The sequence below is a fragment of the Gallinula chloropus genome (assembly GCF_964237585.1).
Source record: "Gallinula chloropus genome assembly, chromosome: 12".
NCBI lineage: Eukaryota > Metazoa > Chordata > Aves > Gruiformes > Rallidae > Gallinula > Gallinula chloropus.
In genome coordinates this window covers 11,670,150-11,731,613 of record NC_140097.1, presented here as the reverse complement: position 1 = coordinate 11,731,613, position 61,464 = coordinate 11,670,150, and the positions used below count along the sequence as shown (strand labels likewise).

At 38.5% G+C, this 61,464-nt stretch overlaps 3 protein-coding genes across 4 annotated transcripts; 2 read left to right on the top strand and 1 right to left on the bottom strand.

The window, feature by feature from the left end:
* Nucleotides 1–2,204: 2,204 nt before the first annotated feature.
* On the top strand, nt 2,205–11,249 carry ASB14 (ankyrin repeat and SOCS box containing 14; the record flags this gene model as incomplete). 2 transcript variants are annotated; one of them, XM_084269831.1, is made up of 9 exons in its annotated part: nt 2,205–2,335; nt 2,836–2,891; nt 4,196–4,327; nt 4,421–4,579; nt 5,497–5,742; nt 7,155–7,326; nt 8,510–9,053; nt 9,906–10,059; nt 10,737–11,249. In XM_084269831.1, the coding sequence occupies 9 exons, from the start codon at nt 2,205–2,207 to the stop codon at nt 10,928–10,930; spliced, it is 1,788 nt and encodes a 595-aa protein (XP_084125957.1). In that variant the 3' UTR covers nt 10,931–11,249. The 2 variants fall into 2 exon arrangements, with proteins under 2 accessions (XP_084125957.1, XP_084125956.1); XM_084269830.1 differs by having other exon boundaries at nt 2,836–2,895; nt 4,194–4,327.
* A 5,755-nt stretch (nt 11,250–17,004) lies between these two features.
* On the bottom strand, nt 17,005–40,406 carry APPL1 (adaptor protein, phosphotyrosine interacting with PH domain and leucine zipper 1). The gene is made up of 22 exons (XM_084269852.1): nt 40,347–40,406; nt 35,797–35,895; nt 34,557–34,616; nt 32,952–33,023; nt 32,053–32,140; nt 30,464–30,505; nt 29,609–29,667; nt 29,077–29,223; nt 27,536–27,618; nt 27,271–27,429; nt 25,869–26,057; nt 25,382–25,424; nt 24,611–24,667; nt 23,030–23,121; nt 22,312–22,494; nt 20,042–20,091; nt 19,490–19,664; nt 19,353–19,389; nt 18,536–18,682; nt 18,239–18,289; nt 17,794–17,883; nt 17,005–17,236 (listed from the first exon to the last, which is right to left on the bottom strand). The coding sequence occupies exons 1-22, from the start codon at nt 40,398–40,400 to the stop codon at nt 17,087–17,089; spliced, it is 2,127 nt and encodes a 708-aa protein (XP_084125978.1). The 5' UTR covers nt 40,401–40,406; the 3' UTR covers nt 17,005–17,086.
* A 7,027-nt stretch (nt 40,407–47,433) lies between these two features.
* On the top strand, nt 47,434–49,494 carry HESX1 (HESX homeobox 1; the record flags this gene model as incomplete). Its single annotated transcript, XM_084269411.1, has 4 exons — nt 47,434–47,647; nt 47,743–47,948; nt 48,219–48,320; nt 49,253–49,494. 4 exons carry the CDS (start codon nt 47,434–47,436, stop codon nt 49,349–49,351), a joined length of 621 nt encoding a protein of 206 aa, XP_084125537.1. The 3' UTR covers nt 49,352–49,494.
* Between the last annotated feature and the right edge of the window lie 11,970 nt (nt 49,495–61,464).

Genomic DNA, 61,464 nt, shown 5'->3' with positions numbered 1-61,464 from the left:
TTACTCCAGAGGGACAGCACAGTTTCCATTCCTTCACTGGCTCTGCGTTTTTGTTTTGTTTTAAAAAAATAAAACATGTTTTCTGCCTTGCAGTCAGACACAGACGTAATCATTTCCTCGTAAGGATCCCTCCGTAAAATATGGTAGGAGTAAATTAAGCACATGAAAGCCTCACTCCATCTTACCGTCACAGATATAACTAGGACTCTGTGTCCTTCATTTCCCCACTTACTGTGTTACACCAGCATAGGTTTTTAGCATAGGTCTGTCTTTCTGAAACTGTGCTTTTCCCCTTGAAGACTCTCTTATGTTTATCCTTTGCTTCCTTTTCCATTTATATTAATAATGTGAACTGTGATTAGGCAAACAGAAACACATAGTAATTTTTAAGAGAATCTTGCTTGATTTATATGCTTGTTTATGTGTACTTTTATTAGTTTGATTTTTTTACTCTTTTAAGTAAGCTCCTAACAGTATCTTCTTACTTTCTTAGTAAACCACTAAAGAATATACTATCCATAATATAATAAGTTATAAGTTCTAGTTCTCAAATTCTTATTCCAAAAGCTTTTTTTTATTATTAGCATATTTTTACAAAGAAATTGAACTTTTAATTCCTTCTTTTGCTGACACTGTTTGTCAGGTCATATTATTAAACATAACTAACCTATTTGTAAGAAACATGGAGAAAGTCCCAGAGTATCTTATGATCGGGTATTTATAGTGAGCTATTAATGGACATAGGCTCTACTGAGATCATTTTCAATCCTGAAAATAACACTTTCAACTTAATAATCGCTTCTCCAAAGTGTAAGGTCTTCCCTCTTTCAGAAGGTGAGGAAAACCAGTACTTTTTCTCAATTAATAGAGAAGTTGTAGTCTTTTCACAAAAAGAAACGGGCTAGATTTAAAATGTTAATCTGCTTGTTGTACTATAGGTATAATTGAATACAAACAGTTATTTGTCTGCATATTTTGTTAATAAATTTCTCTTTTTTGTTACATGTGTGATTACAGAGCCAGGCCTTGCAATCAGACATTGGGTAGATCAGGTAACAAATTAAATGATGCAGGTTTGCTATGAATTAATTGCTGCTGCTCAACTGTAAGATGTTTCTAGATTTATTCCAAACTTTGTAAGTAGCATGCTGACAACTTTCTTCATTTTGCTGTGCTGATTCACTTAATTTCCTTTCAGTTTTACTTATTTTATTCTACTTTGTGCTATATTTTTGGTTGGGTTTATTTTTTTCAGGTCACCTCTCTGTTTCTTCTTAAATTTTAACATTTAGACTTAACAGATAGTATCAGTGGGATTTATTTCTATGCTCTGTTTATTGAAATCTTAAAGGAGTAAAAATATTTTAATTGAACCCTTTCAATTTGCTTTTTTTTAAAACTAATGCTATTTTTAAGGTGGGTTTTTTTCCTATTACCTCCATTGTAGTTACACCAGTATGTTTTATTTCTGCCTGTATTTGGATATACACTGTTGCGTTATTTTATATATATCCTTTATAAGTATTAGAAAAAATTAGGCATTCATTGATGAAGAGAGCAGAATTGTAAGTTGATTTGTTCCAAGTGGCTGTGCATTATGTACACAACATGGTAAAGTTGGTCTTATTTCAAATGTGAAGTTTGGTGTTGTTTCAGGTGGAAGTACTTCCCTGACTACAAGATAGGGCCCTAACATTATCTTTCCTGAAACAGCTTGAACAAAAGCTATGATTGAAAAATTTCAGTCCTTCACCTGCCTTTTCTTTCCAGGCCCTTTGTGAACTAAGTGAAAAAACATCCCAACTCTTACTGCACATCTGCAAGGAAACATGTGATGATATCTGGGTGTTTAAAAGACTTAAGAGGGCAAGACTATTTGTCTGAAAATTAATTTTATTAATTTCTGTTGTTTTCTAATAACAAGTATGTTTGGTGTGTGAAACAGATAAAAACTAGCACGTGCCATTGGAATAGAAAACCTTTACTCTGTTCTAAGTAACTCTTTGAAGGGCAAACTTAAGTACTTGGAAGAAGGCCAGAGCCTGACATAGAAAAGTTGTGATTCATTTATTTTAGACTATGTTTCATTTCTCCTGATACTTAAACAGTGATTGCTATTTCTGTTGCTCCAGATTTAACCCAAAGATTCCCATTGAAAAGCAGCGTTTCCTTATGTGAGGTGGTCCACATTGTGCTGATTTGCCATGGATAATTCTATATATATGTTCGACGAGGATTCTGATGATGCAATCCCGACCCAACAAGCTATTCAGGAAAGCTTACAAGATAGGCATAAAATTGAAACAAGTGTCAGATCTTCAACAGAAGATGAAAGGTACTAAGTTATTAGTTCTGTTTTGGATGTTTTCTTGCCATTGTTATAAGCATGTAGTAAACTTTGCCTTTGTGACTCTGTATGTTGTATTACTCTGATATTGTCTCATGGATAATAAAAACCACTGGTAGTTCACTTGTTCTGAAATCTCCCTCAAAAGGTCTACCAGTGTTCACAGAAACATGGAATGTATTAAACTTTCAGGTGATATTTTACATCGATGTCTAAATGAGTACAAGGCTTTATCAAGAATGTATGTGACGTAAAAATAGATTTCTGTGGTAGCTTTCCCTCATTTTAGTATTTAACTACTAGCCTTTGGGGGAAAAAGTCATTATTTACAGTGGCAGGTGAAGATCAGCAAAAAAGGTGTTTTAGTATGAAAGTAACTTAGAAAAGTTGTAATACACAGTCTAACCTTGAGTGTTTAAATTAAGGTATAGTTATATCCTGAACTTCAGATTCTTGCTTCTCACTTTATTTTTGATCTCTTTGTGCAGTTTCCAGTATTCTACAAGTAAAGAACATGGAAAGATAATTGCAGCAATTCGGACAGTTAAGTACAAGTACACTGCAGTAGGCTTGTACCCCTAGGAATCCCTTGGGTATTGCATTATTGAGCAGTGCCTACAGGTGTTTGATCACTTGAACTAAGGGCAGTTTTTCTTTATGTGGTCTTGGGAGGAGTAAGGCAATGGAAAACAAGACACCCAAAAGCTAACTTACTAGATTGGAACATGGTAATGGGAGGGGTTCAAATGTCACTCCCCTCGGAGATTCCAGTGCCAGGAGTAAATCCCCTGGAATTAGGGGGAAATGCCAGGCCTTTCTTGTAAAATAAACCACACAATGGCAAGGCCCCTGGTCAATTAAGTTACAGAAGCATTTACCACTTTGTGAGATCCAGATTAAAATCCTTTCTCTACCTGAAAAGTGTTCTGGAATTGTTCCTTAACGGCCAAACATTACTGTATTCCAGTATGAGATGCTCTTAGTCTGCTCCTCTGACATGTCTGTTTTGTGTGGTATAATCAATTTATATATTGAGTCACAGAGATAGCTTAACAAAGAGCAGAAGTACTACAGTTGTTTGGACAGTTGTGGGAAACATTAGGTTCAGTACTTACACATCACGTGATTTACAGAGATAATCTAGTGGACCAGAAATCAAGAAACCAAGTCTTTTCTGGAAAAGCAAATGCTATACCTGTTTCATACAAAATGGCTTTCTGAATATATAATTCTTCCATATGTAGGAGACCCTCAGAAGCAGAGATTGAGAGCAGTCTGTCCCCTCACCTTGTGGTTGTAACTAATAGAAGGTCAGACTACATTCTACCACCAATGATGGCATTAAAAAAAATAAGCAGAAACTGGGCATCTACTTAAACAGCCTTTCCAGCTAAGCAAGTTGTGCTATTTCTTGATGATATATAAAATTGAAAACGTAATAACTTATCTTGATTAAAGACCCAATAAGATTGTTAATAAAACCGGGAATAACAAGATAGATCTTATCCATTAAATCAGCTTTATTTTACTTTTTCCCTACAGTTCCCCTAGGACACTGGTTTATACATTAAATTTACATGCATTCCTGCTCATCACAGGATTGCACTTAAAATATTGTAGCCATACGTTGAAAAAGCTTACTTAGTGTAATTCAGAATGACTCACAGAGCAATGTCAATCATTGATTGTTTGATTCATGTACACTGACCTCTGAGAAAAAAACTCTTTGATAAAGCAAGTTGTTTATTGTGGATATATTGATGGGATAAATGGCACTCAATATATTAGTTGCCTGAATTTTGTTATATGAAGAGTGATGGGATATGTGTCTGTCTTAAAATATCACAGGCCAAGAAGAGGCCTTGATGAAGTTGGTGAGGCACAGTTCTGCTTTTGAAGAAGCTGATCAGCAAGGCTGGCTTCCTCTGCATGAAGCTGCGGCACAGCTAAATAAGAACATCCTTGAAATAACTTTGAAAGGTACAGAGTCTTTCTGGTTTTCCACCAAAAAGTTGTACAAACCAAACTTTGAATTCTCCAGCTTCAAATGTGTTCTGCGTTTCTATATTTCAGCCTCCCGTGCCATTACATGGGAACAGAAGACTCTGAAAGGGGAAACACCTCTCTTGGTGGCTGTAAGAAATTGCATTGTAGAGAGTGTCCGCTTTCTCCTGCTCAATGGTTGCAATCCCAATGTTAAGAATGAAGAAGGAGATTCTCCTTTAGTTATAGGTGAGTACCTTCCTTAGGGGTGGGGAGGTGAAGGAGTGAGCTGAGGTTGTCATGATGTATTTAGGCTTCAATTTGACATATTTGACTTCAGTATCTAAAATATTTTGCTGTGGAGTAAAAAATGTTAATCTCAGTATTAAATGTGTCTGTCCCTGTCTTTCTTAGGTGACACCTTAGAAAAGATGCAGAGAATTCCTAGATGCTTTTGTAGTGCACTATATTAAAATGCACCATCCCCCAAGAGGAGGATGTGTGGGATTTATCTAAAGCAGCCATGTAGGTTACAGATGATAGGACATCAGAGGCTGTAGTAGGCTGTCAGTGGTATTTCAAGCAGCTCTGACACATGAAGCTTCTCTGCGTAATCTGTCTCGGTGAAGGGCACTCTCTGTTCTGGCCCGCACAGGCTGGAAGATCAAAGAGAGGAGGAGGGAAAGGTGTTGCCTGTGCATTCCATTCACTGGAGCCAATGCAAATTACCCTTTTAATATCCTTACTGACTTAAGAGATCAGGCTTAATAAGCTAAGGCAGCAAATGACACAGTCGTTTCATGTAATGGTAACCGCCTCTGAAGATTAAATAGAGCTTCCTAAGGAGGGCAGCTCCTGACTGCACCGGGACCCTGTGTATCATCTCCATCTAGCGGCAAGGAAAGTTGCATACTGTTGCATTACTAAACACAACAGAATTACAGAGAGGAAGAGAGATTACTATAAAACGATTCATTTGTATACTTAGTGTTATCCTAGAAACAAAGAACAGACTTGTTGGTATGTTAAACCTTTCAGTGTAGGTGACATTTCTCATTGTATAAATAGCACTGCCAGGAACAGCTCAAGCTTTCCCGCCACGTTAACAGAAGCCTAGACTAGTATTGAATAACATTCTGGCTGTTACTTCTCTTAATGTCTTACAGCAATTAAAAATGATTCGTATGAGATGGCCTCCCTGTTGCTAAATTCTGGTGCAAAGGTGAATTTGCAGTGTGTCCACAAGAGGACTGCTTTACATGAGGCAGCCAGACTAGGTAGGAAGGATCTGGTGAAGCTTCTCCTTCGTTCTGGAGCGGATCCTGACCCTCGGAGTGGATATGGTCTCACACCTTTAGCACTGGCTGCACAGATTGGACACACAGAAATTATGGAGCTCTTACTGCAAAAAGGTGAGACTTTATTATGTACAATATTATAGGAAGAGAGGGCTCAGAGTGGGGTGGTCTATCTAACAGTGTCCTACATATCTGATGGAATGGCGTATAGAAAACAGAGCCAGATTCTTCTCAGTGATGCCCAATATCAGGTCAGGAGGCAATGAGCACTAATGAAAACTTCTCAAATTCTGTCTGAACTTAAAACACTTTTCTTCTGTGAGAGTGATTGGACATTGGAATGGGTCAGTGGTGGTGTTCTTCAAGTGATTAGAAATTGTAAGTCACATGTGTTAGTGCTGAAATGCTTAAAGCTCAAACAAGGCAAAGTGAATCCTATTTCCAACAGAGAAAATTATTTCTAAATGCAGACACAAAATATTGTTCTTGGCTCAGTAGCCAATAAAACTGCATTGCTGAAGTGAAAGGAAGTGACCTGTTATCATGTTACTAAGTGTATAGCCTGTAGTGTAAATAGATTCTAACATACATGAAAAGTATTTTTAGAGTTTATGTATAGCAAACTCTGCTATTAATCAGTGAATACTTGGCAAAACAACAAGGAAATCTGATATACCACAAGAGATGTTTTGTTTACATTTTTGTGGCATCTTAATTTCTTTTGAAAAATTTGACCCCCAAATCTTGTGAGTTGAGGCCTGTCTGAAGAATTGATGGTGTCTCAATTTCATGAGACACACACACATATTCCCTCTAAAGTAGTTAGCCTATTTACACACATTTTTATTAGTCCTCTGAAAGTTCTGTGATTGGATTAAAACTGGTTATTGTAAGATACACCTTGGGAAACAGCAGAAGTAACTTCCCTTACTAAAGAAATTTAAATGTTATCTGCTCCAAGAGTATTGTTGTGATGTAGTTAAGGCCTGATAAAGACTACATTTTCATAATATTCAAATACTGTATTGGTATTTCAGTGAGTAGTTGTAATAATTTTTAAATGCAATATTGTTTTCTCATGTAGGCAGGTCACTGTGGTGAAAGCCTGACCATATGTATAGTGGAGAATTTTATATGATGGCTCAGCAGTACTGGTACTGAATTGTACAAACTGTTTTAATACTAGGTTCTCTCAGATCTACAGTTAGATCTGTCTGGTCTTTGTAAAGTGGAACTACTGAGATGCACACTGTGTAAGCCAAAAAACCCAATTATTTGTATGAATAAAAACCAAACCCCTTGCTTCCCCAGTTCTAGCATCAAGTCTTACTGTCTGCTTGTGTTCAAAACAATTGGGACCTTCTCATTCTGAGGATCAAGGATCCACCATGAAAGTTTATGCTCATTGTGGTGTTATTTGGTGAAAAGTAGTATTCACGATGCCATGTCACTGAAGGGTTGGAGATACTAATTACTGCTGGATATTTACAGTGACTACTGTGAAAATCCTTGATGCTTCTTTCCAGGTGCAGATGTTCTTTCACAGGCAATGGATTGTGCTTCTGTGCTATTTGAGGCAGCAGGAGGAGGAAATCCAGATTCTCTGACTCTCTTACTAGAATATGGGGCTGATGCCAATGTACCAAAGCACTCGGGTCATTTGCCAATCCACAGAGCTGCATATAGAGGACACTTTCTGTGAGTTAATAAACTTAAATTCAAGTAATGGTGACACCAGAAATACTAATTTTGCTAATGCTACCTTATTCAAAGCATGCAGCAATTCTGTAGTTTTATAGAAGGAACTGATTTTGACCATGTGTCTGAATGTCAGGATAAAAAAGACTGGTAAGGGTAAAATCTTCATCATGTTAGGATGAACATGCTAGTTCCGGTAGTATTGCCTCACTTGTCACAAATAGTAACACTGTCCAGTCAGATGTTGAGGTTTTTTGGGATGTCCTCACTCTCTTTGGGTGTGCCTTATCTCCACACCATCACAGGAAGGTAAATGTGTTAAATGAACAGAGACTTAGGGAATAAGGGTCATCCTTGTTTTAAAGACAGAAAAGATTTCTGATAGATATTTATGTTAAAATCACAGGTCTTCAATACTAGCAATGTCGTATGGTGCTTAAGAATCTGAGGTATCTTAATTCCCATTTTAGTATTATATATATATTAATTAAATTCTATTTAAACTTATATATATTGTATAGTCCTGGTTCAGGCCAGGCCAAGCAGTCAGCACAGGTGAGCTGAGTTAGCCCAGGCTGTTTCCACACCACCCGACATCACTCCCCCATAAAAGGGACTGGTCAGGGAGGGGTGCTCTGGGGTGCCTCCAGGGCAGTCTGAGTGTGGCCAGGGTGTTGGGTCAGTCCTTGCGTGTGGTCCAATACTCTGTAATTGTGTTGGTAAGGTGTACTCTGTGTTATCACCCAGTGTCAGTGAAAGTTGCTGCAGGCTGTTATTGTTCCCCTTTTGTGATGATTTTGTCAGTAAACTGTCCTCATCCCAACCCATGGGGGCTCTGTCTGTTTCTCCTCTGGGAATGAGCGAGTGGCGTGTGGTGCTCAGCCACTGGTTGGAGCTGAACCACCACGTGTATCCATTAAATTGTGTATTACATGTATTCGCGTTATATTTTATTATGCTAATTCCCCATTTCCTATATATTAAGCAATAACAGTGTTACTCAGGAAAAGCTTCTGTTGAGAAGAAATCATTATAGCAAGCCATGGTACGAATTTGGTATATGGACAGTTGTATACAGTCTTGATGAATTCTGAAGCCCAGCAACACAAAGAAATTGGAAGATTGAGCTAGGTGAACCAGTATGTTTAAGATTCTAAATTTTTTTCTTTTTTTAAATCTTCAGAGCCCTAAAAAATTTAGTTCCAGTTACTAATTTTGATGCCATTAAAGAAAGTGGTATAAGCCCAGTTCACTCAGCAGCAGCAGGAGCACATCCTCAGTGCCTTGAGTTTCTCCTCAAATCTGGGTTTGATGCCAATTTCATGCTGGATCAGAGAGTTCGCAAAGGCTACGATGACCACCGGAAATCAGCACTGTACTTTGCAGTTTCCAATGGGGATATCTGTTCAACACAGCTGCTGTTGAATGCTGGAGCCCTGCCAAACCAGGATCCTATCAACTGTCTTCAAATAGCCTTGAGAATGGGCAACTATGAGTTAATGAATCTACTGCTCCGACATGGGGCTAATGTCAATTACTTCTGCAGAGTGAATACGACGCATTTTCCATCAGCTCTACAGTACGCTCTGAAAGATGAAGTCATGTTAAGGATGCTGATGAACTATGGGTACGATGTGCACCGCTGCTTTGATTGCCCTCAGGGAAACAGTTCACATTCCCAGTATGTGACTGATGGATGGACTTCTACAGTTATCAAAGATACAATGGTAAGCATGCCAGATGGCTTAATGAGTTGTTTTACTACCAGTATCATTCTTAAAACTAAAGGAAAATGTTCTTAGTGTGGTGTCAGACAAGGGAGTTTTGAAACTGTAAGACAGTGTACACTTAAAGGTAGGAATCGAAAAGGCTTTCAAAATAAATAGGTGGTGCCATGAGGCCTGGCTCATGACAGCAAATTATCCATAAACAGTATTTTTCAACTGTGAAAATACAGCTAATTATATGCTAATGATCAACACAGAATTGGCTCTCCAGGGCAGTCTTGTCTGTGCTGTGAAAGCAGGGACTTCCATCCTGGCTCAGTGGGTTGTCTTGTATCGTAACATGGCTACTAGAAGGCAGTTGTAGGGACACCCTGGACCTGGCATGGTAAGCACTGACCAAAAATTAAGAAATGTGGACAGACTTAAAGAGGTTCGCAGAGACACCCATCAACATCATTGTTTTACAGTTTGTAAAGTCCACTTGAACCTTAACCTAGAGATAAGGGGATGTGGCATATCCTGGGCTGGTGCATCCCCTGGTTTAGCACACTGGGACACAAATCTAAATTCCACTTAGGGAGTGGTAGTACTTCTTTTAAGTCTTTAGTTACCAAATATACAGCTGCTTAAGTGTATTTTTGGATTTAGTACAAAGTACCATCTCTCAGCTTTTCAGATTCTACTAGTGAGGCTTCATGCAAGCTGTGCCAACCTCTAAAGCTCCCTGACTGACAGAACACTCATCCTTCCTGACATGGCGTTCAAGTTATTTAGCTGCTCTTGTCCTGCAGATGCAGAAGTCACTTACTGGAGTACTGAATGTTATCCTGTTAAACGTTTTGTTTCTGTCAGTTCTGTGAAGTGATAACCTTGACATGGTTGAAGCATCTCTCTGGGAAGGTAGTACGAGTGATGTTAGATTATGTCGACCACGTTAGTATCTGCTGGAAGCTAGAAGCTGTTCTCAAAGAACAGGAGCTCTGGCCAGACATCCATTTGATTTTAAGTAAGTATCTGATACTGACATTTGCATGTCAAACAAGCTGATTTGGGGCCTTTTTTATGGGTGGTATTTTAGTTTTAATTTTGTTTATCTAAAACTGGTGCTTTTCTTGACCCTTGTTAGGTGAAAAGTTATGTTTTGACAGTAAGAGACCTCTTAAAAATCAGTATGTACAGGATTTAAACTAAGTTTCTCTCAGAAGTCTTTAGACAGTAACTGCCTGATTTATGTAGAGCACTTGGGCACTGTAATTACAACAGCGTGGACAAGACAGTCCTCTTCAAGGGGCGAAAAGCTTTTCCCTTGCTTCAAGTTGATGGACCACATCTAATAAATGACTATTTTTGAGTGATGTAATTCTAATCTAATTAATTCTATGTCATTTTTCCTTGTACATAGATTAAGAATAATTATTACAGTAGCTTCTTCAGGTTGACAGAGAACTGGCACCATTTCTTTGGGGTTAATGTACATTCCCAAAACTTTACTACTTAAATTTGCATAAACCTACATGTAGCCAACTTGACAGAAATAAAATCTGCTAATTATAAATTACACTGCGAAATTATGGGCTGGAGTGAGAACTCCTGATAGGTTTGGATTTCCAGGTAGCAGAGTATTGAATAAATAAATGGAACAAAATCCTATAAATAACACCAACCTCACCTTCTCATCTCTAGCAAATCCTCGTTCTCTGAAGCATCTTTGTCGCCTGAAGATACGGGAATGCATGGGCCGGTTGCGTCTCCGTTGTCCCGTCTTCATGACCTTCCTTCCACTGCCAAACTGCTTGAAAGACTACATTCTGTACAAGGAATATGATCTTTATGGACAGGAAAGCTTCAGGGGACCCTGCAGCCTCAACTGTACCTAATAGTTCTGTGTTTTGAAGGCAATGTTGACTTGGACAAGGCTGACTGTACAGCTTGCTTGCTTTCAGGATTTTATCTCCTATGTATATTAAGGAATACCAGCATCCCTCCCTTACCCTCTGGAGATAATGGGGAGAACCCCAAAACGTAAGTATTGGTGATCCCATTCTACGTATCTACTGGAATATGAACTATCTGAAAGCTATGGCAATAGTACTTGGAATGCTTACTGTGAAAAGTGAAGGAACTGTTAAAGGGAGGGCTGCAAACTGTGTTACTGCAAAGTTAAAGCCTGGCCTGACACATAACACTACCCCCACTGCCTGCAGGGGTAAACTCAGGGTGTAGTTAGAAAAGTCATGGATTTACCTCTCACCAGGAAGGGACAGGGTTCTTTTTTAATCTTGTACTTCCCTTTCTCTTGCCAAGAGTTAGAGGTTTTGCCAAGTCCTGTGTTCAAGTTCCAAAGAGCAGCCTAAGTAGATTTATTTTTTTCACCCAATTAAAGCAAGCCCATGTTCTAATCAGTGAAACAGGATTAAAGCTACAGAAACTTCTACTTATCACAGCAGCTAGTGTGAAATAGAGATGTTTCAACAAGAAGGCTCTATTGCTTAGGTATTGCATCCATTGTATATTTTGATTGCGCTCTGTAGTCTAGGTTTTCATTTTATAGTGCTGTCCCAAGGCACACTTCTGGGTTTTGGAGTTTGTCCTCATCTGCCAGCTGTCTCAGTTGTCTTAGGAAGCCGTCCACAGTACCCACAGACGCACAGCACGCCTGTTCTTTCTAAGGATACTGCAGATGTCAGTCCAGATTTGAGAAGAAAAAAGTTCATCAACACACTTGGCATTAATAGTATTTATTCCTTCATTATCAAGTAAGCATAGATTATTTCTTTCTAGTTATACATGCATCTTTATCACGGAAGTTACATAATTCAAAAGTCTGCTTTTCCCCAGAAAAATCTACAAACTTTATAAAATACAAATTTAACCATAATGTATTTATGACCCATTACTTTTTACATCGTGTTTATTATACCGTAAAATAACGAAGCCCATGAAGATACTTATCAGTACCCACGTTCATGGTTGTGCTGGTGTAGCCTCTGTACACGTCTGAGCGTTGCAAGCACAGCTCTGCAGAGTGCTCCACGCTGTCCTGACTACACCACCACCTGCACTAACCAGGCAGCTAGGATGGTAAGGATTTTCTTCCTCTACCATTCAGTCTTTGATTGTTGCAAACCTAAGTTGCTAGTGTTCCCAAGTACAATAACTGACTCCCGCTGCAGTTATTGGGTAATAGGATTAAAATCAGGAGAACTGAGATACACGTTAACAGCAGAGGGATGTTACTGTATGTTAAAATGTTTCATGGCAGGGAGCACATACTGTCACCAATAATGGTACTTCCTGGAAGTCAGTATTCTGGAAAATGCAGGAGCTTTTGGATCAGTACAAATCCCACCCAGAAAGTTCCTATAGTTAAGCTTTTATTTAATCTACAAAATGCTGACTGAAGCCCTGGTGTAATATGCTCACTATCCATGTTTCCAGGATTAAGACACAACAATCAAAGTTGACAGAAGTATGTCACTGGGGGCTTTTAATACAGCTGTTCAGGGAACATGTGTGAGTCAGTCTCAAACATTGCAAAAATCACTTACACTTCACTAGAACAGGACCAGTCCAGAACATCGTTGGAAGAATTTGACCACTCAAATTTATAAAAATGACCTGAAAGATTGTACAAAATCCTTGGCTTGCAATACAAACTTCATTAGAAATACAAGTGCATTCACAATGACACACTGACTGATTCTTGTCACAACAACTTAGATACCACCGTGGCAGGGGAAAAAAAATAAATCAACTTACGGCTTGGTTCAAATGGAAAGCCTTGGAGACTGACTGGCTTGCAATAAATGTTGTTAAATAGAGCAACAGAAAGAATATAAAATAGCAGCTCTTGCTGTTCCACTAGACAACATCTCTACTACAGTCACTAAGCAGAGGGCAGGCTTTCTTTATGTCAATTACTTCTAAAACAACAAGAGACTATATCTTAACAGTTTTGCATTGGCTTCTCCTAAATACTGTGCAACCAACTCATCAGAATGTATATCTTAAACAGATTTGCTTCTTTATATCAATGTACCTAAGTTATATGAATGTACCTAAATTATATCTTTATAACAGCTTCAGTGGTTTCAGGATTTTCAGCTCTGGGTTTACATCCATAAAAAGATGACATCTGACAGCACTCTAAAGGAGAAAATATTCCTTAAGTCTTATGTTACTGTTAGATCATAAATTGTCTTGATGCAATTTCAAACCTAAATGTATTAAGGAAGTAATAGACTGTCAAATTAGTTTACACTACCAGCTCATAACCAGTTATATATGGCCAAGTTTTATATGACTCTTAACTTGTCCTCTGATTTAGACTTGGAGCAATGTGGAACTGATCATAGGGGAGCAGTAGGTATTATCTACAACGCAATAAGCACTTTATATATGTTTATATTTACGCCATTACACAGGTAAAGAATGTAGGTAGCACAGGTAAAATATGCATGTAGCCTGAAACAACAGCAAGACTTGCTTGGTCTGCAGTGTGTAATCTACACAGAGTCACAAACTCAACTGAGTAACAAGCTCAGCATTCCCTTACTGAAGGGAAGAAGCGTGGCGCCAACTATGAGGCTGCAATTAGCAACACAAGAAGGTAGTCCTGAACAAGAGTGCTGATTCAGTACCTAAGCAAAGTCACTTTAAAACCAGGTACTTGAAAGAATTTTTTCAGGAGCATCTGAAATAGTAGGAGATGCCCAAGAAGCCTGCAGCTTCAGCTGGATGTGCCTGAAAGAGGAGTCTGTAAGTAAAAGGCAACAGGAAGTACTAAATTACTTAGAGAAATAAATTACTCGGGTGGTGAAATCTCAATGCAGTCATTCCCAGGAGAACAGGAGGTGTTAAGTCATACCCTCAAGGAAAATACTGAGCACTCTAATTTTATTTTTTTTTTTTGATTAAAAAAATAAATGTTTTCCAGTTAAGTAATTCTAAACCGTATAGGAAGAAGGGTACCAAATAGGGGTTTTTTTTATTTAGGGAAGGAGGGCATGGATAAAACCTCAGCAGCTACTTTTGCCTTGAGGTAGCTCTAATTACAGAGCTGGGGGTTCCTCCCCTTATGCAAAACTTTGGAATTCTCAGCCCACTAATTCATTCTGGTTTAACTTCCTCCTCTTTTCTGACCTGCCATTTGGTCCTGCAGCTTTTTTCACTCTCCCAAATCCTTATATAGCTTTTTGCTCACTTTATACCAGTGAAACTCTCCTAAAAAAGCAAAAAAACCCACCCTCATTTTCTTCATGCATGTCAGTCTACTTTCTTTAACCATTCTCTTAATTCATTTCCCATTTTTTTAGTGGTTAAGATGAGAATCATCCAACACAAAAAAGATGCATTTCACTCCTATGCTGTATGTTTTAGAAAATGACATTTAATGGCATAGATAGAAAACCTGAGAAGCAAACAGTAACTCTAATCATGCAATGTTAAATCTGAAAAAATCCCCTATGAAAGTAAATTCAACTGCCAACTCTTTGTTCCCTTTTTTCCCCCCCTCATCTTTGCAATCTGGATCTAAAACAGTACTGGCTTCAAGAAAAAAAAATAATTTTCTGACATTTCTTAAGTAAGGCCAATGCAACACAGGCTACACATCAGAGATGCTTTTGCTGAGGTTGCTAATTAACTGTCTTCCATATGGAAGTGGGGCTACTGCAGATAAGCCAGTTAACACTTCAGTCACCCTACTCTGACAAGCTGGAGGACTAGATTTTAGAAACAAACTCACTGCTTTCACTCATAGTCTGCCTGTGCTGTTTCAAAACTACATCATCTTCAGCAAGTACTTGAGGAAGGCAGAGTAACCTTGTGCTATACTGCCACACTATTTGATAGAAACCAGAAATCTCAGTAAGAGAAAACAAACAAAAGGAAGAGAAAGAAGGATGAACTGTTTGCAGAGACAAGCTGCCTGCCATGCTCCTATCAGTAAGCCTAGATTTAGGCACAAAAAGGGGAAAGAACAGGAGTCGCTGCCTCTTTGTACATTTTTGTTGGCAAGAATAAAGTCTCTTAAGGATGACAGATGAGACTAGAAGACTATGTATGAAATAAAAACACCATTCTCTTACTAAAAAGCCTCAGATCAGTGTGGTCTGTGTGACAGTGTGCTAGCCAGGTATTGCCACAGGCCCACACCATTTGGCCTGACTGCACAACAGCAAAACCAGGTATTTCTGCAAGGGTCAGGCTGCTCTGGGAATGACAAATGGACTGAAGCAGGAGGTGCTAACGCACTCCAGAAGAGAAGCTGGAGGCTTTCTGCTGCTCAGCCTCCCCATCTGCTGTGTCTCTGAAGGCTGTGGGGCTGTAACATCTGCTCCAGAGCTGCTCTACCTCCTGCTGCAGTAGCAGCCCCAGGCCAGCACCCTCAGCCTGCCACAGCACTGCAAGAGGAGGCGCTGCCCCCCCTTTTCTTCTGCGTCCAGAGCCAGATGCAATCAACTCTGCACATAAATTTGCATCTCAAGCATAAAGGGCAGGAGGAGAATGCGTTCCTTAGCTCACACAGGGCAGCTCCCGTGCAGGAGGAGAGCCAAGGATGTTGATCTCTCAATGCACCTACAGGTATCTAGCAGAGAGGGCCTGAGGCTCCTCCCTGCCTTTATCAGTGCTGAGCAACTCCAGCTACGAAGGGCTGGGCTGTCACCAGCTCCTGGGGACATTCTCTGAACATTGCTTCCATTCCTGAACACCAGAAATGCCCTGCAACGAACTGTAAAACACTTATAACTGTTACAATATAACTAGGAGTATAAACTATTCTTCTCTTTCTACATTTCCTGTTATTTTCATGCCACTACTAGAGAGAGATTTTTCTGTTCCACTGGATTTATAGTATTTATAGTTATTAGTGCAAAAATAAATATTTCTCTTCAAACAAGTTTTCTCTTCTGGATCAAAAGGTGAATGCACAATTAGTACTATACAAAATAAATATTACACAGGGTATGGAACACGGAGTTCAGGTGACAAGCTGTAAACAGACACTGCTTTGAAAAATGCTTTGTGGGATTGACAGGATTAGCATAATCTCGTACTTTAGAGCTAGTAAATTCTATTTCCAAAATCAAATTGAATAAAAAGACTTGAAGAGCTTCAACTCATTTTCAGTAGGTGCAGCATAATGGTGGCAAGGCATTTACATATTCAGAAGAATTTTCAAATGATGGGATTCAATATGTTCCTCCAACTCTAAGCATGTTTTGTAAAAAGTGAACTCAAAGCCTACAGCTTTCTCTTACCTGTACTGGGGAAAACCAAGACCATGGCACTTGTGCTACAAGAATATATACATTAGTCTTTTATTTGATAAGGAATGCTTTATACATTCCTCATGCAGCAAGGTGCAACTGTGTCTCATCAGCTCTTGTCTGGGTCTGACAGTACTTTCTCTCTTGTTAAGAGAAGTCTTTCAGCATTCTATTCACCAAAAAACCAGAGTATTAGCCAGTGCAATATGAAACAAAACCCAAGATCTTTCTGTCTAGAACTATTGCACATCTCACTGACGTTAATAAGGATTTTTCTTTCTAAATCTAAGACCAGATATGTGCAACAAATTAGGTAAAGCTTAGCACTGTCTTATTTGGACATCTACTTTTTTATTTCCAGCAAGGTGTTCTCCATACTGCAGTGTTAAGAACAAGTTTCAGTGTACTGCTGCAGTCCAATGAAAGTTGTAAGTTTTGCTCCTAGAGCAGTCAATTGCACAGAGAGGTAAGTGGGGGGGGAAATACCCCACAGTTTTTTCCATACTGCAGAGAAGCCTTGAGAAAACAGAATTTTATATAAACATGGTGGCATCACCATGCTTTGCTGGATTACAGAAGGGAAATTATACTGACATGAAAATCACTTAATTGAGAAAGAAAAATCAAGGCATAATAGGGTCTACATATGGTGAAGTCTTTTATATAATACAACAGACCCTCCACGTACATTTCACTTCCTGTAGAATTTGTGCCGTTTCACCAGGTACATCCACAATCCCAATTTTAATAAAGTAGGCAACTTCAGGCTTCAGATTCTCTTTTCTTCTTTCCATCTTCTCCTAAATCACTGTCTTCTGACTGGCTACTGCTAAGGACTACAAATTGTCCTTCTCCGCTGCTCTGGTTCGATCTGCTGGAAGCAGCTATCAAACGGCTTTGCTCCTCTAAGTCCTAATTTGAGAAGGGAGGGTCAGAAATCAGAAAGTTAATATTAACTTTAAAGCCATCCACAAGTGGAACAGGATGCCATTATTATGATCTGTAAGCTATGGCTGAACACTATCCATGGGCAACTTTCTGTACAGATGAAGTTAAAAGAGTGAATAGGAAACTAAGACGCCTTTGTTTCAGTAGTTGGCACTGTTGACAGCTAACATGTTACTGATGCATCTGCACCCATAACCCACCCAACACAGCAGGTCAGAACAAGTATCCTTGTGTGAAGGCCCCTCCTCAGCAAACAAAATAATTTTGGGCCTGTGAGAGGTGTTCCTTCAAGCACTGCTGGTAAGTGTTCCTCTGAAGATGTCATGTGATTTATCTCCTCAAAAAAGCTCTTTGTAAAAGTGACTATACAGAGTTAACAAAATCTGCACAGGAATTACTTCTAATAATTAACGCCACAATGTTCTACGAACTTGTCTTAATATGATAGTGGAGCTTGGAGTACAGAACTGCAAAAGAAAGTAAGTAGAAAAAATACATTTTAAAATAATGACAAACTGTACCTTTTCAATTTGCTTTTGTTTATTCAGTTCTTTTTGTTGTTTCTCTTTGACTCTATCTATCTCCTTCTGCTTTTCTGATGCTTTTCGATCCTAAAGGGCAAAAATGTAAATGTAAAAAAACAACCTCAAAAAACCCCTGTGGTTTGATACACCACAGATTTGTATTAGTTTGCTCTGATAACACTGCTTTGATTATTTTTCCTTTAAAGGATTGATATGTTTGGTAAAGGTAGCAACCTGAATCTTATCTTGAACTCTATTCTACAGGGGACATTACTGCTCAGTCTTTTGTTATCTTGGGTTTGAATTCTCAGAAAACAAGTCCCTTAAAATACACCACAGCACTACTATTGCATCTCTAAGCATTTTGCAGAATATTTTTGCTTACACATGCTAAATATACCTCCCCCTTCCCAAGTGTTCCTTGCCCCCAAAAGTTTCTTACCAGTTCTGCATGAAAAGCTATCTGTTTTGCCAGTCCCACAGAGTCACAAATCTAAACACAAAACAGACACAAAGTAATAAATGACTCTAATAAAAATGTCTTTTAAATTAAGCCAGATTCTCAAAGTAGATATGATAGTGGATCAGAACACTCACAAGTACTCAGAGGGTAAGGTTTAACTGTGTTCAGTACATAACCAAAATACCCTCCCTTAAAAATCCCTTAGCTCAAACAGATCTAACATCTTGGAATCCATGTCAGGTTCAAAACTGATATGAGTATTACAATCACCAATACCTTTTCCCCTTCATTATTTGATTCAAATATATAGCAGACAGAAGTCTGGCGGCTCTCAACTCTCCCTCCTGACGTTCGAAGCACGAATCCAAAGAGGCGCTTATTCTCCTGGTGCGTGGCATACAGGACGACATTAGGCAAGGGGAACTGCCGGGAAGGATCAGACAGGGAGAGATTAAAACTGGTTCCAACTGTTTTCCATATGAGGTTTCAATACATTAATTATTTCAGAACCACAAGTGCCCAACCACACCAGACCTTAACCTGCCCAAACGAGGTGCAGTTATAAACCACAAAGAGTAGATTAGAGGACAAAGATAAAATTATTCAAAAGATAAGAAACTTCTAAACCCACACGTGGTATAAGGAAAGAGAACCATGTTTGCAATGCCATTCAGGCATCTTTCTGAGTCTGAATACACCCTTTATTTTCTATAAGGAGACATCATGCATACAAATTACATATGTGACTAAGATTTCAATACTTGCTGCCATACAAAGGTGCTGCTTCTCCAAAACCTTTACTGCAATTAGTTCAGCTTTTCTGAATTATGTAAGAAAAAAACCCAAATGAACCAGGTATCCCCATAATTTTCTTACAGCAAAACTATTTTGCATTCTTTGAAGTCACTCCTCCTAACACTGATTTGCTAGTATTTTTCTGTTTTTAAATGCATGCATTAATCTCCTAATTTCAGTGGAAATTTATGTGGAAATCTCATGCTGTCAGTAATTTCTGATGAGGTCTAATAGTATTATTTTTACAGTGAAAGAATTACATAGCTGGGTATTTATCTTAAAGTGTAAAGTTACTTACTCGTAGTCTTGTAACTTGTGTCTGTGGATCAATTAACCTAAAATATTGTTTTTAGAAACAAACCAGAAAGTAAATTTTACTCAAGTGAAAGATCATAATTCTGTAAGTAAACATCAGAAGTCAGGAAGAAAACTTACTTTAAACAGTCACAAGTGACTAATAAATGTGATTCTGTCATTCTGAAAATGTTATGGATAGCCCGAGCTGCTAGTATTTGACGCATTGTTTCATAAACAACATCTGGACTTTCATCAGACTTCACCTCCATGGAGCCAAGAAATCTTACAATAAATAACTGATGCAGAATTGAATCTAAGAGAAAAGGAAAGCATTGAAAATGTCAACTCCAACATGGGCTTCCCATTTAAAACCAAAGGAGAACTTCAGTCAGGACAACTCCAAACTTCTGGTAACTTGTAGAAGAGATTGCTCATACTTATGAATTAGAGGTACAATTCCTAATCAGCAAGTCATACATCTTTTCAATGGTTTAAAGAACAAAAGATGCAACGAATTATTTTTGAAACAGACAGTAGCCTGATTTAACTCACCTTGGCTAATATGCTGCTAATGTATCTGAGAATTCTAAAACTGGTGTTAAATTAGAAGAAAGACGACACAGATGAGAACAGGAAAATAATTTCTAAGTTACAACTTCTATTTTGCATTACACAAAGGTTTTGCTTTACCTTCTGTCTCAGATTTTGAGCCTCCAGATTCACCGAAAGGATTTGTGCGTCTATTAAAAAATGAAAACATTAAACCAGGAGTCAGGTAGGAACCGCTACTGAATACCACAGTAATCTCATGCTGCATCAAGTAAGAGCATGTGATGATTTCACAGACTTGTAATCTGGAGGAATAACGTATAATAAATCACAAGGACAAGCAATTTAATCAGAAGTAGACATAAACTGCTATATTTGAAGCTCAAATTATGGGACATACCAGGTATCGTTGTCCTATTGCTGCTATAGAGTTATTTTTTTATATCTGAATTCAGCCCAAAACAAGACCTTGTTAGAATCTGAAAAGATATAGTTTTAGGGGAAGAAATTTTGCAGAACAGATTCGGGAAGTACAGCTGAAAAACAGTCCTTTCAGTCCTCCCCGGGAGCACCACAGTTCTCATCACTGTCTCAAGTTGTTGAATTACTGAAATCACTAGTTTTGTTTCAGGTGCAGCTTTCTGAATATATTGCTGGGGTTTTATTCCTAGAGGGTCAAGAGAAATGTGGCTGTTTCTGGCTCTCAAAGACAGAAATGCTATCAGTTAAAATGAAAAGTGAAAATACTCTAGGCTTCCAAGTCTACATTTGTCAAAAGTGATAAAGCAATGCTGGAAAGAGGCTGGGAAACAGGGCAATTTTATTTAAAACTCCTAATGAGGAAGAAACACTTTCTCCTTGGCAAACTGGTAGCTGAAAAACCACTTCAGGGGTTTGGTAAACTTCAAAGTCGATTTTATTGGGGAGTAATGAAATGTCAGAAAGTAATGAGTGTCATCTCCCAGTAGTTAGTGTTCTAAAACAAACTTCGTAACTAAGGGAAAAAACGTACAATTCTCTCATTCAGTTACATGTAACTGACTGACAGTTTTTTTTTGTCAGTCAAAGCTCTTAATGAAGAGACATCTATTTTAAAGTACAAAACGTTGAACTCTGAAGCCAGGATTACATTGCTACAACGTTCGTGTAACATGGAGTTAAATCACCATCCCATCAAATGTTGGCCAGTGTAAAAACACTGAAGGGAAATACTTTCTTTATCATCTTTCATTCCTTGGGATTTTCTTGTTATTTAAGAATCATCAGGAACAGTAAATGCAAAAATCTCACAGATCTCACAAAAGCAAAAAAAACAAAACACACATGTCATCAGTATGAGAAACTAAGGAAAGCCTTTTCTTTCTTAATAACAATTACTTCTGAAATAGCGTGCTGCCCATCTACACAAACTGCAGTTCTTCACTGACAGTGCTGGGTAACTGAAAATATTGAGCACAACTCTATCATTTCTATTATGAAAAATAATATTTTCTAGAATGGAATTACAACTGATGACATGAATTTAGCTGAGGTATTAACCTTCCCACTTCCTAGAATACACTTCAAATCTAATTTAAATCAATGTATTCTCGAGGATCTAAACAGCCAATTGATAATCCTGCTATGCCAAACCACAACAAAAATAAAACACTAAAAAAAAAAAAAAGAGCTGAATATATCTAATTTCAACTCTTGTCTATCTGTGAGGTGCAACTGAAAATTCAAATCTTTTTCTATAGGGCAAGGGGATATAACACATTATTGTGACTAGAGTCACATAAATTACTTTTCAGCTTTCTGGCTGTTTTGTTTTTAAGAGCAGCTGGATCTGCAAATATGTTTTATTAATATCTGAAAGCTGTATATATAGCTCCAGAAACGCAGGACACATTTACTGGGTTTTAATTATTATTTTTGAGTGGGAAGTTCACAATTTAAACTTGTCTGTATAGAAGCCTAGATCATTTTCACTCACCTTTCAGGTTAAGAAGAGTGTCATCATATGCCATCATCACCTGGAGGCAGGGCTACCAAATTTCTCTTGAGTTTCCAAGAGGAAATAACCCAAGCTGCTGGGTAAGCAAGCAATAGGAAAGGAAAATACTTTGTGAAACCAAAAGATTAAAATAAACTAGTTAATAAAAGCATTAGCTGTTCAAGCAAGAAAAGCCACTGCTAATAGAAAACTACACCTTGAATCTAGTGCGCATGATCAAGCCGTCCTTTTACAGCTCTATTTAACAATTTCAAATCTTGTTTTGCTTCACTGGCCACAGCAAATTTTGTGACATGAATCAGGTCAAAGGCAAAGTGTGTTCTGGAGCTGCAGCCTAAGCATGGTTTTCTTGTTTGTTTGTTTTTAAATGAGTCATGTCAACTGTAGGGATTTTCTCCTTCTCTCTGTTTCCTACCTGCCCGCTTGCCCTGAAGATTTTCCTTGACCAGGTAGATCTTCACTAACTGGAGATATTATGTCAAACTGTATAGGAGTGTCAGGGGCGACAAGTGAATCCAAGGAAAGTGTGGACAAAGCTGCTGATTCCGATCCCAGTGACCCTGTGCTGCTGGTACGAGCTGCAGGAGGACGGGATTGTCTGAAACAGAACAAAAAGTCAAAATTAAGAGATCTTAGTTTCAGGTTGGTTGATAATAAATTAAAGCATAGGGGAGACCAATCAGTATTACAGAATTTGGATGTAAACCAAAATGAAAACCTAAAAACCTGAAGAAGATCAGGGTATACTAAACAGAGTCTACGTACCATTTAGTCAAATTTAAGTTTAACGTTACTACTTATATTAATAACTGCATCAAGTTGTATTGTCTTTCAGTTGTGATTATACACTGAAATGAAAACGTCTGACTCCAGGCGCTCGACACAGTAAGAAGAATCTCATTATAAATCGAGACAACCAACAAAACTGTCCAGTCAGCTGTAAACCAGGATTACTTGTAACAGTGGATGCTAAAGAATGCTGAAAAGGTGGGTTCAATAATTTTTCCTCTACCTATAAAAGATTTTGTTCTGAACACAGAAAGTTTTGGGGGTTTTTGTTTTTCCCCTGGAACTTTATCCAGGACGCTCTTTACAGACGTGCTCTTCAAAGGGCCTATGGCTGATTAACTCACACAGCTGGCCGCAAGCTCTCGTGCCTCTGCTGAAAAGAAGGAGATGGAGTAACAGCCTCCAGAGCTGACTGATTAACACGAGCAGCAATTTCCTGCAACAGAGGGATGGGAAAAATAACTCAAAACATGTCCCTCAAAATAAGCTTTAAGACTTCAGTTTTGTTTCTGTGCAACTGACAAAAATTATAAACTCAAACTCCTGTGAGTCTTATGTCCCTAAATTGTCACTAACACAGATGTAGTATTTTCTTCCGACTTGTAACACACAGCCTGCTGTTCACTTTCTGTATTTAAATGAATGCATTTGCTTTATAATAGAGTCATAGAGTGGCTTGGGTTGGAAGGGACCTCAAAAACCATCCAGTTCCACCCCCTGCCACAGGCAGGGACACCCTCCACTGGTCCAGGGTGCCCCAAGCCCCATACAACCCGACCTTGAACCTTGCCAGGGATCTAGGGGCACCCACAGCTTCTCTGGGCACCCTGTGCCAGGGCCTCACCACTTCACAGGGAAGAATCTCTTCCTAATACCTGATCTAAATCTTCCCTCCTTCAGTTTAAACCCACTCCCCTTGTCCTATCACTACACCCCCTGATAAACAGCTCCTCTTCAGCTTTCCTATAACCCCTTTTGGTACTGGAAGGCTGCTAAAGGAGTCTTCCCTTCTCCAGGCAGAACAAGACCAACTCTCTTAGTCTCTTCACAGGAGACATGCTCCAGCCTTCTGACCGTCTTCAGGGCCTCCTCTGGACTCACTCAACAAGTCTATGTCTTTCTTAGGCTGAGCACCCCAGTGCTGGACACATTACTCCAGGTGGAGTCTCACAAGAGCAAATATTAATAAAAGCCAGTAACAGAGAAGAGTCCCAACGGTAAGTCTGACAAAATATGCAAATATAGCTGGGAAGAAAAAGAATCTCATTTGAGAAACACAATCCTCACCTACTAACTGAAAACATGAAGATTCAAAAGTCTGCACTTAAAATTTGGGAACATGTAAATGTTTCTGAAAAACCAAGACATGAACAACGATCAAGGAAGGACTGTGTCACAATGTTATTTAAGCAAATGATGGACCATTTACAGTTAAGAATTCCATTTTAACCTTTCATGCAATCACTGATTATCAATTATCAGTATTTAATGTTGGTGGCTTCCCTTCAAATAATCCATTTCTAACTCTTCCAAAGGCAAATAATTCTTTAATGAAGTGAAAATAGGACTTTCCCAAAAATGGGTATGATCAAAAGATTCACATTTGTAAGGCTGCCGGTTCCCTCTAGTAGCAATGAAAATGTATGCATCCAAACATTTATTATATTCATTTGTAACAAAGCATCATATACAAATAAAAACAAAGGATCTTGAAGATTGCAAAAAGTTATGCCAAATGTAGAAGTCACATCTTTTCAATGCTCTCTGTACAAGCATTTAAATGAGGAGATGATGGACTGATATCAGACACATAGAAGTACTGAGCTTAATTCCATCCTATCCGATTAGATCCAACTGATCAATTTTTAATTTTGTACTTATCTACATCTTATCATATTACTGATACTATACATTTTAGTGGTTACCTCAGGGTTTTCACTTAGATAGATCTGCTTAGAGATGTTGTTTATGGTGCATATCCACTGAAAAAGAAAATGAAAAAATATAATTTTTCATTGTTTAAACAACCTTGATTAAATACCCGAATTGCCCAGTTTCAGCATTTTTCCCACTTTCTTTGTAACTCAGCCAGTATTCATCCACTGCATGGACAAGCAAATCTGCATCACCAGACTTAGCAGCCATGTGGAAAAGGCAACACAAGGACCTCTGAAAGCAGTCCAAAACCAAAGCATTTCGCATTTCTTGATTCAACTTGTTCATGAAGTATAAACATGTTTCCCATCATAAGTCAAGGGCAAAAAATGTTTTTCCTCATTTCTCAACTGCCTGTATCATCACCTGTGTCCTAACCTAAGTTCTAATTCCTGACACACTGGGAGTAAGAAAAGGTTGGGAAAGATGAACAGAAGGAAGGAGAAGCTCTGTCTAGTGAGATCCCATTACTGCCAGCTATTTTGCTGTGGGATTTTTGGTTTATATTTTTTCTTTTTGACTTTCTTCCATAACACTGAAAAGGACTTGGTGGCAGTCAGAGTTGCATTTTTTTCTCTAGGATTTAAACACAGTAATATTTTGTCAGATGTCCTGAAACCTGTCAAATGAGAGAACGAATTAAAAGTTCACTGCTTACCACCTAGAGAACATAAAATGAGCACTCCAATTATTGCTACAAACGTATTTCTTCTGTGCAACAGAAACTCACTGGACTCCACAAGAACCTCCTATAAGCTTACCTCTTCATAGTCTTTTTTACTTTCTGCCTGCAAGATTGAAGATCTGAAAGAAGAGAACGGAAAAGACAATTTTGTCTGTGTAAAATACCCCACAAGCACATGCAGGCAGGAGTTTCCATTTCACATTTGTAGACTGCACAGCAAGTTAAGAAAGGCTGAAGATTCTGTGTACGTGCTGAGCACAGTCAGTATTTAATCAGGGGTGAAGTGAGAATTCTAGTTGTGCCCATGTAATACTTAAGCACTCACAACATGTAGTAATACACTACTGTAAACTGAGTATGGTAATTTTATTCTGAATACCATTCAGTTACATCATAGAGCTGATAAACTAAGAAAACCCAGGCATGACAAAGCTAAAAAGACATGCCAGAATTTATTCTGAATACCCCCAATATCTATGAAGCTATAATCTGGCCCCAGGTTTCTTTCCTTAATTAGCGAGTCCAGTGTTACTTACAGGTAACAGCAAGAGAAGAATACTTACTTTTTGCCATCAAAAGATGTTATCTGGAAGCAGTACCGTCTGTCTTCACAGTCCACAGCCATTACAGAGCAATTGTCTATATCCATGACAAGGCCCCCAGCTACGTCACCTCTTGCCTGGCTCATCAGATTTCCACCTTGAGTGAAGTAAAACTGTCTCTCCCAACTGGAAGACACCAGCCCTGTCTTACTAAAAGAAAAAAAGAGGTTCTTAGTAGATTAGGAGTTCAGCTGAGCTGTATAAACTACAAAAAAATTACTTGGAACAAACCATCAGGCACTTCAGACATTTTTTTCCTCCAATTAATGTTTTAGGTTAGCTTTGCATTTAAATTAGTCTCTGTTGGGTTTTTTTCATTCTAAACTTGTTGCTGGGCAAAGAATACATTAAGTAGATGCTTTCTTAGATTATATGAAACTTAATTTAGGCATAAATACTTCAGTTATTTATGGTATTGCTTTACACAGTATGTACGTTCAAATTATATGCAATAGCAACATAAATGGTAAGACCTGTGTACCCTGCATTTACATGGTTAACACTAAGTTTGGAAGAACTCCATGTTAAGCATTAGTTTAGTCACAGAAGGTACCTCAATTTTCCAAGTATTCTGTACCATTCAACAACATTTTCAAAGTTTTGCTTACAGCATGTTGTTGGGTTTTGTCTGTCTCTTCCCACCACCACCCCCAGAATAACAGCAGAGGAACAATCTGAAACCAAGTATCAGTAACATTTGTAGTTCAGCCTCCCTTTTAGTTCAGATATTTTCTTTAATATTAATTGCTGCATATCTGTTCTACTACAGAAATTCATGCCTTATTCAGTATGTTACTCTGACTGCTGTAAAAGTTGGGGTTTTTTTCAATTCCTTGGAGCTGATTTTATAAATGACAGGAAAAATCTGAGTATTACAGCTTACTTTATAACTCGCTGCTGGATTTGAATAGCCACAGCTCCCTCCCGTGGACAAAACCCGACTTCATGAACCGAGAGGCGTCCACCAGACACTTAACAGAGACTGTTTGGCCTTGGCTATCTCGGGCTTGTCATATTTTATTAGTAACTCGAATCCCAAAGCTTTAACAGATACTTGCATAACAATCCTGACAGCTGCAATGTTCTTCTTTTCCAACTACCATCCAGTGAAATGACCCTTTCCTAAAATTTAATCTTTCTTTTTAATGTTAAAATTCAGGCAAAATGTGACTATGTGCTTTGCACCTGAATGGCACTATGTCAGTGTAACAATTAAATGAGTATTAACTGAAGGAGTCCAAAGAAAGAAGCAGAACATCCCCACTGTGACTTATGCAACTCAGTACATAAAATCAGCACAGCTAAATTTTTCCATTCCCAAAATTAAGTATTCTGGAATTTTAAAGTACCAAGTTAATCTTACTTTCTTGCATTGAGATAGCCAGCTTTCCGGGTTAGATTTCTATGAACAGGGAATTTTGTAGGATCAGGATCAGGCAAATACAGTGGATCACTAGCTACTTCCAAGTCCTCTATAGTCTGTTGCATGTTTTCTACTTCACACTCCATTTCCCTGCGAACACTAAGGTAAGTAGAGTGTTATTAACAAAGATAGTTTATTAATAAAAATAGAAACAGAACAAATAATTATCTTGATAATAGTTCAAGATTCAACAAAACCAACTTACTTCTGCACACTTGTGCCAATATTGGTCAAAAATTCTTCCAATTGCTCAGTAAGATTTTCTGAACCCATTTTAAAAAAACTTATCTAAAAAAAAGGGGAAGGAAAAGGGAGAATTTAGTCATTAATAGAACTACAGTAGCAATTAACAGATGAAACCATAAAAGGTTGAATTTCTCAGATAAATCTGGTTTTGTCCCTCTTTCCCACCCAAGCCTCTCAATAAAAGGAGCAGAACACATGTTGTCTGCAAGTGATGGCTGATGCTGACACTGCAGTGGTATTTCAGTGTGTCAGGAGAAGTGCACAGTCACCTGGACGAGAGACAGAAATGGGCAGAAACTGTTCTGGAAAAGAAACAAGGTTTGACCTTCCAGTGATCCCAAGGTCTTCTCAAGCCCACCAGTTTGCTAACTGTTGTACTATGGGTGGAGTTATTAGGGAGGGGATTGGAGAGGGGAAACCTGTGATGACTTGTCTGGGGCTATCCTCTGGACCAACTGTGGACCCTGCCAGGGTACTCCATATTGGTACAGAAAAACTGCCACATCTAAACTGAATTTATCCATATGAAATGTCAGAACAGGAAGCCATGGGAATGGCCCTACACTTCCCATTATTAGATTCAGCAAAAACCTGCATCTGAACAACAGGTCACATCATCTGGTTTGTTACAGAAAATATTTAGACTTAGTTCTTAAATACAAACTGCAAAGTTTCAAAAAGAAGCAGAGTTCATCTTGGTGCTGGAAAACGTTCAGACAGCATGTACAAGTTAATTTCCACACAGGATACTGTGGGCAGATGAAGAGATGTCTGAGGCTTTTGTTCCTTTTTTTTTAAAAAAAAAAAAACAAACAAACAACCCACAAAAAACCAGCATAACTTCTGAAAACACAAATCAAGTCTTTCCAAAGAACTTTTTCGTAGTTACATTCTCTAGTGCCCATCCTCAAATAAACCAGCTGTGAACATATTTACATTAAAAATCCAAGCCAGAATGATTTTTTGTATTCAAGTTCTTCCACACCCTTGAAAATGAGCAGTGATGTGACTTGGATGATTATCTCAGAACAGATGCCACAGGAGAGAGTTAAACTGTCTCCATGTTACTCTCTAAGAAGCTACACTTCCACATGGACTTGCAGGCATGAAATTTTCAATCAGCTGTTCCCACTATCGATCCAATGGGAAAGTATCCAGCAAAGAAAATTTAGTCTGTGCACTAAATGTAGCCATACGGGCTTGGGGACAGAATTAGACATTTGTATTTGTCACCCAGATTTTCCCAAAAGATCTTCTGATGGGAGTGAGGGCATGTCATGCTGAGATTCCTGTATTGAGTGGGAAATGACTAGTGACAGTGTTCACGGCAGCAGCTGTGCCAGCTACAGGGATGAATAGGGGGAACTTCTTTTTCTCCACTTCCTTCCTTGGATTGCAAGAGATGTCTTGGAATGGATTTCAGGACATCAAGTACATCAGCCTTCATGAAGTACTTTTACATCTTCTTTCAGACCTACAGCTTTCAGAATCTGAAATTACCTGAGCTTGCATGTATCCTAGCAAGGGCTCTAGCATAGCAATTTTCTTTTTGTACTGAAGAGTATTTAATGCACAGAAATAATGCATCATAGTTTGATGCTGTTTTTTCCTGGAAGTATATACATCTTCTGTAACTTCAGCCTTGACCTAAAGAGACACAGACAGGGGGAGGGGAGAAAAAGGAATGTTTGAGACATGGTATTATCAATCATCGTGTATTTTACCCAACAATTCCATTTCTCTAACTTACACATGGAGATACATAAACAACAAGCACAGCATTCATTCTCCCTGGGAAGTGTGGTTATTTCTTTACAAAGCCTTCATCGTAAGAGTATTTTCCGTGTTACAAGACAGGCATGTATTGCGGAAACCTCTGTTCTGAAGAAAACTCTCTAGACCACTAAAACATAAGCAATCAGCCCTCAGGTGGAGTCTGCCATATGTTGTCTCCCATCATAAATATATACATTAGATCACAATTATTTATGTCCTCTAAAAATCTTTGCATTAAGCATTTTGGTTTACAAACCTTTTCATTTTCTCTTCTTTTTGATAAACGACTGTATCTGGTAATGGCAGCATCATGGTCTAAACAATCAAGAGAGAATTTATTATCATTTTGATTAAATATTCATGATACAGTGGAAAACCTTTTAAATCACTGTGTGTTACACATCCAGCTGGATACAAAGTTCTGTCCTACTAAAACCTTTAAGAACTGTTCTTGCCTGTTTATAATTACTTCACTGCCATAAATACTTGTGCTGACAAAAAATTCTAACCAGATGCAAGCATGGCCAAGTTGTTACATAGTTCCCTAAACATCTAATATTTTCCAAAGACAAAAAGTTTCTATAAGCAAACATAACTTTCCATTATAAAAACCTGCATCTAATCTTGCTTGCTTCTAAAGCAATGAAGCAACTTCCATCAAGTCAAGGTAAATCCTTACTTAAAGAATATGTTCTCTCCAAGGATATAGGAGAGCTAGCTAAAATACTTCTGACAAAAAGGAAGAGAACTATCAAAAGAAATTTAAGGTGATTAAAAGTTGTTTATTAATTCAGTTCTGACTTTAAGAAGTGAGCTAGCACCTTATTACTTTCAGTAATTTTGGTAGCACAATCCTAAATTCTTTAATATTTATAGATACATTTAAAGTACTGTAAAAAAACCCTAGTACTGTCAAATTGCCTTAACACTTTGGAACACAAAGCTGGGATTTACAAGTCAATGAAGGAAAGCTGAACTCGTAAGTATCACTGAAAAAATTACACTTTTAGTCATGTTAAGCAGTGCAAATATTTTCAATAGCTTACTAAGTAAATACTTTACAATAATATTGGCATCTTGTAATATCTATAACAAAGTATTTTACACTTACCATTGCTTGCAATTTGGAAAACTTCTTTTAGAGTTAATATCTCTACAAAACAACATATCACAATTTAAATAACTTGCTATTTAATAGCAACATTATATATTAACATTATATGTTAAGGTTTCTCATGCAATGTTTCACTACTGAACAGTTGCAGTTCACACTGAATTACCAGTGACACTATGTAGCCAAGAAAGTTTGCTCATACTTAGTACCCGAGTATCATTTGTGTGGCTGTCTAGATATCCAAATAGTAACACATACTGTAGTAAGTTAAGGATTAACGTATTTTCAAGAGACTTTGAAGGAGATCAATACAATGTGTCACCTGCAATTCTGGTCAGAGTTCTAGTCTGAGTTGGGGAAGTGGAAGCACAGGAGGTGGAAGTATCACTGGATCAAAGGAAAGCCCCAAACGCACTGTGATTGTTTCTACCTAAAATGAGTTGTGGTCTAGAGCATTATTTTGTCTCACTGTGTCAGAAAACTGAACACAGTACAATACTTAGCAGTTGTTCTGGTATTGACTGTGCTTTTATGTCATATTAAGACATAAAAAAGCAGAGAGATTTATTTCAACCTTATGGTAAAGAACAACAAAAGAAAGTATGGAAAAGTTTCCTGGAAAGCGCTTAGGAAATCTGTAAAGAAGTGTGGTATCATGGAATACTACATGGATTGGTGGTCAAAAACTTGCAGTGTGAAAATTTATTTTGCAATTATTGCCTTAAGGGTGCTTCTTCAGTGAATATAAAGAGATTTTTCAAGGTTCTGAGGGTAATACTAGCCTTGGGACAGCCGTGTTCCCTTGCTCAAAAGGATAATCTATTTAATCCACTATTGCCAAAGAAGTATTTTCCAAAATTCATAGACAGCCATTGAAGAGTGGTATTTTTTATTTCACTATAGACTTTAAAATGTTCATGTTAGGCATATCCACTCTAGGATGTTCACATTAGGGATTTAAGTTACTTTGGTTTGAACTCTTACAATTTCTATTTGAAGCCCATTTGCCACACCAGTCTATTCACTTCAGCATCTCGAGGAAGATCTGTCACACTCAGACACATGACCAGGCAGACTAAGATCCGGCAGTTACAGAAATGAGAAGCTGGAAGCATTTTAAGCCCACACATAGAAGCCATCTCTATTACCAGCAGGGCTGAAGAACCACCTTACTACATTTTAATAATACAGTAAGTACTGCAACTTGGGCACTCTGCCTTTTGAGCTTAGTTCAGCCATTATCTTGATGCTGTGGTATTATAACATATGCAAGTATTTCCTGAACATGCCAGTTATCTCAAGATGATTCTTCCTAATGTTTACAGTAACTGCAAGATATTAATCTTAAGTAGAAGATAATACACTTCCCTAAGTAATACTTTTGTTGGAACAATAATAAGGTTAAGTTCTTCAACTGTAATACTCTCATGAATACAAATAACTTTTTTTAATTGGGAGGTAAATACTTTTGAGAGCTGGAAAATAAGCAGTGTATTCTATTTAGTGAAACGAGCTATGGAGATCAAATGCAACATTTTTGTTATTGCTGCTGTTCACAAAAAACAGTATTTGTTTGAGCATTTTACCTTTTAGCTCCCTTTCTTTAAACTGGGTAATAGGAAACATCATGGCATCTGCAAGTTGAGTTGAAAGTACTGCATGACAAGAGCTGAGCTGTGAAAGACAAAAGAAAGAAGGAAATTTTAGGAACCACTGAGAAAATAAAATAAAGATTAAATGAAATTAAAATAAGTTGACATGAGTTTCACTCAAAGATGGTATGTACAACTCAAACATAACTTCATCCATTCAGTTTTTTGCAGGTATTCTAGGTCCCTGGTCTCCTGACTACCTTTTTACAGAAGACCTTTAGATTCTAGTACTTGTCCCTACTTTTCCAACTTCATTCCAAATTACTGAATCATGCCAGATGATGGCCTCATGCATTCTGATGAGTAATCAATTTATTTCTCCAGTTTCTCTGCAGCTACATCACAGCCCAGATTACTGGGGTAGAACAAATTTCCTCACAAAATGCTGTTCAAGTTGTGTATAAAGTGAGGAGAAAAAATCCTGACTCAGATCTGAATGGTGCTAGGCTGCCTTTGAGAAGAGTCTGTCTCTATCTGGATACAGAGAGCAGGAGGTCCCTTCGTCAGTCAGGTATCTGATATCAGGCAATACAAACACCCTCATGAAAACCAGTCTCTAACTGCCATTCTGAAATGGGTTCTGGCTGTATCTGCAGATACATAAAGGGACATCCTTTCTCAACTATGTAGCCTCACTTTGCCCAGTTCATTCTTTAGCTTCAGGTTACATAACTTCAAATGTATGCTGCAATATACAATTGAGTGGTGCCTTAGTGACAAATTAGAGCCATTTCTGCACCTCCTATGTTAAAAAAGGCTGGAATAATGAACAAAGTTAAAGTCTATATGTGACAGCATTAGCAAAGTTAAGTGAAACAAATGTAAGTACTTGCCTCATCTATCACTTTTGCAAATTGCTGTAAAGTAGAAGTCATAACTTCATCATCTCCTCCTAGTGGAAAACGCTAAAAGAAATAAAAAGAGGCATGATGTTTGCAGTGTCTTCTCCATTCACAAGGCTATGCTAATCGTGTCTATGACTGTACTGTGTATTCCATTATTTTAAGATACTACACAGCTAAGATACACTGAAGCACTTCTTTACTGTCCTGTGAAGAAGGAATATGGGAGGGGGGGAAAGTTATAAACAATTCTCGTGTTAAAAAAAACAAAATCAAATTAAAAAACCCAGCTAGTTCTTTTCATTTGGATTTTGCAAATACTAGATTTTGCTAGAAAATGTCAGAAACAGTGCAATTCACTAAATAGCTTTGTCATTAAAGTCAATTTGGCATTGCACCAATAATGTTAAAACAATGACAATGACAGTACTGCAGCTGCTTCTAAAAAAGTTAGGAAAAAAAAAATTAATTCCTGCTGCAATTCAGAGTGTGCACAGACATCCTAAGCATTTCCAGTCTGTTGTTAGGAAGAATTTTTTTTTAAAGATACTATAAATCTCTCTTTCTACAGCTCTTCCTACTGGGACTACTGAAGGTAGGATGAGAGGAAATGGTCTCAAGTTGCATCAGGGGAGGTTTAGATTGGGTATTAAGAAAAATTGATTCATTGAAAGAGTGGTCAGGGATTGGGCAAAGCTGCCCAAGGAGTAGGTGGAGTCACCATCCCTGGAGGGGTTAAAAAAGCATGTAGACATGGCACTCCAGGAGATGGTTTAGTTGACATAGTGGCATTGGACTGACAGTTGGTCTCTTAGAGGCCTTTACCAACTTTAAAGATTCTACGATGAAATTCTATGATGTCCGAATGCTCAACTGTTCTTTTGCATCAGCACCGTTGTGGTTTTGATCCTGTCTGCATTACACCTACTCAGGAGTAACAATTAGCAAAGGAAAAATGACATGTAATCTCACTGCTCCAGAAAGATTTGCAAACTGAAACTGTTCATAAATTGTACTTTTTCCACTTCACCTCATTGGGTTAAGAATGAGGAAAGGGTAGCTTCCTCATTAGGAAGGAGTTTTTGCTTTTAAGATGCATCTCTGAAAAAGGGTCCCAGCTGCCTTGCTACACATACAAAAACCTTCATAATCCAGGCTGCCATAGAGAAAGTTCTGGATTCCACAATCTGCACTTTCAGAGATGGAATTATTCTCACAGTAAATTATAGTTATTAAATAGAGACTGCTATGCAATCTCTTCTCTTTCTGAGTAGTAGAACGGAAGCATTTAACAGTAAACAGGTCTATAGAACAAAAATAACCCCCCACCATCACCCTAAGGAATCCCCAAAACAATGATCCAAAAGTAAAACAGTCCAGATATTCATCCTGGTAAAAGGAACTTCACTCTGGTTTAGCTGGAAGAACTAATGCAAAGACAGTAGATTCTTTTGGCAAAGAGCAGAACCACCATCTACAGCAGTTTGTTCTAACCAGACCAAACCCAACACATTCTACACTGTGCTCTGGGAGAGAAAAGGCCTCACACATACATAGTCCTGACCACACAGAAACAGCAATGATTTATCACAGTACCTGTTTTTCATACTCCTTCAGAAGCTTTGAAGTCAGGTGAGTTGCTGCACTTAATTCATTCTGATTTAAGAAAAAAACCAAGACGAACAACAGAAGCCAAAATAAATGAAAACAAGAAGAAAACAAAAAAAAACTTGTTACTTTTTGACTTAAGTTATTTTAAAAAAAAAATTGAAAATCAGGTATTTGAAGAGGAAACTATTACAGATGGAACGTGAAATCTGACTACAGATTTTCACAACACCTAAGCATCCTGCCCATCCATTTCTGTCACATTACTGAGAGTTAAAGGTAACCAGTGCTTACAAATAGCAAGTTCACAGCCTGTGCTGCGAATCCAGTTTCTGGATTTTTCATGTTATGCAGTGTGTATTTGCATTTAATTATTTCAAATGAGCTGTCCCAGTTATTGAGTATTAGGAATTTGTTATCTGTAAAGGAAAGAAAATATTACAATCACCCTCAGTACTACCTGGTTACAAACTGCTTTGTACTTGTACACAGACAGGACCTAATTAGCAGATTCATGGTATGGGACAACTTCATCTTTCATAATGCAGTTGAAGGAGAAACTACAGAACTTAAAAGTTAAATATAAAGGCAGTAAAATAAAACTATTTAGTAACAAACCTACAGTAACCACACTAGTCAAAGTAAAAACAACAGTAAAATAAGAATTTGAAAAGCAGGAGTGACAAATCAGTAAAGAAGTCAAACAGTTAAGTATATGCAAATTAAAAATACAGCCATAAATTCAACTGTTCAGAAAAACACACAAAAGAGATTCTGCCTCTAGTGTTACTTGTAGATGATAAGCGAGGCATGAATATATTGTGGGTAAAAAATCATCTCCCACTTGGTACTATAAACTATATTATTATACACACTAAGATCATAATGGGAAACATTTTAGAAACATTTGGGCAATACAATAAATCTACCAGAAGACCAGACAAACTTTTTGGTTTTTTTAGAAATTCTGTTGCAAAAGAAATCACAATAATTTAGTCTTTAAAACGCCCTAACATGGAGAAAAAGTCATTTAATTCTTATTTTATTTCACTTGCACATTTAAAAAATGTGGAAGTTTAAAAAATATTGCATATAGTAATATAAAAAACCCCAAGATGTGAAACGTGGTTCAGAAGCTTTCCAATCAGAGAATATCCTGAGCTGGAAGAGACCCAGAAGGATCATTAAGTCCAACTCCTAATGCATTCAGGAATTTCATTAACACTACCTGTGCATCATATATTCTGTGCATGGCTTGAAATAACTGATTGATGTAGTTGGAAATTGCAGCAGCATCTTCTTCAAATACTCCCAGCAAAGACCGGGTCTGTAAACATGAAACAGCCAGACACAAACATGTCAAGTGAGCAAAGTCATATTTAAATGTAACAGAATTTGTTCTGAGTTTCATTACTTAAGAGTTTATAAACCATCCAAAACTGTTTAAGGGAATGATACATGTTGCAGAGAATCATAAAGATAACCGAGCTCAGCATCGCTTCTGCTGTCAGCCTCTCATGGTTAATACAAGTACATTTTTGGAAAGGAAAGGACCAAAGGAGATGCTAAGTATATAAAAAAGTGATGTAGGCAACTGCTGGATTTGCTATGGTGCATCCCTAAGGAAGAGTGTAAAGATGAGTGGTATTAAATAGCATTCCTGGTTATACACAATTCCTCTGCAGTGAGATCAAAGCAAAGGCATGGCTTTCTGATACCATCCCATCCCTGCTGGCTGAGCCTGGACCTGTGCAATAAGAACCAATTCTGTGACCCCTAAAAGCCAAACCAAACCAGCACAACCTATGTCTTGTTGTTCCAAAGGTATGTTTCTCCCACCACCACTCCAGGGTAATCTTTTCACTAAAAATCTGTCCTTCTGTCCTTACCCCAGTTTGCCAGTCAGCTTGTTCCTTAACTGATGTCACCAACGAGCTTGATGACTGCATCCTATTGCACTGCTGACTGTGCTTAACTGTATCCACCTCAAAATCAACCTCTTTATCACTGTCTACCAATTAGGCTTCAAAACACCAATCACTGCTTTTTATACCCAACTGTCCAGCCAGTGTTTCCACCCAGGCTGCAGTCCATACCTCTCTATTTTGGCCAAAAGGATGTGACTGTGTCAGAATCCTTGCTTAAGTCAAGGTAAATGACATTCACAGCTCTTCCCTGTGATGAAATGACTGACTCGGATGAGAAGGCAATCAAGCTGCTCAGGCATAATTTGCCCGGAAGCTTAAATGAGATGCTGACTCAGTGTTCTTGCATCCTTTTTGCACTTGGAAGCAGTGTTACTCCTCACCCCAAGGATCTCAAATAGCTTGCTTCCACCAAGGCACCCAAAGGGGAAGAGCAAAGAATGCACCTATAACTCTGCACTGGTTACATTGGCTTTTCCTAATCCAAAATATTTGTTGGGATACCTGGATACAGAAACAGGAGCATCACTTGCAAGACACACAAAATAAACCCTTTAACTCAAGCAATGTTTTGGCAAGAGGACTGTGTTTTAGTTATAATTTACACTAAAATAAATGCCCAGACAGAAAATGGAAAGAATCATAAGTATGTAACTGTCTTTTCCCCCCAAAATTATGATTGTTAAAGACCTGAAATTGGAAATTCTCTTAGTCTTCCCTAGGCTAAATAACTGCAGTTTCCTCAAGAGTAAGAGAAGGACCTGGGAAAAGAATGAAAGACTGACATGAGAAGTCTGGACATCAGGAAGGGCTCTCTGAAGAGATTAGCAAAAAGCACTGGACTGTACTACATATGAATTGTGGGGGGCTTATTATTAGAAGTCCTTGTGACATTGAAGACTTATATTAAAGTGACAGAGACTTTAGTCCATCTCCCCTTGAAACAAGGATGTCTTTTTCAGCTACTCTTCTGATTTTCTGCTTTCAATGATAATCAAGGAGTATAAACCTTTATAAAGTATATTATTTGACCATTCTTTTGACATTAATTTATTTTATTTAACTTGAATTAGATGCCTGGCTTTGTCTCACACATATGATCATAGTATATAATGCCTACTTCATTAAAAAATATAATCAAACATCATCATCCACACAATAAAACACTTTAATGGCAGTTCTAGTTCAGAAAACAAGTGGAAAAGTGAAGTGGAGGAAAGAGGTGGACGAGAACTCAAATGTTTGCCTGGTGTGGCAACACGTGGTGTCATCCTAATAGCTGTGACTCATAGAGACATACATGAGAGACTGCAAAAGAAAAAATTACACAGTACCATAACCACTGAATTATATACTCATGACCTTTAAACCTGAACAAAAATAAACTTGAACTTGTAATTTCAAAAGAATATCATGTAAGGTTTCTGGATGATTCTTACTCTTTAAAAGGGAATGCTGTAAAATAAATCTATGCCTGTGTTTTATGATAAAAATAGCAGTTATCAATGTCTGGACTTCAAACTGACATTACACATGGCAGACTACTGCTTAGCAAAATGTTAGAGTAATTGTTTATTCATACTTTTAGTAAAACTGTGCATAATTTTGCATGTTCTTTAAGATGCTTTCACTCCATATATATGAGTAGGTACACTAGAAACCAGCAGTGATAAGCTGCACGAAGAAGCCACCTAGTTAGAAGTCAGTGAACTGTTAAACATTCTATGACATCGTATGTATGGCAGTGCAAGTGACATCAATACTCTTGGCTTTTTTATTGTGCAAGGCTTTGGGAATGCACATAAGCCTGAGCAGAAACTCTAAATACAGGCATGAACTCTTGAGTACGTGTGTAAGATGTCTGCTTTGCATAGTGAAAGACAATGTTAAACGGCATTTGGTTTGTCTAAAATAACAGTGGTTAGGTTTTTATTCTGCAACAAGAGGAAATGAAAGGGGTTTGCCATTTTAGAAAAGTCTTTCCTTCCCTCAGATGCAGAATAAGTTTGATATGATGTCTCTAAAGTTTGTGTCCAAAACACACTCAGCACTAAACAGTGACCTAAGCTGATGATCTTTTTCCATATTACAGCATGAACACATCAATCAAAGTCAGAGCAAGGTTTCTTTCTTCTTCAAGCAACATTTGTTGCCAGTTTCATTGCACTGGTTTCAAAATAACAGAAATTAACTAATGTAATAGAAGACTACAGAGTCTTGGTTATGTTCTAAATGGTGATTAACCAAATTCACCTGAAAGATTAGACTGACTGAATGGTGCAAAATTTTGTACCTAAATTGGAAGATAATACTGGCAAATCTAATAGTTTAAGCATATCAAACTCATTGGGCTGAGTTACATTTTGCAGGACTATATCACAAATTATCTCAAAAGAAAGATTCTAGAATTTATAATTATGTTCCAACATGTAACTTTTTTGTATGTGCTTCCCAACTCACATTCCAGTCTCAAGTGCTTGGAAAAAACCCTAAAACAGCCAAGCTACATCCCACTTTTTAGGGATCCTAAATTTATCTTACATTAGACATTCCCTGTAAATGTTCTGACTTCCACATACCATATACTGAGAACAGATCTTCTAATTTTGTTAAATTACCATTACTGTACGCTTTCCTCTTCATGAGAGTACATCAGTTCAGTTTCTGGGCCAGAGAACAGGCTAGATCTCATCTTAACATCTAGCACGTGAGCTATATGGGGCACTGTCCTCCGGAAAGCAGTGATACACTTTCTGCATGGCTGCCTTCTTTCTAAATCGTCCTTGCACTTGGTGGAGAGATGTTAAAATGGTTGTCATTTTAGGGCTTAAAATTCCCTTCCAAGCAAGTGAAAGTTTCTTTTCCTGTCGCTGAGAAATCGACTACCAATGTATATACATCCTTACAATACAGGGAGTCTTGCTCATCTATATAAAGAGTGCAGCAAAACAAGGATCTTAATTCAAAAGCCTGCACTAAAAGGAAATACACTGTAAACTTCTTATTTCTCCCCCCATCTAGGAGGAGCAGTAGGAAGTACTTGCTGTTGTCGCTGCCAGCAAGAGAAACCGGTGCGACTGAATAAAGCATTTCCTGCTTGACAGGAGTATGAAGGCATTGCCCGTGCAGTGTGTGGCATCGCTGGCAAAGGTCGAGCCGCAGAAATGGCAGTCCAGAGATCGGAGCAATTAAAGGCCTCTCAGCACCGTGCGTTTCCCACCTACTCAAGCATTAACAACACCCGCGATAACCTCAACCCGTAACTGCTTTTCATACATATTAAACTTTAATGCGGTTTTAGTAAAAGACAAAGATAAGAAAAATCGCCTCGAGAAGTGAAGACGGGTCTTGGCAACACGAGGCCCCCGAACTAAGTCGTGAATGCAAATGCGGGGGCGGCGATGTGCGGGAGCCAGCGAGCTACTGCCCCGGCGCCCGATGCTGAAGCACAGTGCCGAGCTCGCCGCCTTGTAAACAGCTCAACAGCCCGCGGGACACCCGAGAGGGAAGACACGGTGGTACAGGCGGGACGAAGGCGCCGCGGAGACCGGGCGACACCTCGCAGGGGGCACTGCCGAAGTTGACAGCCCGAGAGCCGTGACTGCTGGCCCGAGCCCGCCAGGCCACAGCGGCGAGCACGACAGACACGGCACCTGGCCACGCACGCAGCAGCCGTGTCCCGATGACGGGCAGGGGTTCCCCCTCCTCCTTCCCGGCTGCCGCCGAGGCTCCCCCACGTCCCCCCGAGGAAAGACGGGGGAGGGAGCGTGCGGGGAGCAGCGCTAGGCCTGTCGCCCACAGGTCGGGCCCGATCTGGCCCCCACCCACCGAGCTGCGTCTATGCCTCTCTCACCTGGGGGCTGTCTTCCAGCGTCTCCTCGATGGGGAGCTTGTCGATGCCGGGCATGGCGGCCGCCGGGGTCGATTCTGCGCCGCTGAGCTCCCGCACCTCACCGCGCCGCGCCTCACGCCCAGCTGACTGCACCCCTCCTCCTCCCTCCAGTCACAACACAGGCACCCCCGCCCCGCGCCGGATGTCCCACCCTTCCTCCCCCCCCTCCCCGCCCGCTTGGTTTTTCTATTGGTTCTTCCACACGTCCCGCCCAGCTTCTTATTGGTGAGCGGGACGATCTGTTTGCCTGGACGCGCGCGTGGGGCTGTTGGCGCCGTGGAAGTGCTTTGCCCCCGTGCGTGGGCGCGCGGCTTCGTTCTCGCCCCTCGCCGTGGCGGTTGGCGGGAGGAATGGGCGCGCGCGCGCGCCTCCGCGCCTCAGGCACGGAGAGAGAGAGTTGCGCTCCTCCGCCTCAGCCGCGCCGTCCTTCGTCCTCTTGGTAAAATGGGGAGGGGTGAAGAGCGGCTGTTCGGCAGCCGGACCGGCTCCCGCTTCTCGGGAGAGCGTCCCGTTACCCGCTACGCCGGGCCGCCCCCAGTTCGGGGAGGTGAGTGGGGAGCGGAGAGAGAAAGGGCCGTTTCCGCGCTGCGGTGTCTGCCCGGCGCGGCTGCGGACAGGTGGTGGCTGTGGAGTCAAGTTGCTGGGGAAAATAAAAACGAGGAAACTTTTTCTTTGCGTTTGCAGGTACGTGCTGCGTGTCACACACCAGCATGTCCCCCTAGGCCTGTTTGTTCTGGCTTTACTGTCTGATCAGAACAGATAAGTAATTATCTCGGTGACAAAACTACGGTGGGACTAAGGCTGTTGTGTCCCTGTCACGGTGGAAGCGCCTGTTACCTGGCGCGTTCCTTCTAAGGAATCTTATCCTTGTGCCCTTCTCCAACATCCACTAGGGCTTTTACCAAGAAAACGTTTCCTACTTGCGCCTTAGCTACCTGGTGGTTTCTGTAACCATATCACAGCTTCAACCGAGGGCCTGGTGTTCTGCTTATGTCTAGAAAACCCCAAACCGCTGCTGACCACAATTTTTTCCCTTCAGAAGCAAAAGTTTAGTTGGTCCTACTGGACCCCCTGCTTCCTCAGGCTGGATATGCTCGGTGCTATAGGTTGGCGGCCAATTTTAAAAACTTAAAACCACTGGGTGTGCTTACTGAAACTGAACCAGCTAATTGTGTGCTGTTTAAGAAAAAGCATATTCTTGGGTATGTGATTAGTATGTTTTGACCAGAGTTAATGTACTTTAAATTATCCCTGCATGTTAAGCAACTCATATTTTAAAGAGTAGGCCCCTTAAGAGGCGTTGAATACATGCAAAGCTCTACTCAGGAATATCTTGTCTACATTTCCATTTATTTAAAAACCGATTAAAACACATTGTGTATCAAACAAGAGGCTGCGTAAAATTCTCACTCTTAACAAAAGCAAAACCAAATTGTCCAGCGTGTTTGAATTTGCAAGCTGCTTCAACTCTGAAGTTATAGGATATTTACTTTTTGCATTTTAATAGATGATTAGTAACTTTTTAGATACTTTTTTATTATTAAAAAAGGAAAAGAGACTGTTCCCTTGCTGGTTTTGCCTTTCTGTGGCTAATTGTACTCTGTATAAAAGCAGGTTAGAAAGTATACAAGGTCATCAGCAGAGCAAATGATTAATGACTGTGTAGTCTTGCTATGGAGACCTTTCTTTATGCTGTCTCAGATCATGTTTTACCTTTAAAAGCATCCAAAGGAACATGCCGGTATTTATTTTAAAAATATTGAAGGCCTTTTGGGGGCGAGGGGGTGGGGTGTTCATCTTGGGATTCTTGTTGTAGGGAGTGGTGAGAAAATTTCAAGGTTGCAACTCAGCTGGTGACTCACCTGACCGAAACAAGTCACACTACTGTTCTCTTTGCCTGTCATATGAGGATAATACTATGGAGTTATCTTAACAAGGGATTTTAAAGATTAAATCTTAACATCTGTAATTAATATGTGACAGAACACGTGACAAACACACATATCACACACACATATATTCACATACCTTTCTGGTTTTGAGATCAGCTAATTTGTGACTAAGTTTTGCAGTAGTCTTCTATAAGAAATGTTCTCTGTCTTGTACTATAACGCGCGTTTCTCTAGCAGAATTCAGGAAGGTAGCAGGAATTAATTTTAGAAATGTGCTTTGATATCTCAACTGGCACATAGCATAAAAATCTGACTTGTTCCTGTAGATCTTAGTAATTCAGTTTAATGATTTGGTTCACTTTAATAGCAGGAGGGATACATCTCTAATAATTCTGTAGTGTACCAGGGCTTCTTTGAATCAGTAGTCAGCTTTTTAATAGATGCCTTACATTGAAGCGTTCTGTAAGATGATATTACCCTTGTTCTTACCTTTTATGTACTTTTTTACAAATGCTACAAGACACCCAAAAATTTTGAGATATAAATTAGACATCAATAGATGAGGTTTGACAGTAATGAATTGAAGAATCCCCCTAAACCCTTTAATAAGTGTGGGTTTAGTGTTACAGTTGTTTTCAGCATTGTAGGCTTTTTGTTAGTGTGTTGGGGTTTTTTTTGTGGTTTGTTTTTGGAAGGGGTTGTTTGTTTGTTTTTAGATTTCTGGGTTGGGTTTTTTTGTTGTTTTTTTTTCTTTCCTGCAAAATACTAAGCGGCCTTAAAAATGTGGGGAACTAATACTCGTTATGTAAACAGGGAGAAGAACAGCCAACAGGTCTTCAGAGGATTCCAGATATGTCCCCTGTCAGACAGAATTTTTGGCCTGTGCTGGAGGGTGAAAGTAGCTGTATGTTAAGGTATGCTTTATTTGCACCTTGTGCACTGCTTAACGTACTGTTTCTCAGACCTTTCCTAGTGCCACCCTTGGATTTACCTTGAATTTATTTGTGTTCACTTAATCTCCCTGGGTCAAATAGTGTTTACCTCAGCCAAGAAATATTAACTGGCTTTTAGTCGTGTTTTGTAAAAATTGGTGTTAACAGTTTTGAGGTATTCTTGCCTTTAAAAGAACCCAAACCTTTTGAGTTTTGAAGTTGGCTTTGAATATAATCTTTGTTACTCATGTTCAACTCCTATTTGAAAAGGAGCTACATGCAGCAGAATATCTGAGGTGGTTGAAATACTGGTATAGTTTAGTAAAGAAGCAGTGGGAAAGGTGAGGTGAAAGGCAAGTTTGGAGTGTGATAAGTAATCAAGAAAGATTATATATAGCATTTATTCTTTTTTATTAAAGTTGAAAACATTGTGCAGGCTACTGTAAAAGGTGACCTGGCATTGGAGTAGCAATGGGTGACAGTGGCAAAGGGTAGCAGGAGTCGAGTAGCCATTGGGGTTTCAAACCAAACCCACCAGGAGCGCTTGGTGTGGTCTCTCTAGCTGGTACTAACAGAGTCCTGAGAGGCTTCACATCTCTAAAGAAGAAGAGATTCACCTACTAAATAGATGAGCCTACTGTCCTGGGCAAAAACAGTGATGCAAAATCTGAAAGGGAGCTTAGTTTACAGCCTCATCAAGCACTGATGCTTTAAGAGGATTGGATTTGCGTATCCAAGGAGCAGTGATTTCTCCTATTATGGATTACTTAAAGTACACAACAGACATTAAACTGAAAATCCAAATTGCCCCTGCAGTGGTATTTAGCTAAAGTTCTGTTGGTAATTTCAAATGGGTTGCAAGGGAAATACTGATAATTTCTGATGGGCCAAAATAATGAAATATAGTTTCTGAGTGGAGGGTCAGGGTCCATTTACACCATGAGTGGGACTTCCTAGAACTTTAATCTGGTTCTTTGCTACTGAGTATTCTTGGATCTAAAACTTTTTTCTGCCATATCCTTGTTTCTTATGGAAGCCCCATCCTACCTGACCATGAATGCATCCAGGGATAGATATAATGGGATTTTGCTATCTTTTCTTCTGAAATTTTTATGTGGAGCTGCATTAACATTAGAAGGTCTCTTAGACATACGTGTTTCCATTTCACTTAATTTCTCCAAAATTAAAGAGCACAGTGTGAGCATCTACCCTGTGAACTTCAGAATTGGGACTGCTGCTCCTTCGTGCAGTTGCAGCCATGAAGTCTGTTTAAAACCAAGTGTGTTGATACATTTCAGTGCCCACATTAGGGTCTCCAGGTCTGATTCAGTTCAGCATTGAATGTAATAAGATTATTTTAATAACAACAGTTTCTTAGTCAGGTAAAAACAGATGAACAAATAAATGTAGGAGCTTGGCAAGCTTCAACACCAGATGGCAGTGTCTGGTGAGCGGCTGACCTGTGCCTAGCCGGTTAGTTTACCTGGATTTTATGAAAATCCTTTTTGTGACCTACTAAGATCTTTTTTTCCCTGAAAAATCATTAAAAACTCTGAAAGAATGAGTGTTTCTAAGTGGGGTTAAAAGCAGGCTATACTGAAGAAACTTTTTTCCATCCTCCACAATCTGAGAGAGACACAAAAGTTAGAATTACTTGGTTAACTTAATGGTTAGCTTTAGGAAGTTATGTGCCTGTCATAAAAGTCTCTTACTGCCACATATGCCTGTCTGCGTTGATAGTTCTTGATAGCTTCCTGAAGGGAGCTCCTATGAAGGTATTCACCACTTAGGGAAGTATGTGGTAATCAGAGTCCCAGCTGTGTGGCCCAGGTTAATTTCATTCATTTTCATCCAGGAGAAACAAAACACATTTCAGAAAACATTTCTACCAGTTCTTGTGTCAGCATTTTTAAGTTCTTTGAAAAAATAATGGGCTGTATTTGGAAACTATATTATAGTTATTAAGAGGTTTTTTTATATTGTTAATGTCCATGTTAGTTTCTGGATTTCAGAGGCTGCCTGTCTATCAGAGATCATTCTTTCCACCTCTGGGAAAGAGAGCTTAGTAAGCAGCTCAAGTTCAGTTGTATTGTTTTCTTTTTGACTCAATGAGTTTTATGGGAATTTATTTTTTTAAAACTGAAGTTCCATGTACAGACTGTAGAGGCAGAAGACTGATCTGCCAGTCATTGCTATAGAAGAGGCTTTGAATTCTCTCTTTAGTAACCTCTGGACCTGTGCAAAGTCTGAATACTCAAACTAACTGCCTGCAGTCAAGAAAAGGAGTCCTGAGGCAACAGCTGTGCTGAGATATGCAGGGCTATAAAGCCCTTGCTTAACACTGCTTCCCACTGACCTCTAGTTTACAGCAAATATTCCAGCAGGCAGGAGTTTCATATGTAGGTACTTATGGCTTTTTTTTAAATGGTGCACTTCATGGCTGCAAGGCTGCCAAATGACAAGGAGCCTGCTTTGGCAGGGGGGTTGGATCCGGTGATCTTTCAAGGTCCCTTCCAACCCCTACAGTTCTATGATTCTATAACAGTTGGAGGTCAGCTGGCTGGTGGTCATTGCAGTTATACTGACACCACTTCAAGACTGATTGATACATGTTGATATGTCCTTGGTAAGATCACTTCTTGAGTTGTCCTTCTTTTTGCTAGCTTGGTTTGACAACAGTCTCATTGCACAACAGTATGAGTCCAGTATGTCAACATTTTTCATCTGAATGTCTTTTTGATATAAAGCCCCATATGAATTGTTTATTTCTCTGCAGAATCTCCCTCAGCACGGTATTTTCAATTCCAGACTGTGCCATCTCCTTTGCCATTTTCCTGCTTCTGTTTATTCCTAAAGATTAGTCTGATTGTTTACCAATGGACAGAAAATTATTTATTCCCATAATATTAGTTGCTAACTATGTAATTGTGAGTGATTATACAGAATAAACTATGAGAAAATGGTTAAATAAGGAAAAATAGAGGGTCAGATTTCTTCCTTTAAAAGCACCCAGTCCTACATGATTATGTGCTCGTAGCTCACATGCTCTAATTATGTTTTATTTAAGAAAGGTAACTTTTCCAACCTGAAATTAAAATATTATTTTAATTTTTGCATGCTATCAAACAAAGCTTTGTGCAGAAAAGCACAAAGGAACAGGAGGAATCTCTGTAGAGAAGTTATCCTGAACCTGGTCTTGAACATGTGACATGTAAACTGCTGTGTGGCTGACACATGACCTTGAATATAAAGATGTTATAGTTGATACTCTATAATGAGTGAAATTGGAATTCTCTTTTCAGAACCTTTAGTTCCTCTCTCCCCATTACTCACGATTTTTTGTGGTTTTAAGTCTTTGCTTTATAGTGTTTAAACAAATTTCTACTGGTTACTGGGGGACTAACAGTAAAAGTATGGTTTTAAACCAGGAAGTTTGAGTGTACTGCTTCTATTACTTTAAGTTTTGGGTTTATGTTGTAAGGAATGATCAGGAAGCTTCCCATATGGTACATTTCAAAAAAGCTGCAACAAAGTTATTTTAATAAGAAAAATGAATGCATGAATTATTTAAAATAGTTGGTGCAACTGTTCCTGTTAACTAATCCAGGCACTTGGAAGGCAATTACACTGAGCTTTGACAACACTGCCAACCCACTGCACAGTGCCTTATGCCAAAAGCTATTGTTGTTTTATTGACCACGTTCACCATTACATATGCATATGAAAAAACAGAGGCATTTTCATCGGGATTACCCTAATAGCATTAAGAGATTATTTTTTAAATTTCCTTGGAAGGAAATTCACTTAAATGAGATTACTTATTACTTGACTGGTTTCCTATCATGCTGCTGTGTTTAGGTAAGTGGAGTCCATTAGAGTATAAAGTTTTTTTAAAAACTGATTTTATACATTAATGGTTTCAAATAAAAGAGAAGTACTATATTTGTGCACAGCTGCTTTTGAGAAAGTTAAGTCGATGTTCTGGTTAGGAGAGATAACACTTTTTGTCCCTCTTGGTGGCCCCCCTAGTGTCACCATTAGTTGCTAATTACTTGCAAACAAATAAACAATTAACTCCTCGTGCCTCTTGGTGGGAGAGTTTTCATTGACATGCTAAAACTTTCTAATAAAAGATTTTAATTAATGACGTTGCAAATCCAGCCCCCTTGTCAACATAGCTATAAGGAGGACTTGTGAAGAAATGCAAGTACAGTATAACCTGCTATGCTGGCTGAAGGTGAAAGCATGGCAAGTACATCGCTCTGTGCTGATAACACATCCGCGTCTCAGAACCTTCGGAAAGTGGCTGGTTTCGTAGAAAATAAACCCACTCAGTGCTCCTTTTCCATTGAAAGTATTTTGGGATTGGAGCAGAAAAGAGATGGCATTCCAGCTGTGAAAGCTCACAGACCATGGATGGATGCATGCACCAGCCTGGGTAAGTCAGCAGTTCGGTTTGGAACATCTCAAGCTTTTACTCCTTTATAAAAAGTATACGTTTCATCTTTCTCTTTGTTGCTTGCTTTTTTCTAGTTTTAGGTGATGACAGTAATCCTCATCTGCAAATCCCCATTGTTTGCTACGAAAATCCATTATTTCACGCTAACAGTAACCCAGTGCAAGAGGAGAAAGTTTTGAAATGTGAAAAATACTTGTCGGTCACCGAAAGGCTCTCTTTCAAACGAGAGTTGAGCTGGTACAGGGGTAGAAGACCAAGAACTGCATTCACTAGAAATCAGGTGGGGGTTTTCTCAGTATCTGATAAATGAATAACAATGCAGTTTAGTAAAATGTTGGTAGAAGCCTAGAATAGCTGCCTAATTTAATATGATGTACCTCTGCAGAGAGAAATGTCAGGAACATCAGGAACTAGTGTAAATTAACAGTAATGTCACAAATTTCAGTGGAAATCTCCTGTTCAACAAACCAAACTGTGTTTTGTATTTATTTTCTTTATTACTGCTGCGAAGGCAGAGAACTATTCAACAAGTGTGTTTTAATCTCCTCAGATTGAAGTCTTGGAAAATGTTTTTAAAATGAACTCCTACCCTGGCATTGATATTAGAGAAGACCTAGCTCGCAAATTAGACTTAGATGAAGACAGGATCCAGGTAATGAAAAACTTCTTTGAACTTTTCTGTAATTACATAGATATGCACTTGCTCGTTATATAAAATAGTAGCTTGACAACAGTAATAACTTTAATAATCTCCATGTAAACCAATGTACATTTATACATGTGGTATGCCTGCAATCATTTGTGAAATGAAATCATTGAATTCCTTCTGAAATCTTAAACCTTCTTCCCTAGTATTGAAGAGGGCAATCACTGTAATATTTCCATGATATCTGCTCAGTTAATCTCTGGATATCATGGAAGAAAATTACCAAATTCTGCCATGTTTTAAAATCATGTTTATATTACACTTGTCATGATGTTTGTTTGAAATTTGTTTTTCAAATATTGAATTAGTTTGTACAAATGTCTAAGTATTCTGTGAGGCTGTCAGTAGAGCACACATGGTAAACTGATGTTTGAGCATATGTCTTCATCTAACCAAAAGCAAAATCTGCTCAGGGGTTTTAATTATTGATTTTCAGGTAGTCCAATGTGATAAACATACTATAAACATAAGAATTTGGGCCTCACCTTGATATTAACTAAGCTTTTGATACAAGCATTATATCGGGGTTGATGGGAAGTTTTATGCTGTGATTAAGCAGCTGAAGAAATAGCAATTTAAAACTTGAGTGAATTCCTAGATGATCGTAAGCATCTTGGATCTGAAATTAGTGTTAGTTAACATTAAATTTTATATTAATTAAAGAGAAGCTGGTCCTCACTTTCTAAACTGGGGGTATTCTTTTCCTTGCCTGTGATAAAACTATTGCAGGTAGCTACATGCCATCATTTGTATGGAACTTCCTAACTACTGTCATCATACGAAATACTGTACAGTCCTGTGGACGTTTTCAAGTGTCAAAGCTGAAATGCTTCCAGTGCTGTGTTTCTGAAAAGCCTGCTCTTCCCTTTCTATTGTAGATCTGGTTCCAGAACCGGCGTGCGAAGCTGAAAAGATCACACCGAGAATCTCAGTTCCTCATGGTGAAAAACACTTTCACCTCCAGCCTGCTAGAGTAGGAAGAAGGATGTTTTGCTGTTATGCTTCTAAAGTAGCACATGAAGAATTTTCATAACTTGTATTAAGTAATGATATATTAATTATAATTTTAGCCCCAGATTTCAAAGTTTATAATAATTTTCTTTCAAATAAACTGTAAATACTTTAAGTATTATTGCAATCTATTAATTTTTGTGGAAAAAAGGAACTTCTATATGTTTTAATAACTATTTTCAGGAAAGCTGAAATATTTTTGCAATTGAAAAAAATCCAAATATTTGGTTGCACAAGATTTTCAACCTACTATGAATTACTGCAGCTTCATGAAAATGACTTAAAGTTTCATGTTTGTCTTTTTTTTAAAAAAAAAAAAATCTGTTTTAAGTCTGAAATACACAGTATGCTGCAAAATGGATTTTTCTTACCCGAAGCAGATTGTGCATGATAGGACCAAGGGGTATTTGCCTTAGCAGAAGGAGGGGAGATTTAGATTAGATATTAATAAGAAATTCTTCACTTTGAAGGTGGTGAGGTGCTGCAATGGCTTTCCCACAGAAGCTGTCACTGTCCCTGGGTCCGTGGCAGAGTGCAAAGCCAGATTGGATGGGGCTTTGGGCACCCTGGGCCAGTGGAGGGTGTCCCTGCCCAAGGCAGGGTGTTGGGACAAGATAGGCTTTGATATCTCTTCCCATCCAAACCAGTCTGTGATTCTGTGAATGCCTGGACACTGAGCTATTACGTTTGTTTCCCAATTTTTTGTCGAAACAGTTTTGTTTTATACAAAGTACTTTGATATTCACTGAAGGAAGAATATGACATAGATCTCAGGGTATCATCATTAATACAGGCTAAATGCAAATAGCAGAAAGGGAAAAATCCATAGATACTTGTAGTGTTTTAGTTGTGCAAAGACAGTTACCTTATGTTTCACTTGCACTTTCTTAATAAAATGAAAAGACTTCTTTTTTTGTCCTGGCAGGTTACTTTCAATGTAGTATAGTCTCTAGAAGAGGTAGGTGTCAAAATTTTAAGGACCTGTCTCTACTTCCAATTTTCAATGTCTGTATCTCTTCTAACATGCTCTTGTTTTTTACAAGACAACATTGTACCTGTTAATCATCAACAAACCAAGTATTGCTTGCTCTTCTTTTTGCAATGCCTGTATCCATGATACCTGCTGTCCTATGGCATTCAAGGTAAGTTTGAGAAAAGGGATGATAGGAAAGGGAAGGGTGATTTGACTTCAGTCCTTAGTTCATGTTTTGGATAATAGGTTGATATGAGTTTAAATGACAATTATTTCTGTATTTTCTGAAAAATATTACTGAAAAGCTGCATTACTTTAGAACCAGACTAAAGGTATTTCTATTTTGTGTTTAACTTCATGAGCTCATTGCCTTAATTTTTATAGAATCCCTAAAATCTTTAATTGCTTCGCTTTGCTTCTGGAAATCCTATTTTTGTGTGAAAATAACGAACTTTTATCCCAGATTGAAATGTTAATTATTTGTTCTTTGTTGGATTTGGGGAATACAGCAGAAGTTCAGTTATCCTGCATTCATAAATACTTTAGAGAGCAGTCACAATAAAAGCAATTTAAATGGAGATGAATCTATTTGAAATAGTTCTTAGAGAAACTGGAATCTCACTTCAGCACATACCTGATCTGGTAAAGTTCAAGACAATATTAGGAATGCATGACTTCTATTTTCTTTTTCTTCTCACCTCAGAACATATATTGCCCACAGTTTAACCTTATTGCACGTAATTTGAAACTACTGTTTACTTTACTGCTGGAAACAAGGTTTCCAGCAGCAACAGATTAGACTAATCTGTACAGATTGATGCCTAAGAACCTTACTCTATTATCTGGCAAATACCTAAATACACCTAATGTCTCTTATAATGGAACTTGTCTCAAGTGTCGGAAGTCTGACAAAGCAATTTAAGAGAAGGAGTAGAATAGTGGCAGAATAATAATAGCACCAGCCCTGGTGTCCAGCTCTCAATTAGCAAATGTTACCAGAAGGGTGACTGGTGTAAGGTACTTAGTGTTGAACATAGTGCTGCGGGGCAAAAGTTTAATAGCATAATTGCATTATTTGCTTCGTCTTGGCTGAGCTTGTTCTTCCAAAAGTTAATGCATCAACAATTTAAAGGAGAGCTTCTGACTTTACACTTACACCTACATTGAGCAGCACGAGTTTAAATTGTGGCCATCACTTTCTGAAATACAGATGATTTGTTTTTTCCCTTTATGAAAGATATTAGTCTGGACTTCACAGGAATTTCTAATCTTGTACATCCTGATACTGTGGAGCTTTCTGGGCTACCTTTGTAATGCTTGTAATACATTGTGCAAATAATGTTGTATATCTAGGCACAGCCAGTCCAAACAACAGTGGGTGAGGCTGTGACAGAAGAGGCCACTGTGCATGCTGTTCCAGCCTTGCCTACTTTGCCTTGCAGTGTTTCTGTTTGGATATCTACCCTTCAGAACTGTGACTAAAAAAGTCTCTTCCTTGGTTTCCATTCTGATTTAAGTTTTGTGAAGGCACAACCTCCTTTCCTTCCAGACATGTGGCTTTGCGTTGGCTCCAGTGATCATTAGACCCTGGGATAAGATGATAAATTCACTAGGATGGTGAAAAACTGCTCTAGAAAAACAAACCCTAGCTGGTGGTATGACTTCTTACTCTTAATACTGACAAAGTGTTATGTCAGCATCCATTAACAGCTACAGTTCAGGCTATGGTCAAGTTCATAATGTGTGTGCTTCTTCATTGACTTTAATGGCACTTAAACATCCTAGCAGTGCTTTCCTCAAATAAGTCCGGTGCCTGTGACCCTAATCAGGACACTGGCCTGCATAATTGTTTATTTATGTTCTCTTCATTAGTGTGTTACCTTAACTTTTTTTTTTGAAAACAAACTTCAGCAATGCCCAGTGCTGTCCAAAAAAGATGACCCATGCTCAAGTTGTAAAAGCAGATTCGAGCTCATTTGTACCAAAGAACCAATGCTTCAAAGTCCTATTGTAGTATTACTTGCAGTGTACCTAACAGCATAGTTTGAAACTTGGTTTTCAAATTACCAATGTTAGCATTGAAAGCCTAGATATATAGAACACCATTCATTACATTGTCATTTAAAACTTTGAATTTGCAATTATTTAGTTTATCAAGTCTGCACTGAGCAATAGTAGGGTAGCACACCAGCCAACTGCATGTTACAGTTTGGTGTATGTGGGAATGCCTATTTTTTTTCTAGCTGATCCAAGTTTTGCATTGAAGATCCTGCTAAAGCAACAAACCCCAGGGCTTTACAGTTGTATATAAGAAGAATAACACTATGTTCATAACATTATTGAAAGGAAATGTGGCTTCAAAAATCAATCAGTGGTTTTGTGTCTGAATTTAACAAAAGACTTGCACAAAAGTAGAAGAAAATTGTTAGCAAACACACTCAGTTTACCTAACATGAAATTAAGCTAATTTTAAACAATGAAGATTAACTCTCAGGGTTAACGAGTAATCACAAAATCCAAACTTTGTAAAAATTGGTTGTAAAATAGCTTGTTTTAATTCTTGAGAGTGACTTGGTTTCCCTGTCAGTTGTTAGGCTGATTAAATTTTGTTACTTCACTGTAAAGGACTTAATTACAGAATTGGATGGAAATATATTTTTCAAAAATACTTTGAACGCTGGTGATGGACCTAAACTAGTATTTTATGTCCTTTATTTGTGTCATGGATGCTGCTTGACTCAAATTCATATTTTGGTACTTTTATTAGAACTAATTAGAGTATCTCGTACTTATTTGTTAATGGGGCAGTAACAGGCAAAGCAGTCATGATATTTATGTGAGGGGAGCTGGGGCTGTTCAGCGTCTTGGGGGAAAGGATCCGTGTAATTGCATTACAAAGGAACTTCTTGTGGTCATAATGGGCAAACAGGATTGTTAGTGAGTAAGAGGAATCTGGGGCTGTTGAAGAGCCATCAGTTCTAGATTCCTTTGTGGGGGAATAGTCCTTTTACTTGACGTGAGGGAGAGAAAATGTGGAAGATCAGTCTTTCTATTTTGGGCACCAAAAGTTGATACTGGCATGGACCAGAAGGATTTTCTTAGACTGAAGTAGAAGAATCTCAGAATCTAGCAGAATAGAACACTGAGCACGTGTTTTTAGTTGAAAAGCCTTGAGTTGAATTTCTTCTAATACTTGTTTTTGCAGGACACTGTTTAGTAACAGTGATAACAAGGAGTATGACCAAAAAATGCCTAGGGATATATAGGGTTTGGTGTAGCTGTGGTATAATTGCAAGTGACTTTCATACCGCCTTGGATGTTACATTATCATAGGAATGTGGTATGAGGGTGTATTACAGTGATACAACAAGTGCTGTATTGCCCGTGCTCTAAGAAAAAAATGCAATGAAGTACACAGTGAAATGATGTATTTTTCGAGAGTGCTTTGATACATGTTGCAAATCACTTGGTCTAGTGTCTTTATCAAACAGAGTATCTTGTTGGTTTATTCCACGGTGTGTGTGTGTGTGTGTAAGTAGTGCTTCTGATACCAGTTTTCAAGCAGTCACGTGTCTTGATGTTGTAAGGATTGTATGTGTGCCCTGTAAATGTGATGCCATACTTGGATTGGGAGGGAAATAGAGTTTCCTTCTCTTTGGATTTACAGTCTAATCTTGTTTTCCCAAGCTCCTAAACCAAGTTTTCCTCTGCCACTATGATGGCTGGAGAACCCAGCAAGTATAGTCTTTTCCTTGGTCATGTGCAGTTTGGAGCAAAATGAACGTTAGCTAGTGGTATAAGATAGTCCCCTTCATTGAAATCTATCTACATTATTAGTCTTGTTATTAATCAGTATAAAACTTGGGGAATTTGCTATTTTAAAATTGATTATGTAAACCTGTATTTCAAACTTCTTATCTCACTGTGACCTTGAAAAAAAAAATCAGTAACCTTGCACCAACATAATTATTGTACCTCACCTTTCCCTGTTCCTTTCTTCCTCTTGTAATACCAAAGTTTTTTATTTTACCAGTCCATGCCACTTGACTACTTCTGAGATAAGAACCTGTCTGCAATTTCTAGATTTTGAAGCACTCTTGTATATGTATACCTTAATTATATTTTAACTATTAAATGAATATGTACTTTTAATAATAGATTTCACACCCTTTTAATATTGAGAATTGTACTGCATCAATCACAGTAATATTCTAAAATATCATTGAATTCAGTTTCTATGAATAATACCATAGCAAGGAAATGAAGAAGACAGCAGAATGAATATTCTGCATTAAAGATTGTTGGCTATATAGAAGCTGCATCTTAAACTCTTCGCTTTTTCATATTAAATCAGACTTTATATTCATAAATCTTGAAACAGTGGTAATTGTGTTGGGAATACCTAGAAAAAGGCTGGGCTGCTTTTGCCCTCTTGTGGCTGTATGTTTTAATTCCTGTCCTACATGAGCGAGATCTGAAGTCATGAGTTAGGCCAGCAGGTGACTGCCTGGTTTAATTGTACAAACTTTCTGATCAAATGTGTATTGTATGTGCATAAAAATGCCTGATTCTGGGCTTGATTTTGAAGAGTTCTGAATGGTCAATGTTTAACTGAACCTACTGAAAATTAGTGGCTGCTTACTATTTTTGATAGTATGAAGATATATTAATAATCAGCTATTACCTGAAAAATTCTGTTTTGAGCAGCCAACCTTTTCAAATCTTCTGTAAGTTACTTCGGGTACTTCCACGAGTACATGTTTATAAGGCTGCTCAACACAGTCAATTTAGAGTAGCAGAATCTTTTTCCATTCCAGAAAGCATTTCCCAGAGTGGCCAGTAATTCTAAAAAACCCTACCCCTTATAGTGTAAGACTCAGAATGCCTTCTGGGGCAGTATCTACTCATATCATTCTTCTGTGATAACAAATACAGTATTGACAGTTCAAAGGTTTGCCACACAGAAGCACAATTACCCCCAGTCTTTTAATTTATCATTGTTGTATCACAGTAGAAGGATAAGAAGGGGCTTTGTGCTGTTTAAATTCTGTGCATCTCTTAATAGTTCATCATGGATTTCAGTGTTCAGTCAGGGTAAGGTATTAAAAAGTGTGATTGCATCCACTTTAACTTCTCTCTTGATTGAAATATCTCTAAGTTACCAGAGAGGTATTTGGATATGAGGCATACAGTGGAATGCAGTTCTTAGTAACTGTAACATCATCCTGTTCTGTGTTACAGGATGCAGCTATCTGACCATATAACTGCAAACCGCTTTAATTCATTTTGACAAGCGGAAGGAAGCCATAGGGAAGCGTTCTAACAAGGCACTAGCATTGCCCGTGGAATGCAGGTGGCTACGGTCACCTTGTATGGCAGCTTTTGTGAAACGTCAGTTATGTGGAAAACTTCCTTTTCTTGTAGACATCCTTGTTTAAATGAGAAAACCGACCCAAGCTGTCCCTTGTTTCCTCTGTACACATATGGTCCTGGGAATAAGTTTCATCACAAATTACATTTTAGGAGGAATGGTGTTTTCTGTGATTGTTACAGTTTCTCATCCAATTAGAAACAAATACTTATCTTTTGTAACATATTCATATGCATAAACTTCCTATGTAGGCGTTGGCAAATCTTGTTCATTGCCTTTGATCAGGCTATTATTATATTATTATCTGCATCTTTTTCTTACTCTGTCGAAAAAGAAGCAGCTAACTCAATCCTGATATCTGATTGCTTCAAGTTTTTGTTTTAGAAGAATGAGTTTGAGAGGTAGGGCTGCCAGCAACAGCTGTTATTCCTAACAGGGCCTTTCTCGTTTTTTAGCCCAGTCTTGTAGAATTGCTGTGGGTTCTCTTGTAAATCTGCTATAAGATGTTTTAAAATTATTCTCTGAAATATTATGTATCTACCATATAAACAAAGATTGCCATTTTCATATGCTTCCAGCCTTCCTGTTTTCTTTTGTTTGTTATTCCCTTTAGTGGGAGTTGAGTGAGGTGCTATTGACAAAGTGCTTCCCAATCTTCTCCAATCATTATAAACAGTAAGATTATTTGGTTGTTTTAATTCTTCTGGCTGTGTTGCTGTTCTGTAATGGTATCTGTTACTAGTGTCTCTATACATTTTAATTACAAAAATCTTCAAAACATTTTCTTTAGCCTTAATTACCCTTAGCTTTTGGCCTCAAATAACAGATGATGTCATCCTGAAGTGCTTGAGCAAATAGCTCTCCCCCAGTTAAATGGGAAAGGGTTTAAGGCAGGTTATGCACAGTGAGGGGTCGCTTAGTGTGCTAGGATTAATTCTGCAGACACTGCTACAGGATGCTGTTGAATTTCAGAATGGATTGTTAAATCAGGTTAGGATTGTTGTTCCTCCCCCCCACCCCCACCATCCCCCCCTTGGCCATACTTCCCTGCAGAAGGAAAGTTACAAGCTGTCAGGATGGAAGGTATTGTGCTGCAATAAGAGAGTTGAGAATAGAAGTAAACCTGACAAACTTCTGTAAATATCTTACTTTACAAACCCTTCTAGAACTTCTAGAATTATTAAACTGCGTTGTGAGGATCTTGCTTTCTATTTTTAAGAGTTGATTGTGAGGAAATGCTACATTGCAGAAACATTTTAAAATAAAACATCAATAGTTACTCAATTATTGCTAAAGAATAAAACATGCATCACTTTCGGGATATAGTTGTTGATTTGCAGTATTTCTAGTTAAATTTGTAGATGTTTTATTGAAAAATTACTTTTCCATGCAATTTTTTATTTTCTTTGCATCACAAATCTACTTTTAGAGGAAAGTGCAGTTTCATGTTGCACCTAATCCTGCGTAACCGAAGACTGCTGCTGAAAGATGTGGTCCTGCCCTGCTCCCTCCTCTCTCAGAGATGACATGTGACCACAGAGTGAGTTCAGTGTGCTTTAGGAGCAGGGTGGAGTGTGTTTGGTGGCACATGAGTAAGCTGAATCATCTCAGAGAACTGAGCTGTCTGTTCCTTTATTATATTTATATGAATAAACGGATGAGAAACTAAACAGAAATAGAGAGACTTGACATTTGACTGCAAGCATTCCCTGCCAGCAGAACAAGTTGGCTTGTGTACACTGCAGAGAGCTGTGAGGTCTGGCGAGTGGTGGTATTATATGAAGATTTGCATCCATGGTTCACTGATAAATCATTATTTTGGTAGTGATCAGAGGTAATTTTCCTATAATGACTGTTTCATTTGTTTCAATCAGTTCTTTTTTACCATAACTCGAAGCTGATGCTAACTTGATCCTTTAGGAATAGATGGCTGAAACTTCCTCAGTCATTAAGTGCAATTTCCTGTAGCAGACATTAAGTCATCCAGAAAGGTCACAGGACCATTCACTCCCTCCTCTGCACTCTACAAGCCTCAAAACGCCCTCAAATTCTGAACATGGACAAAATGTTGGAGGGGGAAAAAAAATGCTCAGACATGTCAGTGTGAGACAATATTTCTCTGCTGCTTACTTTCTTGTGGCCTGTACACTACAAGGGATTCAGTAAGGTCTAACTTACTTACCACTAAGGACTGGATGCTCAATTTCAAGGACTTGATGCAAAGCATCTGTATATAGAATTGGTGACTGCCAGTGTCAAAGCAGAACTCATGCATCTAATTCCACTTTCAAGTCCCATCTGGACACAGCAGCAGCTAATCTAGAAGTGCCAATAAATGTTTGGGCACAGCAGGAGGCAGTTGGCTGCCAGGACAACATGCTGGGCTCTTTGCCACTTGCAAGATACATGTGGCCAGTTGGATGGAATTGTTTGGAGGCTGGATCTGGGCTCCATGGCCCGTGCTATTTTAAGTACCCACTGGTAATGTCTGGATGACCTGAGGAAGTAGAATGTGCGTCTATAGAAAGAAGCAAATTAAAAACAAAAAACATTACACCCAGGGGTCTTTTCCTGCCTTACTAGGGGGCAGAGTCATTCCTGACTCCAAATCTAATTACTGCTTTAGCCTTGAGCATGTGTGCAGGACATAAAAGCAGGCATCTTTATGACTCCATTTAAGTTACCCCATCTATAAAATGAGAATAGTAATACAGATTTTCCTTTCAGAACTCAGTGTTTTTTGTGAATTCTCAGCACGTTTTTCAAGGCCTAGTGATCTAAAGTTGTCTTGAACAAGATAAACATTTGTAATGATTTATAGATTTGTTTCAAATGCCAGTTAAACTTTATGGACAGGGGTCACTGTATTGTCATTTGATAATCTTTCACCTGAGCTTAGCTAGATCTTTTGAAACTGTGGCATGTTATAATATGTAAAATTCAATTTTTAGAACCTTTGACACTGGTGGACATGTTCATGCCCTTGCTGAGAGTGTTTACATTGATTTTATTTTCTTTGTAATTGTGTTCTTAAGGTTTGATGCTGAAGATCTTCCTCCTTTTTTTATGCTAGGTGTTTGTTTCCTAGGTAAACCATCCCTGTGGAAGTGGGATACTTCAGTGCAAAGTGGTTATTACCAAAATTTTTTGCCTCCTAGTTGTCTGCCAGAGGAAGTTTCAGAAGACCCTTGGATTTTGAATTTTCTGTTCTGGCATCTTACATGTGCTTTTATGGAGTGTGAGGTGTTACTTTTGATTGTGAACTTTTATCACACTGTCTGCTTGGTTCACCGTAGTTCATCCTTATTTTCAAACAGTGGGTAGTGTTTACCTTTAGCAGAAGTTGGATATTGCAATAGTTGTGATCGTCTGAGTCAGCTGAATACTTCTACAAGCATCATGTGTACTTTCTGGCCCAAAAGTGAGCCATTTTCATAACTCCTTTTGCATTCAAGGTCAGTCTCTCTTGGGAGAGATTTCAGTGCTAGACGTAAGTGGAGTATACAACTTCCATGTCTAAGAAGGAGTTTTTGCTGAGTGATAGAATAATTTGGTAGGGAATCTTTAAACCATATTATCAGAACTTTTCATTACATGAGCTTATATGTTTTTATAGGAACTGCTGAGTTCTCACTGTCCTTTCCATCTGGGAACAGCTGCTCAGAGAGGGGAAGGGAAAAAATGGTTTTTAGCTTTAAGAGAGGAGGTAGAATGGCAACCAAAACCAGCTGTAGAATGCATGATACTGATACCCATGACTTCTGGATATTATGTGTTCTACGCTATTTGGAAACAAGAGACTGTTGTAAAAAGGACAAAAGAGCCTACAGAAAAGCAGGGTCCCCACAGCCACTTTTACTTTAGCTAGTGGTATTTTGGAGACTCTAGCTAAAAATGTTAACTGCTGTCATTTGATTCCCATCTCTCTCCTACCTTTTTCCACAAAAGATTTCAGTGGAAGTTACTCTAACTGCATGCAGAGCAATGAAATACTTCTGTAATCAGGCAGTTCATCCACATCAGTAAGGTGGTGGCCATGGTGGCAATGTGGAGATAATTTGTGATTAGCTTAACTATTGGGAAGGGGCCATTGATGCTGTTTTTTAGCAGATGGCATCATTGCTTTGTGTTAATGTTTGAAGTCTTAATAAATAAGATCAATCATTTAGATGCTTTCTGAGTTCTGCCAGTGTAAGTAGTGGTAGCTGAAAGTTCTTCAGTTGTTCTGCTACCTTGGATACATCACTGTTTACTCTGCATCTTTGTTGCTATTAAAATCAGTGTAGGCTAATGCACCAATAGAGCACGTAGTGCTAATTTTCCTCCTCACTTCAAAATTTCAGCTTCCCCAGCAGTCTAGAAATGTGTTAGCAGAATACACCAAACAGGCTTCCCCATAGTTCAGGAGATCTGTGTGCAGATAAATGGAGATGTGTTCAGCAGGGACTCATTGCTTGTCATAAGCAACTATGGGCAGCAGAGACACCATCCTTTAAATAAATTGTACATATGTCTGTCTTTAGCCACAATGTTATGCTGCTGTGTCCTTTGCAATGCATTGAAACATAAAAGGGCTAGTTCTTCAGTTTTATGCAGCCTGACTTGATTTAAAAAAAAAAAAAAGGCTTCTATAGTTTTCAGGGCTGTTTGGTCACTCCTGAATAATGCAAGGAGAAAGTAAAGTAAGAATACAGAGATCAAAGTGTATGGTGTACAGTGAAAAAAACCAGGTGTGAAACTTTAATTATGGTCTGTAATGATAGTGAAAATATAATAAAATCTGTGACATTCTACCTATAGTATGAATAGCCTTAACATTCCCTGTTTCAGAATTCCAGCCTCGGGGGAAAATGGTGATCAAAAGTAAGCATCACTTGTTCCCAGAGCCTTAGAAGGACTGTGGCCTAATCTCAAATTTGTGCTAAAGGATGTTTAACGGTGAGAATTGCCTTTCTGTTCATTTCACAATGAAGAGCGATGACCATCCTGAAATCAAAACCTGTTTTCAGAGGTAACTGAGTGCAAGAACTGTGATTCGTCACCTTAAACAAGCAGGTTAATGTAGTTTTATTATATTATTTCTACCAGTAGTGACATAGGATGGAAAACCTTACAGTAGGTGTAAAACCAGTTTAAAAATTACCAACTGGTTATGTTTCCTTGCAACTGATTGGCTTATTGGTGCTTTTGCATGCTATTGTAACCCAAACCATAGTGTCTTCCGAATCACTGATGGGTTTGTCTATTCCATTAGCATGATGGTGTTGTCCAATATTAATCATAGCAACAGAATGTACTGAAGTCAGACTTACCAAAAATAATTGGAGTTAAGTGATAAGTAAAAGTGACATATGATGTCCTGAGCTACGTGGTATAAAATTGAAGTTAGTACTAGTTTGAGCTGGCAGTTAGATTTAATGGCCCCCCCCAGAGGTCCCTTCCATGCGAAATTGTACTGTGATTCTGTGCTTCAGAGGGGCCTCAGGCTTCCATGTCTCTAACATGATTTTGAGATTTTCAGGCAAAGGCTTTGTAATTGATATAATTCACTGATCTATCAGAGCAGCTTGCATTTGAAGTCTATGTAATTTATATTCTTTTGAAGAGAAATGTTTGGTCAGAGCGTGTTTTTGGTCAGCATAAAATGAACTGTAGAGACTCCAATTCAAAAAGCCCAAATACTTACTGCTGTACCACTGCTGTTGCATCTTCTGCAATGGAACTTCTAGGGGAGC

Excerpts from the sequence above, each read along its gene's own strand:
- APPL1 (XM_084269852.1), bottom strand. The coding sequence starts at position 40,400 with ATGCCCGGCATCGACAAGCTCCCCATCGAGGAGACGCTGGAAGACAGC. Across the intron at positions 34,617-35,796 it reads ACAGAATATATGATGCACAG|AATGAATTAAGTGCAGCAAC; the intron begins GTAGTGTTAATG and ends TTCTTAAATCAG. Across the intron at positions 20,092-22,311 it reads TCTTCAGGGCAAGCGGGCAG|ACGCACAAATCCTTTCGGTG; the intron begins GTAGGAAACAGA and ends ATTTTTTAATAG.